The 60948-nt window shown below is 37.5% G+C and overlaps 3 protein-coding genes across 5 annotated transcripts in view; all 3 read left to right on the top strand.

Annotated features, from left to right (window-relative positions):
- Positions 1-6081: 6081 nt before the first annotated feature.
- Positions 6082-29754, top strand: LOC121909180 (macrophage mannose receptor 1-like). Of its 2 annotated transcripts, none has more exons than XM_042429623.1 (31): positions 6082-6228; positions 6859-7215; positions 7644-7814; positions 8077-8232; positions 9138-9248; positions 10180-10317; positions 10439-10615; positions 11372-11526; positions 11686-11796; positions 12130-12245; positions 12370-12518; positions 12613-12812; positions 13375-13490; positions 14102-14174; positions 14290-14443; positions 15374-15412; positions 15864-16027; positions 16155-16216; positions 16749-16849; positions 16994-17136; positions 21926-22031; positions 22328-22455; positions 22808-22852; positions 23062-23164; positions 23636-23868; positions 25874-26039; positions 26776-26940; positions 27088-27204; positions 28126-28281; positions 28925-28954; positions 29137-29754. In XM_042429623.1, the coding sequence occupies exons 1-31, from the start codon at positions 6126-6128 to the stop codon at positions 29382-29384; spliced, it is 4293 nt and encodes a 1430-aa protein (XP_042285557.1). In that variant the 5' UTR covers positions 6082-6125; the 3' UTR covers positions 29385-29754. The 2 variants fall into 2 exon arrangements, with proteins under 2 accessions (XP_042285557.1, XP_042285556.1); XM_042429622.1 differs by having other exon boundaries at positions 11683-11796.
- A 5368-nt stretch (positions 29755-35122) lies between these two features.
- LOC121908742 (macrophage mannose receptor 1-like) lies at positions 35123-55022 on the top strand. Of its 2 annotated transcripts, XM_042429003.1 has the most exons (32): positions 35123-35282; positions 36013-36369; positions 36843-37007; positions 37119-37274; positions 37487-37609; positions 38571-38708; positions 38823-39002; positions 40010-40164; positions 40833-40946; positions 41916-42031; positions 42193-42341; positions 42426-42625; positions 44950-45065; positions 45265-45334; positions 45457-45610; positions 45831-45866; positions 46823-46986; positions 47105-47172; positions 47824-47924; positions 48152-48294; positions 48529-48634; positions 49226-49353; positions 49483-49524; positions 49688-49735; positions 50362-50458; positions 51748-51980; positions 52649-52814; positions 53173-53340; positions 53431-53547; positions 53843-54001; positions 54609-54638; positions 54729-55022. In XM_042429003.1, the coding sequence occupies exons 1-32, from the start codon at positions 35210-35212 to the stop codon at positions 54986-54988; spliced, it is 4332 nt and encodes a 1443-aa protein (XP_042284937.1). In that variant the 5' UTR covers positions 35123-35209; the 3' UTR covers positions 54989-55022. The 2 variants fall into 2 exon arrangements, with proteins under 2 accessions (XP_042284937.1, XP_042284938.1); XM_042429004.1 differs by lacking the exon at positions 53843-54001.
- A 5605-nt stretch (positions 55023-60627) lies between these two features.
- LOC121908741 (macrophage mannose receptor 1-like) overlaps positions 60628-60948 on the top strand; it is an 18237-nt gene continuing 17916 nt past the window's right edge. Inside the window, exon 1 of the mRNA XM_042429001.1 lies at positions 60628-60744. Coding sequence (XP_042284935.1) covers positions 60672-60744 — 73 coding nt within the window. The 5' untranslated portion in view covers positions 60628-60671. The remainder of the gene's footprint in view (positions 60745-60948) is intronic.

Here is a 60948-nt window from a genome sequence, read left to right as displayed (position 1 = left end):
ATAAAGACACAATAAAATTTAGAGGTAGAATTAAAATTAAGAAGTAAACAAAACTAAAGGCTTGGCGCCCAGGGTCCCTTACACTGGGGCAAAATCCCCTTTACTCAACTAGTTCTAACTTCCTCCTATATGTAAATTAGATATTTTACTAACCTTGTATCCTCCTGGCTGATTACCAATGAAGGCTGTGGCAGTTTCCCAATCATCCGTCTTTCCTTTAGAAATCATCAGCAAATCTTGCTCATTTGTGCCTCTAACCATTGTTAATTTAAAGGTTGATGATGATACATAGGAGCCGTCTTCATAAATATGGTACCAGAACCTGAAATATATTACCAGTCAAATCACTAAAACAGGCAAGTGCTACAGTGACATAATGTATAAGAAAAAAATCAAGTCTAATTCTGGTAAATTAATTGTTATTTATAATTTTGAAGCACATATCTTTGAAAAACCTGAACAGATTGTTGTAGTACCTGATCTGGCATCCCAGACCTCCCGCTTTGTCAACAGAATGCTCCAAAATAGCCTTGGACATGAAATGACCACTTTGTTTTCCATCTATATACATGATGTGTCCTGTGTCCAGCAGACAAATATGCAATAATAAGATTAGCAAGTTATAATCAAAGGCTAGATCTTGTAATGGAATAAAACATATGATCAGATATTTAAAATGCCACTGAATCAGTTTAAATTTAATAATCAACAACTTAATGACACGATAGAACATGACAGGAAGTTCACATTTACCCCAAGAGCTATTTGTGGTATGGTCCTTTCCAGGTACTGAGGTAATGTTTGCCATCTGCCATATCCAGCAGTAGGAGTCTTTACTAGTGTCAGTCCAACCACAGGAGTGATGCTCAAAGTCACATGACCCTTAAAGAAGAAAGGGTGGCAGTAAAAAAACGTAGTCAGAAAGTATTAAAATATGTCTTATCCTTATATACATGTTGTATTTCTAACTGGTCTCTGTGTTTAAAAGGCCCCCATACATCTTCTCAAGTACTATATTCTAAATGAAGTTCAATTAGACTTCAGGGGAGAAAGTTTTGCAGGAAAGCCAGCCTACCGCAAAACTCCTCGTCCGAGCCATCCTCACAATTATTCTCAAAATCACAGACGAGTTGAGCAGGAACACATTCTCCAGATGTACAGTTAAACTGCCCATCAGGACAAGAGGACACGAAGACCAATGACACTGTAAAGAAAGTTTTATAACAAAGAGATTATGGGAGAGGAACCTCATGGAAAAATGTGACAACATCTTTGAATTACACTATGGCTTGCTTCCTTTTTTCACTGTTAAAACATCTCAAAAGTTATCCACAGCATTGGCATTCAACAATCTTATACAAACACCACTGACATCCCACAACTTGCCAGTCTGCAGTTTATATCAATGACAACTCTCTCCCACATCTCTCCACTCCTTATTTAACCAGTGAATACATAAAATACAGTAAACTACCTTAAAGATAAACAGTGATACAGAAATGATCCTTACCGGACAGCAAAACAAATAATTGCTTCATATCTGGAGAAACATGACACAAGGCAAGGAATCCAAAGAAAAGGCAAGACTTTTAAAGCATGATACCCCCACTTAAACCTCTGATTAACAGTTTGTGCCTGGAATATTGAAGTGCAACCTTTATTACATCAAATGAGCTAAGGCAACAAGTTCTTATCGGCAAACCATGGCTTAAAGTCCAGCGTGTGCTCAGTAAACTGCACTATATTTCCGTTGCTTGTCTTTATAGCTCTCAGTGCATACCTTACTCTTATTACTTAAGCAAAGCAGAGTGCTAGATTACAAGAACTAATGTCATATAAATGTTAGTACAGTACCAGAATTGTGTAGTCTCCTGTTGCACATAAAGGCACCGATACAAACTGTGATGTGTTGGTAAATATGTGGATAAAATCTGACTTTAATTCAATGAGAATCAAAGTCATAATAAAGTGAGAATATGATTTAGAGGCATTTTATTCTCATAAAAAGACACTTTCATGTAAATTTAAACATTTATCTTAACTGTAATGTATCCCATTCATTTACCACAAATACTGTATCTCTATTCACATTAAGGTGGGTGAGCCCTAATTTCTTTGATATAAAGAAATTACCCTGTCAAGCATTGTAATTAGCTTTACTGTATCTTATCTGACTTTCCAACTGGGAGATAAAAAGCCCAGAAACTGCATGATCCAGTTTCAGTACGTGAGGTCAGCAGGTACTCTGCAAAACAGTGGGGGAAATAATCATAAAGACAACCTGAGGAGGAGCTACTGTATCATGAATCACCCTGCTAAAATTAAATGGTTCATCTCAACTGGGAGTTTCCAGCAGTAAGATGCCAATATGTGCCTGCTCTGTTTTATTTACCAGCAAGAGATCACAAAAACTAAAGTCTTTAAACCCTTGCATCAACAGTGTAGTGTACCAGGCACTCTGTGAGTCAAATCTTCACTTGGAGTGCAACAGATGTGGACAAATTGGTGTGGTTGAAGTTGCTCAGCACAATAATTACTGCATTAGGAAAATTCCCAAGGGGAGGGGGGTGTAGCTAGCTAGTTCATGTACAGTATAGCATTGCTAGCATAAGCCTTTGAGAACACAGGCAAACAACTTTAAAGAACACAAGCCAACAACTTTAAAGAACACAGGCCAACTATCTCGGACGATTTGATGGTCTGCATTTGACACTGAGGTAGTAAGTGTGGTTAACTGATAATGAAACATACCTGTGCATACAATAATAAAGTAACATTTGGTTGAATGTACTTATGAAGCTAGTGGAACACATAAGGTTACTACTTTGCTGTCCATCCAATAACCATTCCTTCCCTCCACCTCTTTCCCTCACAGTGGGTGGAATCTAACTCCTATCACAGTTAGGCGTGCAGGCCTCTGGCCAATAAAACTGACACTGACATCGTTTCATCAACAGCACACTATCAAAATGCCAGTGAGCAGGTTTGTATCACTGGGAACAAAATCAGGGAACGATCAACGTTACACAATAGGCTGACAGAAAGCCATTCTGATCATTAGGTTTTTATTCCCCACAAAACCATTCTCTTCTTGGGATCACACCTTTGTGACAACCCTTTCTTGAGCCATCACTTAAAGTCGGCATAAAGCAGCACATGTCATTTTGTGTGCCGACATAAAATGGAATGGAAATCACAGCTAGCCGCTTAAATTTGGCATTGTGCCGATCAGGATTGGAGTGTACCCCTTGGCCTTCTGCTGCAGGGGCCCGGAGCGTGGAGTCAATGGTCGTCAGGGTGTTTCACATGGTTGCATTTGGTTTGTCTTTAGCCTATTCAGTTATGTTAAATAAGTTCTCATTTTAGTCTACCTGTTTTGTTACGCTGGTTTGTGAGAAATTGGTGGGATAGTCTGTAGGTCCCAGATTGACTATTTTGGTAAAGTTGGTTAAGTGTGGTAAATCTAGCCTTATTGGTAGTTTGGCCGAGTTTGGTTTGTTAAGTTGCTATTGTTTTTCCCTTTGTGTTGATTAGTTTCTGGTTTTTGTTCATATTTAACATGTGCTGGTCTATTGTGCATGGTGGTTTTGGGTGTTCATTTGAGTACCCGGGTTTCCGCACATGAGGCTTTGACAGCAGCTCCAATAATGACAATAGTGAGCTCGCTGCAGCTGCAACTCTGAAAGTAGACAGAGCTTTTAGCACTGACTCATGTCTGTGGCTTTTTGAGGGTAAGTAGCTTTTTTCATAAATCAAATTGAAAGTGATGCTTTACATACTCACAAACAGAAATTGTCAATAATGACTTGAAACAAAGCCATTCAGAAATCACAATTCTAACATTAGTGTAAAAATCACTAGTGTACTACTTAAACATAAGAAAGATAAAAACAAACACTGAAAGTAACAGAGGTTCATATTTCAGTGCAATCCTGCCACCCCTAAAGGAGAATAACCAAAGAGGAAGTGAAAATACAAAATGCTATGATAGATCGTGTTGCTACACTCAGGATGCACAAAATGTTCTCTTTATCAGCAACAGTGAAATACCACTCTGGTCTAATAAGCTCAAGGGTAATCGTGTGACTTACAGCTATCATAACATTTCTAGTCCATTAGTGGATTGTGACTTTTAGGCCCCCTTTTCACACTTCCAGTAGCCTATGTGAGTTTTATTCATGAATGTGTACTGTATGTGGTTTTGAATCACATTTTATTGTTTTATACATACTTACTCCGGGTGATAAGAAACATAAAATGTATGAATTATTAAGGAAAAAGTACAAATATAAAGTAGAAAAGCAAACATTTTCTGCAGAAAGAAACTCTTGCTCGCTTGCTGACTCATAGCTTCAAAGTTGTTGCCTGGAAGATAGTAAAGTGTTTGTAGTGGTTTCTGAAAGAGTCAGTAGCATGTTGCAAGGTGGTTCTCAGTGGCTCCCAGACTGTTTCTTGGGGGTCTGCTACTGTTTTCGGGGAAACTAAGATGTTGGAAGCAAAAACAAGCCCCAAGGAACAGGCCTGGCCTGTGATGCCGTTTTGACATAGCTGCCACACAGTATTTTCTGGATCACGTTAAGCACACAGGCCAATAAATATATTTTCCTTACACAATCATTACAAAAGAAATGTAAAATGCTTAATTATTTTTTCACAAACACCCTGACCCCTTTCTTTAGAGCTATGTCAGTAAATAATTTTATGCCATTGATGTGCAAGAGGCGCCAACAAGAAGTCAGCTGGCTCAGCCAGAGGAAGTCTCTAAAGGTGCATGCTCCAAACCAGCTCAGCTGGAGAAAAAAACGGTGAGCCTTCTTGGCAGGGTGCAAAATTAACTTTTTTGTCCACCGGTCAAATGGCTAGTGAATGTTCAAATTTTACCAGCCAATCAACAGACTACTGTTGTTTTTTTGTCTAGTGAGTGAAGCAAATTTACCAGCCACTTGCATATTTTACCAGCATTTGGCTGGTGGCTGGTGCTAATTTTGTGCCCTGCTTCTTGGAAAGCAGTTTCCAGTTTTTTAAACTCCCCACTCACCTTTGTTCTGTATAGGACAACAACAGTGATTGATAGCACCAGCTCAACAGTCTTTAAAATCTAGATTACACAATAACATCAAAAAGACTGATAGACTGGTCCAGTCCCAGGGTTCACCCTAAGACAAAAGCATTGAATGGTGTGTAGAAGGGTGCAAGGGCTCAAAATATGGTGTTTGCAATTAATAGAATAGAGTATCTGTTGTTCATCCTCTGGACATAGCCTATATATCATTAATATGTTGTTTAATCAAAACAGATGAAAAGAAATCCTCATAATCATACCAACATTACAAAGACACAGCGCTGGCTACTATGTGCCTACACACATGTTCTTACAGCTCTTTCATTGTTTATTTTCTTATTATTGCTTTAGGCAAAGGCTGTGACTGAGCGGTAAATTAAGATTTCAAACAAGGAGCATTGCATTGTGGAATTGTGAGCAGAAAGTAGTTTACTTTCTATATACTATACCTTTCAACATGGGGATTTTTGAGTGGACTATATAGTGTAGAAATCAATTTTAAAATTTGGAGAGGAAATTAAAATGGCGGGTAGTAAATATAGTGCATTACATAGTAAACAGTGAATGATTTTGCACACAGGAAAAGTCTGCATCATCGTAGACTTTGAGTGAGCATCAAGAGCTTTAATAGCTTGTGAGAGAGCCATCAAACACTTGCCATAACACAGTGGGAAAGCCCTGAGCACTTGCAGACTTCAGTAACATACATCAAACGTCTGTGAGGATGCGGGACTGAACTCTGATGAGTCATGTTTAGCATAAACCTCTTACACATCATTTTTTCCAGGGCAGGAAGTGAATGGGGCAACATTTTTGCCATTTCTGGAGTGTTATATCCATGCAAGCAAGCAGGAAAGTGTGTGTGTTTGTGTCTGTTACCTCTACTTCCCTCCCAACCCCCCTTTTTTACCAGTAGCAAAATGTTGAAATGTGTCAATCTGAAACATGACACTTTCTCAATGAAAAGAAAGAAAGAAAAAAAAAACTGACCGTGTCAGTTCTATTAAGATACCCTCCTTTTCATGGTCACGCTCATAAGTCCTTTGCTTGCAATGCATGGACAATGTCTGCTGCTGTGAGACTTATGATAAGAATGCTGATCACAAGGATAACTCTAGCAGCCTTTGTGCTCTTCATCCAAACATCTCCATGCTCAGCATCAAATGGTACAGTATACCCTCAAGCTTTCTTATTGGACATATTTTGTATATGGGGCCTTTTTCTCTTGTGCCCTTTGTTGCAGGTTTGTGTGTCAACATGAATTGGTACTGATGTAAAGATACTGGAAGTGAGTTAGATTCTAAGCTTCACTACAGGATGGTAGTCAAAACTATTGCTTTTGTGAATAATGAATATATTTTGATATGTCATTGTTACAAGTCATATAAATAATTGCTTTAAAAGTGCAAATTTGGGCTTACCAAAAAACTAATACAACTGTAGCAACAGACTTATCTCAAGCATGTGTGCATCTCTAATCTGTCACAATTGAAGAGTGAGCAAAGTGAGGAGAGAGGAGGTGCAGTTTAATAGAACATAGATTAATGCAAAATTCTTGTTCTCCACAAAGTCTTACAGACAAGTGTGTCAGATCATAAACTCTGACTGCGAAAAGAAGAAGAAAGAAAGGACTAAAAGACTTTTGCCCATAAAATAGACAAACCATAAAAGATTTGATGTTTCATGTTAACTTTTTAATACATATTGGAAATACACTTATGCATGTGATGGGCTATTCAAAATATAATGTGTACAGCATAATTTTAACAGATTTCTTTTTGCATATGTCTGTGCAGATTCACCATTCTCACTCACTAACAAGGCCACTGGCTTTTGTTTGCTGAAAAAATCAAACCGCTGCCTTGACGTGCGCTGGACGACCGGTGATCGGCTTTTTGTTACTGCCACCAGAAAGTGCCTGGGAGTGCAGGGCAAAAGTGTGGGGAGTGGAGTAAGCCTCTACGATTGTGACGAAAAGAGTGAACTTCAAAAGTGGGAATGCAAGAATGAAACACTGCTTGCCCTCAAAGGCCAACAGCTCTACATTGAAGTCAAACCTGATGAATCAATTGCCCTCTCCAAAACAATAGGACCCAATAACCACCTCACGATTACAGGGACAGCCAGCGGTGCTTGCACGAGAACATACAGAGGTAAAGTATGAAAACCTTGATTTTGAGGAGCATTTGCCAGTCCTTTACCTCATGTGTAATAATTGGAAATCTATACAGGAGCAAATTATCTTTGCTGTGTTGAGAGGACTCTTCCTTTAAATTGGCTCACTCATTAGATGTTTTTTGGCTACTCCCATGCTGCTGATGGGCAGGTTGTTAATTGAGTACTTGTGATCAATCACCTAATCAAAAAACGCCTAATACTAAAATATCAGGTGAATTATGATTCTTTATTTTGATGCATCTGAATCCTCCTCTGCTGGCTCTGGATGCTGGTATAAATCAGTGGTGAAGGGAGGATTAAAAAAATGATTCAAGCTTGTCCTAAAAATTTTGCAAAAAAATATATCTTAATGTAGAATCTCAAAGAAGATTTTATTTCATCAATCTTTTTTCTTCTCTTTTAGAATTGTATACCATTGATGGAAATGCGTTCGGTAAGATCTGCATGTTTCCATTCATGTACAAAGACCGGTGGTTTGGAGACTGCACTACATACGACTCCTCCGTGAAGCGTCTTTGGTGTGCAGTTGAAACTAAATTTGAACATGAGCAGTGGGGATACTGCCCAACTTCTTGTGAGTCCTACATTTAAGATTTAAATCTCATTACATTGGGCAGCAAACATCTTTAAATGAAATACATTATCTTATACCTGTAAGCACTATAGGTATCTTCAGGCAGATTAATTTGGTTTGAGAATACACATTGGAAGTTATTGTTCTGATTTGAGATAATTTAAGCATTCAGTATAACAGCACAGTTGTAGGTTACAGCAATACATGTGACGTTTCAATGACTGAAGAATTTAGTTTTCCATATTTCTGTATCAATGTTCAGCCGCAGATTACTGGGAGAAAAACCATGTAACAGGAGCTAGTTACCAGCTGAACACACAGTCAGTTCTGACTTGGCCCCAAGCTGCAGCCAGCTGCAAACAGCAAGGTGCTTCCCTGGTCAGTATCACCGATCCCAGTGAGCAGGCTATTGTCTCAGGTAAGGTGCCACCCAGTGGATATTTGCTGGTACTGCAAAATATACAAACTGATCTAACATAGCAGGGTTTGTTGACGCAGAAATGAATAAGAATGTCTTGTATTACATGGGTTAAAATGGCTCATGTAACACTGAAAAATAATCTTTAAAAATGTTTAGAAGATTTGATAGATGATTTAATTTGTTCACAATGCAGTTTTCCATGTTTCATGAGTTTTCTAGAAATCACACAAGGTATATTGCTGCACTGATACAAAGGTGTCTCTTGATTTCTAGAAAATTCTGTTTTGCATTTGAAACAGCTAAAATAATCTCTGAATGATTTACTTTTTGTACCATTATTGTCAACTTGATATTTGATCAGGCTGTAATATCAGAATATCCGAGGGTATTAGGATTGAGATCAACCCACTGTTTCCCTCACTAGTGAGTCCAAGGATCATTGTGACTCTGTGAGCACAGAGGAGAGATTGTGCAATCTATTTCATTCAGGAGTGATATGAGGCTTCTGTACTTTGGAAGGCCTTGTCAGGTCTTTAGTTCCCTGCCAATTGTCCTCAATTTATACAGTAGCCAATCACTTTGTCACAAATTATTACTTACACTGATAAATGATTTGATAAATTCAGCCACAGCAGATTTTGAAGCTTGAAAGCTTTCCCCTCTGTAGTTTCACAAAACCCATCATGGGCATTATTAATATTTAATGTAAATATTGTAAGATTTAAACTTCTCTTGTGATTTGCTTTCTTTGGTTAATTTCTCTGTGTTTGTTTTACTGTGATTTCAGTCTTTTTGTGGACTTGTTATTAAGCAATGAAAAAGAGGAACATTGTGAAAAAGAGGAACAATGTCTTTACTCCCTTTTGTCTCTCTCAAACACACAAACACAAATGAACACACAGCACTATTGGGATCAGGGAAACATAAACTTTGGATTGGGCTGGTCTTGAACCCTGAACATGGCTGGCAGTGGTCTGATGGGAAGCCCTTCCGTTACCTGAGATGGAATAGTGGTAAGTCTGCGCTCCAGTAAAAGACAACTCAGACAACTCTATTACAGTCCCCTCAAGCAATAACCTATAAACCAATGAGTTGTACAGTTTACTAGTAAATGACAAATGAAATACTCTGTAATAGTCAAACAATCTATTACGATGGCTTCTTGTATTTGAAAGGTGTCACTTTCAGTGATGAAGCCACAAAGAGTTATCACCCAACTTTGCAGTTCTCCTCAGCTCTACAGAGCTTTATTGCATCTTTCAGCTCATTGTTTTGGTTTTATGTCGCACAACTTTACCTTTTACACTCATAGCTCTCATCAGCATTGCTGATAAACCCACTATATGCTACCGGTCCACCACCAACGGCAAACAGACACAGTTAGTGATCAGCTGATGAACATAGTGGAGCATCTAGCAGCTAAAGAGCCAGATATTTCCTGCAGAAGTTTGTGGAGGCCAAAAACAGAGCTCAAAGGAGAGTGAATATTGGACTTTTATTTGCCAGATGGCCAGCAACATGACTCTAAATGAATGCTAATGTTGCTTTATATCTGCTGGATGTCTAATTAGGCAACTGTTTGGTAACAATCCATATCAACCTAAAAGGTGATGATATGTAGATGTTGTGTTTACAGCTTGCTTCCACTGCTCCCAAGTGTCCAAAATTTGTTACTGCAGGTTTTATGGCAAACCCATGAACCCATACTTTTCTGTGACATTCTAACTTTCATCTCTTGATTATATCCTTAAAATGTTTATTTTAATCCATTTTTTATTTTACATTAAATGTCATGTCTTGTAAAATCTAATGATTTTCATATTTAAAAAAGCTACCTGTCAAATTCTCCCCTTAAAGGTAGTATAAATGAAGTAATTTATTCTACACTACATGAATCTCCACTGTTATAACGGGGTCTTGAGTAAAATCATCATCTTCTTTCAGGAAATCCACTTCCTAATCCGGGACACAACTGTGCACTTCTTGACTCTGCTGGGCAGTACTCTTGGATAAGTTCATCCTGTGCCAAAAAACTGGGCTACATCTGCTACAAAGATGGGGCTCTACCACCTCCTCCACAAAGTACAGAATAATATTCTACCCCATTCTGTTCTCTGGCTACTGTATTGTTTCTTGCTGTGACGCATTCACTGTATGACATCAGTCATTCAGTCCTCTTTATCTTTGTTCTTTTCATCATTAGCTGAGCAAGGATTTTGTTCAAGCCCTTGGATTCCCTATAATGGCCACTGCTTCCACCTTCGTCGTGATCCTCTTTCATGGACTAATGCTCAGAGAGAGTGCCGCAAAGAAGGAGGGGACCTTGTGGGCATTCGCAACGTGGAGGATCAAAGCTTTGTCATCTCTCAACTTGGATATGGTAAGTTAAGGCAATAGATTTGAAGGCAGTCAAACCCTCTCAAACAGTTGAGACTGTGCTGGTCTGTTTTTTCTGTAGAATGATTTTAAAAAGTGATCTCTTTTTTTGTGTTTGATATGAGAGCCAAGAAATTCTGAATAGGGAGGGAGAACACACGCACACACACAGACTTAAAATAATCATTAACATTATACATTTTGTTCAACGCGACTGCAAGTCTAACAAAGACAGCAAAATCAAACCTTTTTGATCTTTAATTAATGAGGTCACTTACTAATCCAGCAGAAAATCATATATCATGACAAGTTGTCACATTCTCTTCTTCACTTTGCTGTATGCCTCATCTCCAAATTTACTAAGCTGGCACTACAGAAACGAATTCGACTTTTTATAATTATATTCAAAGTGTCCCAAAAATGAACAATCTTAAAATCAGATATTTATTGATTTATATATTTGCTGACTACTTAGGGATCTGTAGAAATACAGTTTTCTTTAACAGAGTGAAGACAGTACAAAACAGTATATCCAAGGAAACAGATAAATAAGCTTGTCCACTAAACTAATCAAATTGTTCTCCATAATGGATTAAATAGAATTTAATTTTTACTGACAGATTTTTAAATCTCTATGGTTGTCCATGTTTACCAATGTTCAGATGGTACAAATAACTCAATTAATTCCAATGTTAAGAATGTGTTAAGACCATGAAATGTCATAACCACTGTGTTTATTTTTCACTATACATGTCTGCAGCCTCCACTGATGAGCTTTGGATTGGGCTGAATGACAAGAAGACAGAGGGGTTCTTTGAGTGGAGCGACCACTCTACTGTCAGCTTCACCAGCTGGGAATTTGGGAAACCAACTGTCTCTACTGTTACAGACGACTGTGTTCTCATCAGGGGAGAGGTGAGGAGCGCCACATGTATATAATGGTGCACATATCCTTCTTACAGGCATACATGTAGTATATCTGGGGAAAGTGTCTGCTAACATCCTGATTGTATCTATTATCAGTTTTATAATTATTGTATGCAAGTGTTTTACAGTCATTTTTTCTCATAGCAGGGGAACTGGGCGGATCGTGGGTGTGATGAGAAACATGGCTTTATCTGTATGAAGCAGAGTGAGACTGAAAGCACTGGAGATGAAGTAGTTCTGGACCTAGGCTGCAAAGTTGTGAGTGAAGTTTACATGAAACACCTATGAAAAAAGTATCTGGCCTTTGTGAACACCTCACTAAGCAGGGTGAATGATTAAAATCCAGAAATTAACTTTGAAAAGTAACTGGTTCAATATCACATTCAGTTGGAAGTCAACTCCTCAGTACTAATCAGTGCTTGGTTGCCTACAATCCAGGGTTGGAAAAGACATGGCTTTGTGAGCACCTCACTAAGCAGGGTGCATGATTAAAATCCAGAAATTAACTTTGAAAAGTAACTGGTTCAATATCACATTCAGTTGGAAGTCAACTCCTCAGTACTAATCAGTGCTTGGTTGCCTACAATCCAGGGTTGGAAAAGACATGGCTCCTACTGCTACTTTGTGGGGACAGAGACCAAAACGTTTGATGAAGCTAAAGATGACTGCAAGACCTCTGACTCGTACTTAGCTGATGTTTCAAATGGGTAAGAACATTTCATGTTTTTATTAGTCATGTGATGTGAATAATTCTATGAGTATACCAACCACACACAAGCACACATAATTTTATGAGACAAGAAATCTATAAACTTGTGTAAATATTTCCAGGGTGGATAATGCATTCCTTGTCAGCTTGGTGGGGTTGAGACCGGAGGAATATTTCTGGCTGGGGCTCTCAAACCAGAAAAACATTGATGAATTTGTGTGGACCAACACAGACTCAGTGAGATTTACTCACTGGAACACTGAAATGCCAGGTATGGAGAAATGTGGAATTCCATCTTTAAGATGTGGCATAAACAGCAGCCCCACAATTTACATTGGACTATTTTTTCCCCTCAACAACTCAAGGTCATCTACAGGGCTGCGTTGCCATGAAAACTGGGATTTTTGCCGGACTCTGGGATCTGCTGCCCTGCACCAAAAAGGAGAAATACATCTGCAAGCACCTGGCAGAGGGGGCAGTTGTAACCTCTGCACCAGCAACTCTTACTCCTCCTAAGTGTCCAGAAGGCTGGAATCGAGTGGGAACCAGAAACTTCTGCTCTAAGGTACAGCAAGAGGTCAACCTGACTAAACCACAATTAAAAGATGTTATCTATTAATACCACCAAACAAGAGCCACATGAGCTGCCCAGTGTCCTCCCGCAATAACCATGAATATTAAACATGATCAGTTATGCTACTGTAAGCAATTGAAATAATGCAAACACACCAACTGTGGACATTTTATGAAGTACTTAAATACCAGATAAATACCAGATAAAGGGATCAAATTCATCAATTTGATCCCTTTACACTTACACTAAATTTTAATGTAAATAGACTACGTTTTGATCCAAATCAGATCTTTATCAGGTAAAGAAAATGCTATATGGTACACAAAATGTGTTGGCAGGGATGTTAATTCTAGTATCAGCAAAATCTTTCTATGCTAGTGTAACACACCTGTCTCCACCTAATACACTGAAAGGATTGATAGTAGATCAATAGATCAGTTTTTCTCACACTGATATACAAATTTCGGGGGAAAAAAATATTCAAATTTATATCAAATCCTCTCATCTACCGGTCTATTTTAATCTCACTTACATTTTTTGTTTTGTGTTCAAGTTCTTTACAGGGCCTCGTGCAAATGAGAAGACCTGGTTTGAAGCCAGGGATTACTGTAGGGCCATCGGAGGAGACCTACTCAGCATCCATGGTCCCACTGAGCTACTTGTGGGACGGTATGAGCTGAATGAATATTTTAAGTCAAAGTAGCAGCACTAGACACAATGTAAAAAATGCATAACTCTTGCAACATTAAATATGGCACCTCTTAATATATTGTAATTAGATTCCATCTGATTGTAAAACACAAAAACTGTCACATAATGGCACTGGCACATAACATAAATAATGAGTGTATTACAGTTAAGTCTGTATTGTATTATCAGTACTTAGTTAATATGTAAAATGTAAAATGAAATAGATTTATTTTGGCTGGAAATGCTCTACATACTCTTTTATGCTATTGAGACATATTGGTTTTGACAGTAGCACCTATTTTAACTGTCAGTGTCAATTAAGTCTGTTCAAAACAGATCCAATACACAGGCAGACACACAATTCACAACATGTTTGTATTTTCACAAACTGGCATCCATCCAGTAGTGAACATCACACTTGCGTAACTGGTTCCTCTACTGTTTTTGCTGCTGCTTTCATCACTTGAGTTACATATTGCCTCTAGAGGGAGACAACATGCAGCAAGTCAGACATTTTAGCTTTAAGAGAATACTATGAAATGAGGCAAAATGTCTTTGCAGCATAATTTATATGATTTTGTGTACTGCAGTCATGGAAAAGCCTGGATTGGACTTCATATCCCTGACTCAAGCTCTGGTTATGTATGGAGTGATGGATCCCCGGTTAGTTAACAGTGTTCTGCTTTTTACAACTAATTTGATAACATGAATAATTTAATCTAATTTTTTCCTCGTTACAAGAAAACCATTAGTTTTGTTGTTTTCTTTTTGTTCACAGGTAAACTTCCAACACTGGCAGGAGGGGGAGCCAAATAATTTTAATAATGCTGAATCTTGTGCTGAATTCCAAATTAGAAATGCCGATGACAGTGGGTCTTGGAACGATGCGCACTGTGAGAGTTACAATGACTGGCTGTGTCAGATTCGCGGAGGTAAAGTCAAGAAAATGTGGACTGAATGCTTTTCTTTTGTCTAACCTACTGAGTAATTAGTTTAAAGCTTCATCCAGGAAGAACTGACTCAAGCATACATGCTCTCTCTTGCTCTATTTCATTGGTGGAGTGATTCCCCACTATGCTGCAAAGCTTCCCAGAAAGCACATCTCAATCACATTCAAATACACGTTTCCAAAAAAAAAAAAAACATTGCTGGCAGGGGTTAAGACTTGTTGCAACTTCAAAAAGTACAGGTTGCAAAAATGATTTCTGATATATATGGCCAGTTGCCAGTTCAGAAATTTGAATTAAACAAGATCGAGGAAACAATTAAACTGTATTTCTGTTTAGTTTAGATTTTTACAATGAAAGACCATTATAAACCTGCACACTGTGGGGGTAACAAATCCAAGTATCCATACAAGTGTAATGCAATCTGATATTTAACTTAAATAGTTAACGTGACAGAAAAAGTGCTGAAAAGAAAAAGCATGAACAGAAAACATTTAAGGTAAGAAATCATCATCAATTATGTAAACACAAGAACAACACAAGGGGATCTTCAACTCAGGACAATCAAATGAAATGAGCGAACTCCCACAATGGTTAATCATCCAAAAGGATTAAAGAGACCACAGCTGTTGCTACATGCATTTAAAAGCTCAGACACTGAAACAATAATCCAGTGGGAGTGTAGCTCCACATTACAGAAATATAAATCAGAATTAGAGTGTAAGAGCTGAATCCCTATTTATACACACAATAGTCTCTAGAAGTATCTCAGCATGATTGGTCAAATTGACAATCAAATCCTGCCAATGCTACTATCACCTTCATCCCTATGAGCTAAATAATCCTGAAGTAGAGGGGGTTTGCTGTGCTAACTTTCTTTCTACATGAAATCAACACTTATCTGTTTTCTTACAGGAGTGACTCCAAAACCACCTCCGAATAATACTGTGGTGGGTAAGTTGACATTGTACAACCAAACACACACCAAGGGTAATGAAAAGATAATGCAACATATTGGAAAACTAGTCACAGCTGGTTAGACAGAGTATAACTTCAGTCACATGACATATTTAACCCAATTTTATGGCTTTTGTTAGTTCAGAATTTCTCATAGTTACGATTACTGCACAAGACAGTTCATCAAACTTCATAAAAGTTCATTAACAGCTTTTTAAAATGAATAACATGTCACCAATCTCATGACACACTGACTGATTTTCACAAACATTGATAGTGTGAGCACATACTGTAAAAAAGTTTTTACATTTTGACTAGCACTTAACCAGAAGCTATAAAAAAAATTACTAACAGAACTAAAAAAGTTGATGTGTTCAATATAGAAATAAAGTCCAATATAAAATGTGTAAAACTCATAAAAATCAATATGTTAACAAATCTTTTGCAGGCTTTAACACCACTTCCGATGGTTGGATTGAGTGGAAGGGGAATCAGTATTACATTAACAGAATCTCAATGGCCATGGAAGATGCTCGTCACTTCTGTAAGCAGAGACACGGGGACTTGATGACTATCGACAGTGAAGCTGAAAATATCTTCATATGGAAACAGGTAGGTATTTTTAGTTAGCTTAACAGTTAGCACATTCAAATGTGGAACATATTGAAAGATAGTTTACTGAATAGAAAAGTAGGTCTTAAACCTTCGGTGTATTTTTTGTGTTTGCATGTGTACACAGATCTCCAGAAACTATGGGACCTACTACATAGGTTTGTCAGTGGATCTTGATGGGTCATTTTGGTGAGTATGAATGAATGACACACAGTAGCTATAGTGTAGTGAATCGTTGGTTCTAGGGAGGGCAGAGGAAACTCTTGGCTGGCTGATTATCATGTTTAAGCATTAATGGTACTTAGAGTGGATAGCCTCATAATCTGAACATGATCATTTGTTTGCTTGCTTGGGTATGAACTTTTGTAATGCATCAAAAAGTTTCTTTTACTTTATCCCAGTAAGGTAGATACTAGCTATTAATGCAACAGACTTCTAAGTTCATTTAAAACAAGGATATTTATTGTTGCTAGTTGACTTCAGCCTTAGTCCTTCATCACTGACTCATCCATTGTTCTAACTTCATAAGAAGTTTGTTGTGAGATTTTTTTGACTTGTCTGGATACACTTATTGTCACCCCTAAATTTTATTTGTCTTCTAGTTGGTATTTATCATGCAAAAAAATGTCTACTGTCAATGTTATGTAAATACCTGTTATGTAAAGACATCAAATATTTATATAATTACATATTATAATTCAACCGAATTGTGTGTTTCAAGGTGGATGGATGGTTCTCCAGTGGCGTTTCGAAGATGGGATGAAAATCAGCCTAATTCTAATACTTTTGATGAGAACTGTGTTGCTATGACTTACTATATGGGTGAGTAACCTAATTCTAGGCACTTGCAAATTAAAGTATTAACACTAGATACGATGTTCTGGATAAGATTAATATGCTGTTCTAAATAAAAAACGTAAAATGCTGTTGGTAAAAAGTTTCTCATGGTATCTCTGCTGTGCACAGGCTTCTGGCGTACTTGTAATTGTGGCCAAGAGTACCAGAGTATTTGTAAACGTGGAAGCTCACCACTCGTCAACACCACTGTAGCCCCCACAAAACCTCCTAAAGGTGGCTGCCAGCCCCCATGGACAAAATTTGACTCGAAGGTAAGAAAACACTGTTAACCTTCAAACCTGAAAGAGCTTTAGTTTACATCTTTAGTGCAAAGCCTTACAGTATACCACTTTTTAAATGTCTGATCTCATTTAGTCATTCTTTGTCATGTGGACCTGGTCTGACCATAGGGATGACCCCCGAAACCCAGTTCTGAATTGGAACTGGTTCTAAAATGTTCAGAACCCGGGGTATTTTTGAGGTTGGCTCTTTGATCTGTACTTTTATATGTTTTGGTGTAACTCATGGTGGGGCTCAGCAGAGCAGAGAGGCCACGGTGGAGACAGCGTACCAGTTGAACTGAAGATAACGTTATATGCAAGTCACCAACATCTAGGCTTGTTACTGTAACTGCAATAAAACAGGTTTAAAGGTAAAAGGCCAATAAGAGTAATTTAGAAAAAACACCTTTTCAACAAGCATAAACATGTGGAAAAGTGATAATTTCACCTGCTTTGGCTGCAGTCTCCTATCCATCGCTGGCATGTTTTACACAACCGCAGCACGCTGGTTAGGCTAAAAGCTAATTGTTATAAAACAAGCTAAAACGAAAGCTGTCTTTATGTTGCCTAACTGTATAGCTTGGTTAATGTATATTAAAATGTGGAAAATTCTTGTAAACTCAGCCAATGTCTGAGATGGCAGCCCCCCCGTTACCTCATGCCCATGTTTTCACCCCTGGGCTGCCCAATAACATTGTTGTTGCCAAGCTTCTCCCAGTTATATGTACGTAATATGATATGTTTAGGCCAATGAAATCGATGTATTCAACAAGTTTCCTGTAGCTAACATGTCAGACATTGTTTCACCAAACTGCAGACAGAAAACAGGATGTGAAAGCAGACAAAGTCAAACTTACAGCATCTGCACTCACAGACCCTGAATGTTGCAGAGAAGAGTAAATATTGTACAATATAACAAGGTATTTGTTACACAAATTGATTATGAGCTAAGTAAATCCATTAATACCCCCTTTGTTTGCAAAGCAAACACACAAATCATCCTTCACCTTCGCTGAGGGGTGGACAAGCCAAATAAGGCAAAGCAAAAGTCTTTGTTAGTCTCCACATACTTTGCGCATAGTAGAGGGCCACCACCATGGAGAGGTTATTAGCGCTTACGATGCATGGTGGTGGGGATTTCATCACCTAGAAATGGGAAGAGAAAGCAGTAACTGTTGGCACAGTTTGTTCAAACACCACAAAAAGTAATTTGGCAGAGGTGACGCCAGCAAGAGTGTCAGGCAGATCTGAGCACGCCTGCTTCCCTCTCATTTAGGTACGAAGGTACATACCAGGTGCTATTAGCAACACAAATAGCAGTCAAGGTCCAAGGCTCACACCAGCGGACTGAAGGCATGCCCAGATCCACCAGATGCTCTTGCTGGAGTCACCTCTGCCAAACTACTTTTGTGGTGTTCCAACAAAGGGCGCAAACAGTTACTGCTTTCTCTTCCCATTTCTAGGTGATGAAACCAATACCACTATGTAGAGGCTACTAGCACTTACAATGCATGGTGGTAAGGATTTCATTACCTAGAAATGGGAAGAGAAAGCAGTAACTGTGGGCGCTTTTCGTTGGAACACCACAAAAAGTCATTTGGCAGAGATGACGCCAGTGAGAGCGTCTGACAGATCTGTCTTCAGTCTGCTGGTGTGAATCCATTCTGCTCTGCTTTGGACCTTGACTTCTGTTTGTGTTGTTAATAGCACCTGGTATAGACCTTTGTACCTAGGTGAGAGGGAAGCAGACGGGAGAGATTGGATTAGTACAAAATCACCCGGATGAAATGAGTGAGTTGGCTCACTCCCAGGTTTAGGGGGTTGCTCATGGACCAGGAAATCGGACAATAGAAAAAGCCATGAAGTGGAGTCAATACAGCACTAGCAGTTCAAGGCTTATCAGCGACGTGTATATGGGAACGAGAGGCCATAATCTGGCAACCCTAATGCCATTTCATCCTGAGGTTGCTAAAAGCATCCATCATTTCCTCAGTCCATGCTATCTGCTCTAGCTGTTTTGGTGTCATGCAGGGTTACAACGGAGTGTCTAAGGCAGAGTAGTCCTTAAACCAACTGTCTGCAATAATTTCCCATTCCCAGGAATGATATCATCTGTGAGTTTGTAACAGGGGGAGATGTGTAGCTCAGCGCCTCCAGTCTCACCAGTGACAACATGAGCTTTCTGTCACACAGTGTGTCCCAAATAGTCCACCTTAGAAGCCACAAGCAGATCACCAGCATACTGAATCAAACTACTGCCTCCAGGCAAAAGCAAATCATCAGTCAGCCCTTACCGCCACAGCGTATACTGTAGGGGACTAAATGAATCACCATTATTCATGTGACTATATACTGTTTTCCTTCATGTGTGACAGCAAACAAATACTGGGAGCTGGGGTGCAAGGGAGCTCAAATGAACCACAGTGTAAAATTTAGAGTCGGTAAGGCTGGAAGCAACAATTGGTGTATCAGGAATCATACACGTAACTAGTACAACAATGTCATTAATTTTGTGCAAATCCTGAGTGAATCGATACACTCGAAGTTTGACATGTTTAGGCAACTGCTTAATGGGTGTACTACATGGGCTGTGAGTCTCCACAATCACCTTGTTCCAACAAGGAATACTTTTGATACCACCACTTTTCTTTTTTGACAATGGATACTATTTAATTTGGTGGATAACTGCCCCTGGCTTCAGGGTGACCCTTTGGTAGGGGCATGTGTTAACAAAGCCACATGATTCTTATGTTTTGCCCCTAGTGAGGGGTCTACAGCAGAAAGTACTGAGGGAGGGAGCCATCTGTGATCACCACCAGACATAAGAAGTGTGCATTCTCTGGGTTGGGGCAGTTCCAAAACCCACTCATCTGTATCGTATGAGTACAAGTTACCAAATGCAGAAGCAGCAACAGAAACATAACTGCATTTCCGAAATTCAACAGAATCTTTCCACAATTCATCCAGGTTTAGTTCAGAGTCACATGACACTACAAAATGGTTGTGTATGGGGACATATAGTACACAACCAAGAGTAGACACATTGTTGTTTAGAGTCAAGTTATCACACACAGACAAGTATCAGTCTTCTCCTCCTCCGTCCTATTTTGAGCATCATACTGCTCAGCACATTTTTCAATGCAGCCAAACATTCACGCATATGAGTAATCCCAGGCTGGATCTCTGACCAGCTCTAGCGGATCAATACAGCCTTGCAACATTGTTATTGCCCAATTTTCAAAACTGCCTTCTTGAGGCCAGCACTCAGCTGACCAACTTGTGACATCCTGAAAGCCATATGTTCTCTCTACAATAGTTACAGAACTGTCGAAACCTGGATTTGTTAATCCTTTCATCCCTTTTTAAAAATTATTTTATTTTATAATTTTTCCACATTAATTTCTTAAGTTTCCTACTCAGTGTATTCTGTTCCTTAAACGGTACTTTCTTTTTACTTCTCTTACTTAGGGAAACCCCCATAGTGAAAGTTTCTGTCCTACCAGTTGCTGTTGTCCAACGAAATGTATCTTAGTCTCAGGGTCGAATCCACCACATTAGGCTCTATCCGTTTGCGTGATGCAGGAAACAGAGGCGGTAGAGTAGACTTGAAGCTTAACAGTTGTTTATTAAAGACAGGCCTGGAGAAAATCCTATCAACATCAGAGATACATCACAAAGTTCTACATATGTCTACACCCCTGGGCTGACCAATAACATTGTTTCTCCAAGCTTCTCCTGGTTATACGTATGTAGTATGATATGTTCAGGCCAATGAAATCGATGTATTCAACATGTTTCCTGTAGCAAAGGAGTCAGACATTGTTTCAGCAAACTGTTGCTGCAGACTTCTACAAAACAAGATGTGAAAGCAGACAATGTTAAATTTACTGTGTCTAATGATGAATGTTCCTACGCCTACACTGACCTGAATTTGTCCTTACAGACCCAAAATACTGCAGAGAAGAGTAAATGATTGATGAAATCAAATCCATCAGTGGTTACTGGGTTACTTCAACACAGGAATTGGTCTACATAGGGCAGATTACCGCAATGTTGCATTACCCGATTATAATCTAAACTTTTAAGTAGGTACACTTTGTGTCCAATATGGAGTTCATGAATCCTTGAAAATCTAACTTATCATAATATTACTTAAATAAAACTTCATATATGAAGTGAAAGTAAAAAAAAGAAAGAAAAGCACATGAGAATGTATCAAATGTAGAACAATATTTGACATGGGGAAGGCATGCAATTTTTAGATACTGTAATACTGTAAGATGTTAAATGTGTAAAACAAAATTTCACAAGCACATGTGGTTTCCAGACATTTCATGTAAATATCATATTTCACATGCAAAAACATGAATTAAATTTGCAAATGCAAATTAAAATTAACACAAATGATTCCAAATAAGTGAGTCATGAAAAGAATAAAATTCCATGCAGTAAAATACCATCTACTGTAACATGGTTTTAAAGAGAAAGCAATACAGATAAGGTTATCAAAAGTAATATAGTAACAATAATATTATTATTATTATGCACCATTCTCATTTGACGCATTCCATGCACAATGCAAGTACACTATAGAGCTCTTTCAAATATACATGACTGTGATTTTAGGGCTACAACGAAGATGAAGTTAATAAATACAGAGTTTCGTAGAGACATAGGCACACAGATGTATTTAAGATTAGATCGGATGGCATGAAGTCTTAATGAAAGAAGGCTAAAGAGTTGTAGAGTGAAAAATCACTGTTTCATTTCTTATCTATAGTGCTACAATATCATCAGTGACAAGGGGACCACCTGGGAAGAAGCAAGGAAACAGTGCAAAATGATGGGAGGGAATTTAGCCTCTATTACCACAAGGCATGTGCAAGGTTTGTTCTGTTGTTTTTCCATATATTTTTATGATGATCATAAACATACATCATCATCATGTGTACAATTTAAACAGTGTGAAAGAAAATCTCAGGAAAAAAATATAAATGGACCTTGAGGTAAATTTTTGTCAAGCTAAGATTTTGTCAATTTAGTCTAAATTTAACTTAATCATGATCCTGCAAAATGAACAGTGTACTGGATGCATGTACTGTAAATCTGAAAATGTACTGGAAATATTGCCAAAATTGGGGGGAAAAAAGAGATGAAATTAATTGATTTCCACCTCTTTCAGCATTTTTGATCACCAAAATGGCTGAAGCAGCAACCAAAGACCTGTGGATTGGTTTGAATAGTTTAAAACAAGATGGATTTTACTGGACTGATGGAAAACCAAGGCGATACACCAACTGGGGCTATTCTGTGAGTACACAAAATATACTGAAGCAAATTAATGGAAAAATTTAAGAGCAACTTAAAACCAGCCTCATGTTAGGTCAGCTGGTGTTATGTACTTTTTCAGACCTCCAGTAGTGTTAACTTTTCATCTTGCTGCAGTGATGTAGAGGTGTACGCAAAGGTGTGTCAGTGCACTGTGACATCACTGTTGGTTGTGGTTAAAGGTGCAACAGGCTTGAAATTTTAAACCAGTGTAATACTGCTTTTTAGCTTGGTACTGAGTTACTATTTAAGTGAAATGGAATACAAATAAAAATGGTTTTGATATAACTTATGTTAACATCTTGATATTCAAAAATCTGATTCTGCCCTTTAGAAACAACGACGTCGTCCAGGGACCTTTTACCAAAGATGGAATGAGGTAACAATTTCAAGATTGACTTTAAAGTAAAATGTCACTGCCTTTTAATTTTTTTCATGACATAGAGAAGACAGTTAACTATCATCATCAAGAGTTAGTTGTCTGATCAATCAATCAAACGATCAAAACTTCTGCAAATATTAAACGAGCAGCATTAGTTTTAGAATGGTTATGCCACCCTGAAAAAACTCCTCCCTGTACCTCACCAGGAAGACTGTGTTCTGATGACCAGTAATCCTACCCTTGGTATCGGGAAATGGATGATTAAGTCCTGCAACGACACCAATGGATTTGTTTGTCTTAAGAAACTTGGTAAGTTCCTCATTTTCTCTTTTAGAAATTGTCAAAGGCTTAAAACTGGGTGATGCAATATTCTGTTTAGGGGAAGAATGTCTTACATTAACACCCTAAACTGCAATTGGTGTACACCGCCTGGTCTAAACAAATAATGTTAAAGCAATAGTGGGACATTTTGGGAAATGTCTTGCTTTCTTGCCAAGAACACCACGCTTATATCTGTCCTGTAAATATAAGGCTACAGCCTAAAGCAGGTTAGCTTATTTTAGCACAAAGACTGGAAACAAGGGCAAACAGCTAGCCTTTCTCTGTCCACAAGTAATTATCTTCTCTCTTCTCTCTATATGTTGTTTGTCTAATCCAAACAAAAACCAGAGTATAAAAACAAGTTGCTGATTTACGGGGGGATATGACAATAATAATGATGTCAGTAGTAATGCATAATCTAAATCACCTCTCATTTGATTTTCCTCTTGCTCTCAACAGACTCAAGTACCCAGTCTCAAACAGAGCCAACGGTTTCTGACCTCTACGTAAATTTGGGAAATGACAGCATCAAGGCTGTGACTCAAAATCTCACCTGGGATGATGCCAAGAAGAAGTGTGAAGGCGAAAAAGCCAGCTTGGCAAGCTTGCGGAATGACTGGACACAGGCTTATGTCGAGTTACTGGCTATGACTCTCAAAGCTCCTCTCTGGATTGGACTTAACAAACAGCAGGTACAGGGTTACAAACCTCATCATAAAATTACTGTGGCACAAAAATTATGGGATAGTTCCAGGGAAGAAAACTAAAATAGTATCTTTTAAAATTGGTAGCTTTTAATTAACTTTCCCATACTGGATACAGAAAAACCCTCACAAGTTAGTTTGGTTTAGTTTGATTTAGTTTACTATCCTTTCACAAACTACTTTGTCAGACAAAACAACAACCAGGACATTACAGTTAAAGGCATACATAAAACAGTGCTCCATACTACCAGGCAGTATGTCCCACTACAATATCACCAACAATCAAAAATCAGATACAATAATAAATCTTTTAAACCACAAGAGTCAACCTGTGTGTGAACAGCATTCACAGCAGGCAGTGGTGAGAAACAGGAGGAGGCTTCTGATATTTTCATTAAGTTTTATCACACATTTGGCAATTTAGTACATGTTGTTTGTACAGTACATATTACACTACAATATTTGTTGCCACCGCATCATAGATTTTATACATATTTCAAAACTTTTTACGACATTTTATCTCCAGACTCTAAATAATCTATGCCTTAATCTTGGTAGCATTTGAACTAATACTTTAGAAGTTTTGGGTGATAACTGATTATGAAGATTTTAAAAAAAATAGAGTGAAGAAGTTCAAAATTAAGCATTAGTTGTAGTTAAGCAAAGTTTCTTCACATATTGCAAAATGTGTTTCAAAAAGAATGAAGTCTCTACGACCTGGTGATTTCTGACAATTTTTGAAGATTTGAGGGCTGGACTGCTAAAATTTTGAAAACACTCTTACAAACCCAAACACTATGATTTTGAGGTTATGGGGCGATTATGAGGTTTCGGGGCCCCTTAGTGGCTGAATAGCCCAGGAATGCACAGCGAAACTCAGAACTAGCATCCAAACATGTGCACCAAATTTTGTTACAATAGTTCAAGCCACTTTTGATTTATGAGCGTTTCTGTAAAGTTGACCTTAAAGACACAGGTGTAAAAATGTTTAATTTCAAAACAGAATAGAGTATCAAAACAAGAATGAATACTTTTTTTGTGGCTTGATCCAAACTTTTCATGTGTGAAATTTGGTAAAGATTAGATCAAATTTGAAAACTGTGAAACTTTTGGACAGTTTTGAACATAATTCAAAATGGCGGAAAAATGTCACAACCCGAGAGGATGGGTTCCTACTTCCAAATGATGTGAAATCATCCACAGAATCGAGGGGAAAAGCAATTTAGTTTGAGGTCGTGTGGTTCGGAAGTGCGCAAAAACATGAAAACGTCAATTGTAGTGCCACCATCAGGTCAGATGATGTGATTTTTGTTGTCTGCATAATGGGTAACTTTTTGAATGTGTAAGTGTTACAGTTTCTGAAATGCAGACACTTTTAGCAGCGAACAATAATAATATTTCTTACAATTCCATGAGGGTTCCAGCACCTTTGGTGCTTGGACCCCTAAAAATGACCCCAAAACAGAATGGAGTATCAAAACAAAAATAAGTTTTGCGCAGCTCGATCCAAATTTTGATGTGTGAAATTTGGTACAGATTACATCACATTTGAAAGCTGTGAACATTTTTTAAAGTTTTGGACATAATTTGAAATGGTGGAAAATCATGTGATCAGAGAGGGTGGGTTCCTATTCCAAAATGATGCAAAATCATCAACAGAGTCAAAGGGGGAAAAATGTTGGGCGCTGTAGGTCTTACGGTAGGTTATTAAGAATAATAATAATAATTCTTAAAATTAAAAGAGGGCTCCAGCTTGGACCCCTAAAAATGCAAGTGACAACTCTCATATCACAGTGATTTGTTTAACAAAGCTATGCAAGAAGGTATAGTTGACCAGGGATGTCGCATAAAAGTGTACATTTGTTTAATCTGTTTAGCATAGTAACACTTTTTAAAAAGCCATTTACAATGTTTAACTTTGGTAACATGCTGAAATGATGGCTAAAAATGCATATTTTTAATATGACTGCATTTGACCCATCCTTGCTTTCAGACCAATGGTTATTATAGATACATTGATGGATGGCACTTGAACTTTGCAACCTGGGCAGAGGGTGAACCAAGCAGGGACCGACCTTGTGTGTACATGGATGTGGATGGAAAATGGAGGACCGCATTTTGCAATCAGACCTTGAATAGTGTTTGCATGCAGTCTGCAGGTACGATCATTAACAGGCTGAAGTAAATTAATACAGTTCATCAGTCAATGCAAAGTGTCAACCTCTGTAAGTTCAAGTGATTATACTGTAAATGCAGGATTATCCTGTCCTCTCTACCTCTTTGGCATACACTGTGTGAGATGTTAGCTTGTTATGAATTTGCCCTGATCCATGTTCATGTTGCTTTATATGACTGAAATGACCAATGTCAAGCATTCAGTGCTCATTAATATCTTAAACAGAGTGAGGTTGAAAATAAGAACTCACTGGAGAGAAGGTAGGGTGTTCAGCAACCCGTCAGGAGAAAAACTGGCAATGTCAGGAAGATTTAAAACAATAATAACACAACTTACTTAGATGTAGACAATACAGTAGATCTAAACTCAAAGCTGGCACATAATTACTTTTTTGCTGAGTACTGTTCAGCAGCATTGTGCTTAATGCTGACACTGATGGCTGGAAGCCATATTGCAACAGTCTAACAGTCACTGTCCTCTATCTCCTCCTCTTTGTGACCAAGCAGTTTTCCAATAAGCCAGTGGAATTTTTAAATGGTTTATTTAGTGTAAGAAATAGAAGATTTATCTCAACCCATAGAGGAACACCTATTCCTTCAGACAGTATGTTATGATCCTACATCAGTACTGTTTGCAATATATAGAGGTTTTAAGTTCACTGCAGTCAAAATAAGGACATTAGTTGATCCCAAAGCCTCATCACTGTCTGTGTCTCACAGATGTGCCACCAACAGAGTCAACCAGCTTCCCAGGAGTTTGCCCCGAAGAGACGAGTGCGGAGTACCACCATAGTTACTCCTGGCTGCCATTCAAGGGTCACTGCTATATGTTTATCACAGAGGAAATTGAATGGGCAGATGCAGCTACTAGCTGTGTGAGGCATGGTAAGACACACATCTAGAGTAAACTGGACTTTCCAATGTTAAAAATATTGTATATGGTTGGGTTGATATCAGTAAATGTGAACCAACAGCACATAGTAGTATGTGTCTAGTAATCATTACAACCTATGACTATTTTTTTTTGTGAAGGTGGACTGCTGGCCAGCATTGAAGATCCTGCTGAGCAAGCATTCATTAAAAGCAATGTGGAAGTATTTCATGACGGCCACAGCGCTTTCTGGATGGGCCTGTATAAAACTCACAAAGGTATGATCACACTATTTGTTCCAGCATTACATGATAATTTTTAAGAAAAACTGCACTTAATGACTAATTGAAAGTCTCTCTCCACTCAAAAATGTGTTTTGCTTCTTGTTCCTACAGTTGAATGTTTAAGCTTCTCTGTGCAGAATGATGTATGTGCAGAGTTTGACACTAGAAAGCTATTTTCTCTTTCATCTGCTGAAAGTGGAAACTTTTCTGAGCTCATTGAAAATCCAATTTTAAGGGGCGGGCCTATTAATATGATCTGTGACATCACAAATAGTTTGGGAGTCAATTCTGGTCCAATATTCAATTTACACAAGTGTGATGTGGAAACTTGAAGCCTGTAGTGTGCATACACTGAGAATGGACTTCACAAAGAAGTAGGAGACATCTTGTGTCCAGCAGGAAAACTTTTAAGATGAAATATATTTGCATATTTATAGATTCTGGAATTTTTAATGAGGGAGAAGGAACATGTCATTTTAAGGATTTTAACAAGATAATTTAACTTCTTGTGGAAAAGCTATATCAGACACAAATTATTATTCAAAGAAGAGTATTTTAAATACATCTTATAACATGTCTGGAGGGGATCTTTAGAGAAATTGGTGATACAATCAATTATTCTGCTAATGTGAAAGAGAAACAAACCGAAAAAATTAATTTGGTAGGGGGAAAAACTGAACTGAATTCTAGCTCAAATTCCCCATTTTAAATTTAGTTTACCAGATGTTGGTTGTTTTTATTTTTTTGTTCCTTTGTTTACTTTTCTTAAGCACCTTTACAGATTTCTGGCTAGCAGCAAAGCCATTAGCACAGTGTGTATGCAAACTAACCAATAGACCGACATGCGTAACCAGACAAAAATATTCTCTGTGGTTAACCGTTGACATCCCTAATTGAGTTTGTGTTTGGCCCCAGGAACATGGAAGTGGTTGGATAACACAGTCTTGGACTACACTAACTGGGGTCCAGAAGGGCCTGATAGTGACTATGGAGAGATTGGAACCGCAGATGGGACTTGGAGTTCAGGTCGCAGGTGGCATGACAGGGCATACATCTGTGAAACACCCAAAGGTAAGATCATCCATGTAAATTTTAATCTTTTTATAGGCACTTTTTATACATGAAGCTTGCTCAAAAATCATCTGTTGTCAGAGGGAGCCATACTATAGAGTTTGTTGAAAGTCAATTTTATATCATTATCAGCCCTTAGAACCTTGTGCACAATACAGAACAAATTCATTTGTGTCACTTGCAAATTACTACATGGCAATTTGTTTTGTATTGCAATAAATTATTTCCACAACAAGGTGATTCACTGTATCCATGTTTTCTATGCACATGTGCAAACCTTAACTGTCAAGTAACTTGAATCTCAAACTACTGGGTTTCTTCGGCAAAAATGTAGCTTTGTAGATTTTGAATTCTCTAAACAATAAAAGCCAGAATTGGGTAATAAATAGACTGCTACAGTGCATGTAAAAACATTTAAGAATTTGGTTAAGTCATAGTTACTCAAGTCATAATTTTCAATGTTTGGTTGCAAATCTTTTGCAGCCAATGTCCAGCTAAAGAACTCAACCCACAGATCAGCGAACACTTAGTGAACTTAGACTAGATGCTGGAGTTGAGGGAGAGCTGATAAAATTACACATTTATATTCTTTAAAAGGGTTTGTTATCTGTTGTCTTATCAGTTTTCCCCTCTTTCCCAACAGTGATACCAATAGATGCAGGATTAAAACCTGGTAAGCTACACTTCCTCATCTCCTGAAGCTGTGTAATATTTGAATGATTTAATTATAATATTTGTAAAAAGTATATATAAATAATTACAGTTATCAAAAACCATGTAGTAAAAAAATAAATTAAAAATAAACTTTAGTCTAAATTTGTTTTGACTGATCATCTACTTGCTGAATCTTTGCAGAACCTCACGGACCAGGCGGTCATCACAATCGTGCCCACACGAGTTTGGTTGTTGTGCTGATCATTATGATCACTTCTACGCTGATAGTCACTGCATTCTTCCTCTACAAGAAGTCTCCTCGTCCTTTACCCACCTTTGACAATCCACTCTACTTCGGCAGCGAACGATCCCAGCCTGATGTGGTTGACACCAATAAACTGATAGAGAAGGCAGAGGAAGAAAATCCTGAACCTATTATAACTCTGTGATTTATATAATAGCAGAATCTAGTGGGACATACACTATACTGTATCACATACTGATTTAGTACACTTATGCTTCTTTAGTGTTTGTTTTTTTACTATATACAATATATATTCAGTTATTTAACAATATATCATTAAGCATGAGTTTCAATGAAGTTGGCAATGTCTGACCTCATGGAACAACAATTTAGGCTCTACGATGTCTCAATGGGAATGATTTGTATTTGATTTTTTCTTTTATCTACAACTGAATGTATATAATTGTTACATGTTATGCTTATGCCCACTAGATGATATTCATTGCTTGAAATGCGTCAAAAACTCATTGCCTTTCATTATGAAATGAACATTAAACTTGGCACTTGACAATTTACTGAGTTATTCCTTATTAATAAAACAAGAGATCAATTTACTTCCCATCACTCTCTGTTTCTAGCTGTCCAAAAAAGAACCCACCATCCCTCAAATAAGATTTACTCTAAGTTAGTGATACTGCAGTGCCATTACGCCCATGCATATTTCTATCATCTTGTGTGCTGATAGCAATAAGTCAATACGCATATATGATTTCTTATCAATTATGTACAGCAAAAATGCCAAAAAAAATCATCTTTAAAAAAATGAACCGTAGCTGGAACTCATCTACTGTCAGTTGTGACATATTATTTTTTCTAAATTTTTAAAGTCCAGACCAACTGATGTCTGAAGGATGATACAGGCCTCAGCAAGATATCAAAATCTCTAAAAAAAAAAAAGGTGGTTGACAAGGTAAAACTAAATAAGAATCCCCAATAAAAATCATCCAAACAAAAGATGAGTTGACCCAGCACATGTACAAACAACTCATCTTTAACATTAATTATCAACACAGACTTCACAGACTGAACAGAGATGTCTGAATAAGTTTTATTGACCAAATCAGTGGTTTTTCATATCAGAGCTATGATGTTTAGTATCTTATTTATTGGTTAAAAGAAAGCAAAAGCCAAAGAAACAATCATGATGCAATAATTCAGTTGCAGAGAGATGGTTGCTGAAGTATTACCTTACGGTCAAGTCAATTTTTTATGCTTTACATAAAGCAGTTGATCAACATGATACAATCGTTTTAAAGCAAAGTTTAACAATACAGAACAACAACAATTAAAAATAAACATCAAATCAAGCACACATACACACAGACACAATAACAAGAATGATTAGACCAGTTTTCCAGAATCTAGAAGATTGTCCTAGAAGGGAACACTAGAAGTATGCTGTTGCTGATGGTTCAGCAGCAAAAAGTCTTTACAGCCTTACAGAGAATGGAAATTTATGTCAGGGATGGCTGAAATTCATTTTTGGAGACAATCTTCCCTCCTTTAACAGCAAGCAGCAACTGGTTCTGTGTGTTCGGCACATTTTACAGCTGAGTGTCTGCCTAATAAGATGCCACAGGATTTTCCACGTCTTCATCTTCAATCTTTGGATGAAGTTTTAAAACAAGTGCACTAATAAACATTGTTTCTTTCTGTTACACAGTTACCCTACACTACACAGCTTTACTACTGTAAAGGAATAATATATCTGTGCTAAGGCTTAGCTAGCTTTTACTTTGTTAGGAAACTGAGATACAATCTTACCGTTCTGAAACATCCTTTTCAAATCACAACTGTGCAACAGCAGGTTCTTCTCCTTCCCATTCCTGATCAGATTCCGGTTCATAAACCACTATATATTGTCTTATGTTTCCAGTTGCAGCCATTACTCCATGTAGAGATGGGGCATAAAGGGATTTGTATTTAGGTAGTATTCCTGTTTGGCCAAAATGGATTTAGAGAAATCTAAACAACCTTTGGTGAATAAAATGTGACAAATATGTTTAAAATAGACTCAGAATTTATGAAAACCAGTCAAAAAGGGCCATAAAACCAGATCTTTAATAAAGTTATAAGAGAGGTTATCAGAGGTTATAGGTTAACACTACAATAAGGCAGGACATGTACATTATTTACTTGAGACAAGAACAGAATTTCTTAAGAGGAAATGTTGTACCTCAATTATGCTGACACAGGCAGAAGCAACTTATTCTACTGTCTTTAGCTCGAGTCTTTTCTTACACAAGTTCCAGACTCTGATGTTGACTGATTTATTTGCCTGGGAAGCCATTTGTCATGCCACAACTCATCTGCTGACTGGTGGACCTTTTATTTACCAGAAGAGCTTTCACAGTTCCCGGTCAAGTTAACATGTCAACATCAAATCATTACCATTCTACTAAATGTCACATCGTTCCCTCCCTTAGCGGAGGTTGATTCATGTTATGAATCAACCTCCGCTAAGGGAGCCTGAAGTTGTGTAACCTGCCCCTTGATTAAAACTCAAAGGCAGCAGAAATTTGGTACAGATATCCATGGTTCCCACATGATGTATCCTATTGTATTTGGTGATCCCCTGACTTTTACTGTAGCACCACCATAACATTTTTGGCTTTAAGTGAAATATCTCGAGAACAAGCTGCCTGCATTGCTAGAATCTTGTTTACTTCAAAAAAAAAAAAAAAAAGCCATTGACTGACATTGCCAGTGCAAAGCAAAGTAAAGCAAGAATTTACAGTGCCAGTTGCAACTTTTTTTTATTGTATTGACTTGTTTCCTGTCACATGATCGCAAAAGATATGTTTATGTCTATATTGAAGGTTTTAACAAAGCATATTTGGCGATGAGACAACACGAGGCAACATATCCGGTGGTATTACGGTCTAGTTCCAGCCTATTCAATTGGTGGCCTGCGGGCAATATTCAGTCCAGAAGCAACCTTCAAGTGTCCCAGCAAGCTTGAATTAAATAGGCTATTTTAATAATTATTAATAAATTAATTGTAATATTATCTTATAAAAAATATTTGTCAACAGCAATGTTATTGTGTAGCTTTATCACACATGCAAAAGCGGGTCAACCATTTTGGACAGCTAGGTATGGCAACACCACATACACCTGCCCCACTCTATTGTGCTTGTTTTTGGCACTGACAGGCTCAGATTTTTATTATAAGTGTCTGACAACATTACGGAAAGGACCCTGCAGAGAAATAAAACGTTTTTCTTTACCGTTCGCTTGATACAGTCTGTTTGTTATTGTGTCTAACCAAGTCTTAATCAAGGAGAAGTCTCAAGAGAGTTGAGTTGTTGCAGGACGACAATGGAGGAAACATGAGTAAGAGACAGCAGAGAGAGGAGCGCTGGAAAGAGTTTGTTGTGATGGAGTACAGAAAGTGAAGTGTAGTTTAGCATCATCTAAAAGATTTTCAAAGTCATGGCTGAATATTTAGCTGATTATTTAGCTGTCTTCCTGCAACAACTAAACTCTCACAAGATTTTAGAGCGAGACTTCTCCTTGAGCGAGACTTGGTTAGACACAATAACAGACAGACAGGATCAAGCAAAATGTATAGAAAAACATTTTATTTCTCTGTAGGGTCCTTTCTATAATGTTGTCAGAAACTTATAATAACAATTTGAGCCTATCAGTGGAAAAACAAGCACTTTTAGTGGATGTAAATGGAGATACTTGTAGAGAGAGATAGAGTGTGTTACTGGTTACTTATATTGCTACTTGTTATGTTTGTTATGATTCTGTGAATTGATAACTCTTGTTTATTCTGTTTCTGCACTTTGTGATGTGTCTGGGTCAGATATGTGACCAAAAATATTTTTTATTTCAATTAAGTGAAACAGTAAACATTGCATTTTTTTACTATATTGATTTGTGTTTGTTTAAAATTTGTCATTACCAAAAGCCAAAAAAAAGGCTTTTAAATAGGCTGCTGAAAATGTCTGGCCCATCTACATTTCCTGGTTTTAAAATCTGGCCCAATTGAATTTAGCCCTGGTCTAGTTCTTTGAGGTTGGCTTAACGAGTCAAGGCCCTTGGGCCCTCTGGTCTGACAGTCCTCTCGTTGTTGATTGTAAGCCGCCCTTTCCTCCTTGTAAAGACTGTTTTTACCACACCTGTACTAATTTCTGTCTACTCAGACGTTTTCTACAGTGCAACCATTAAAAAAACCTAACAAGACATTCAATGAAGAACACTAAACTGTAATTGATGTCAAAGAATTGTTTAAGCACAAAACAAATGTACAGAATTTGGGATTTATGGTAATCAGTTCTTAGAAGTTTGCATTTGCTTACTGACACTAAAAAAAGAAGTAAGCATTGTGGCAGCTTCCTTTCTTTTGATATTACACAATACTTTATGCCGTCAACAACAATTTTAAATGGGCAAGGCCTTCTGTTCACTGGAATCCGTTTGACGCATGTTTGGATTTGTCACAATCTCACACACATCTTTTTCTGTCTGTCTTTCATATATATGGCATGTTGTAGATTCAGATTTCATTTCAATTTAGTTTGTCTGATCATTTCAGAGACTGATATTATTTAATGATAGGGTATGTATTTTATACTCCCTTTAAAACACTTGTTTAAACTATTTTTGCATTTTTCTTCACAAATAGTGTATTGAAATATTGGTCTGACATAATTTGTCTCTATTTACATAAATTGAGGTGTTACTCCTTTGAGCCTTTTTCAAAGGATGGAATTCAATGTTTGCTGATAGGCCTTACCTGCAGTTAAGCCACAGGTCTTGATTGATCACTTAGATTTTTAATGAATGCCTTACAACACACTGTATTGCCTATATTGTTAATTTGTTCTTAGAACAGTGTATTGTGGTAAAGTATATAAAAAAAGCCATCCTCTATAATAGGAGAGATCAGGGTAATTATAGACCAATTTTTATCTTAAGTGTTACTTCTAAAAGGCTATAAAAAGTGGTTTATGTATCAATGAATTACATTAGTTTTAGGAAATCATATTCAATTGGACTTGTGTCTATTAATTAGCTAAGGAGTGAGTTGGATGCTAGGAAAGTTATGTGGAATTATTCTGAATGACCTACGAAAGGCATTAGATACTGTCAACCACATTCTGATACTTAAAATGTCGTCTCAAATGGGTTTGTGTCCATCAGCATTGAAATGGTTTGCTTCATATTTAAACCATAGAGTTCATAGCTATATGGGGTACACGTCAGCTCGGATGGTTACCCTTTAAGGATAGAGCCGTGCAACTACTACTCATTGTGGTACATAATATTTAATAAGCCCACTAAGACCACTTTAAGGGTTAGGGATTAGGGGAACTGATTGATAATAATCTAGGTATTCATTGTGTTGGTAGTATGATGTCACTTAAGTCACCTGGACTCCTGCATATCTACTATCTTTATGTTAGGGAACATAATGAAAATACAGTAAGTCTAGGGATTTATAGTGTCATCCTTGACATCTTTGTAGTGCGGCTCAATTCCCTTTTTTCCCTTTCATAATGTCGAAACCAAACATTTTATAGTTCTACTTCATATTTCCTCAATAACAATTGAATTATTTCTTCTTGTACCTTTCTTTCTTAGTGGATTAGCAGACTTTTCTTTATAATTTGTTTTTCTGTCTTTTGTATCATTTGTTTTTTTCTTTCTTTCTGTAGAACTGTAGTAATGTGTATGTAATATGCCTTGATGGGTAGTTAGAGGGGAGGGTATGACAATGAAAACAGCCCAGTGTGCGAATGTCAGCACTTCGGTTCAATAAAAAAAGAAGTTGTTATAACTTACCCCTTCCTGTTTATCTTGAAATAAGAATGAGAACTGATGTTGCTCATGACTTTGCCGGATGGATCAGTACTATAAGATTCTCTGATTCCCAAAATCATTCACACAACTGTTAGTCTCTCCAAACAACACATGGATGAAGTCCTTGCTGTAGTCGGCTGAAGACATTTCAAAGGAATGCTAACAATGCAGGTGACCTGTGCAGCTTTCATTCTCCTCATCCAAACACTCCAGTGTTTGGCTTCAGATGGTACAGTATTCCAACTTTTAATTTTAAGATTTTTGTAAGGTTTAAATGAAGTAACATTACAATACAGATATATCATGCGATGTACATGACATACCTATTTAGACTGTTGTGTCCTTTAACATGCATCACCTGTGTTACCCTATTTTTATAAATTTGCTACAGTTCAATATTGAAGTGATTGTAATTCTAACTTTTGCATCTATATTTTGCACATATACGATGATTGTGAGAATTTATTATCACTTATTAATAGAGCTGCAATGATTAGTCAATTAATCGATTAGTCAATCAACAGAAAGTTAATCAGCAACTATTATGATAATAGTTTTGAGTCATTTTTATTAAATAAAAAAATGTCCAAATTCTCTGCTTCCAGCCTTTCAAATGTGAATATGTTCTAGTTCCTTTGGTCTTCTTTGATAATAATCTGACTAGCTTTGGGTTATGAACTGTTGGCCAGGACAAAAGAAAAAAAGTTGTGCCTTGGGCTACAGTTATCGACATTTTTCACCATTTTCTGACATTTTATAGACCAAACCCTACATATCAAATTTCTGTTTATTTTGTGAATAATTGTCAGTAATGTAAAATAAATCCAGCTGGACACAATTGAAACTATGAAACAATGAAAGATTGCACAAACAGTTGTTCAGAGGATTTTCTGATTTCTTCTGCATTCTGTCACAGTCAGAACTGTGTACTGATTTTTTTGACCAATCTTTCTTTACAGATACAACATTTCAACTTACTAACAAGGCCACTGGTTTTTGTTTGGTTAAAAAATATGACATGTGCATTGACACACGCTGGACAACTGGTGACCGACTTCTGGTTCCCTGGGTGGAAAAGTGCCTGGGAGTCCAAGGGAAAAGTGTGGGAAGTGAAATAAGTCTCTACGAATGTGATGAAAAAAGTGATTTCCAAAAGTGGGAATGCAAGAATGAAACATTGCTTGCTCTCAAAGGCCACGAGCTTTACATCGAGCTCACTGCAGATAACACGGCAATTCTCACCAAAACCATTGGACCCAATACCCCCCTCACAATTTCAGGGACATCCAGCGGTGCTTGCACAAGAACATACAGAGGTAAAGCATAAAAACTCAATGTTTGTCCACACTAATTCAAAATCATTTTCATAGAATTTAAAGTATGAAACTGAAATGAGGAAAATTATTGTTTAAGAGATGATGTTTTAAAGGTGTAGAGTCAAATAATATTTTTTTACTTATAGTCTAGCTTTACCCAACAGGAGGGCAAGCTGGTTAACAGCTACTCATGCACTGTAAATTACTGTACATGTGCTACATAATTTCTTTTTTTGACAAATTTATAGTGAAATTATGATTCAGATTTATATTTTTTCTTCTTTTTTGAAGGAAGTTCCTTGTGTATCCTAGAAAGCAGTGCTGTTGAAATGATAAAAGACTTATTTGTATTTAGACTTACATTTTAATGATTTTCAGTCATTATAAAAAAGTGAATTACTACAGTACAGATGTTTTCAAACCTATCAAGCTATTCTTTGGTTTGTTCATTTCTGCTTATTTTGGCCTTTCAGAACTTTACACCATTGGAGGAAATGCACATGGTGGACTCTGCATGTTTCCCTTTCTGTACAAAAACGAGTGGTACTCAGATTGCACCAAGGTTGATTTCTCAGAACTTTGGTGTGCAACTGAAACAAAATATGACCATGAACTCTGGGGCAAATGCCCAATTAATAGTGAGTACTGCCTGTAAGACCTATAGTTTTATTACACTTAACTTGAGGTTACATGGAGAAATGTTTACATTTTGAAATACATTTCCATACTTTTGTATGTATAATTTACAGCAAAATCAGACTGGCATAAACACCCAACAACAGGAGTGTCTTACCAGCTCAACACACATTCAGCACTGACTTGGCCCCAGGCTGAAGCCAGCTGCAAACAACAGGTTGCCTCCCTGCTCAGTATCACCGATCCTAATGAGCACGCTTATATCACAGGTAAGGTGCCACTGACTCTACTGAATGTTTTGATGAAGGGAGCATGTATCTGGGCTGAGCGGTGTTTGATGTTTAACCATCAAGGATTCTCATTATTCAGAATTTGAAAAAAAGTGATCCAGTAAAATTAACAGTTTAATCAACATCTAAAAATAAAAAGCTCAACTATTATGTTACCATGTTTGTGTCCTATGCCACACACACACATGTAGCACTACTAAGCCAAGCTGGCTTGGAACAGGGAAACAAGCTTTGGACTGGGCTGATCCTTGATCCAGAACATGGCTGGCAGTGGTCTGATGGAAGTCCTTACCGTTATCTGAATTGGGACTCAGGTATGTTTTCTCTCCTCTTTCATTCTGATAAAAACATTATCTACGATCTATGCCATCTGTCTTTCTCTTTCGTTTCTACCTCATCCACACCCAGCGACACTGCAGATATTTCTGGAGTCAGAAAATTTCTGACTGTTCAGCAGTTTAGACTTACTGTAAGATAGTTACTGAATTTGCCAAAAGGACAGCACCCCTGCTGTTTGCAGTCAAATTTGATCATTATGACAAACAAATGACATCACATTTCAAACCACATGGTTGTAATTACACCACCTCCGTTTCCAATGAAACTTCCTGTATTGTAGTTTATTTTAGAGCTTCATAGTTTTGAGAAAAAAAAGTCTATTGTATCCACAATGTACTATGCCAACTCATTTTCAAGATCAGGATGACTCTGTTGTTCTGCAAGAAATCAGGAGGACCATAAAACAACTTACCTGATGAAGTCAGTCCAGCTCTTCATCAACTGATTCCAGTTTCTTCTTAACATTAATTTCCATAAACATCATTTTACAAATATTTTTTTTCAAAAAAAAAATAAAAATAAAAATAATAATAATAATAATAATAATAATAATAAATAATAATAAATAATAAAATATATTTTATTTTCAAGTTTTACTGTATGTATTTATTCATTGGTGATTATGACATGCATGCACATACATACAACTCAAACTTGATTTAAGTCATGTTTCTTCTTTTTTTTACCACATCCTCTATTTCTACTAATATTCTTCTTTTCACTGTTGTCACCACTAACCTTTCTATATGTATTACAATTCTCATTCAGGCCTGCAGTGGTGCTGAATCTATGATGATGTCATTTGAAAGCATTATAATTTGATTAGGTTTACAACTGAAATTTGAGTGAATCTGAAGACTCAGACACTTTTGAGAACTGGGGCTGTTTACTAGACCAACATATGCATCATCAACTTTAGCCATCATCTTGTTTCAGGAAATCCACTTCCAAGTCCAGGACACAGCTGTGCAATTGCAAATGGTGATGTACAGTACTCCTGGCAAAGTTCACCGTGCAGCAAGAAACTGGGGTACATTTGCTACAGTAAAGGGGTCATGGCACGTCCTACCGAAGGTAAAGAAAAATATGTATTTCAGCGAAGCTGTCCTTTGGTTAATGTATGACTATACTGTCTTTGGATGACTGTAAGATTAAGTCCCTATGTTTGTTTATTCTTTTCATGATCAGCTGTTAAGACAGGATTTTGTTCAAGCCCTTGGATCCCTTACAACGGCCACTGTTTCCACCTCGATCGTACTAAGAAAAGTTGGTCTGATGCTCAGAGAGAGTGCCGCAAAGAAGGAGGGGACCTAGTGAGCATCAGCAATGTGGAGGACCAAAGCTTTGTCATCTCTCAACTTGGATACGGTATGTGACGACCATAAAAACAAAGTGTAGCTCAAAAGAATCAGTCTTTACAACAAACATAGATGTCCTTTAATTTATATGTGGTAGCAGGGTTTCCCTCATTAATTATAAAATATACATTTAGCTGGGCATTATCTAAATTTGAATTAACTTGTATGTGATATAGGTAAAATGCATGTCCAACTTCAGCCTAGTGTTTAATAGGTAGTGCCCCTCTTCTTGTGCTGTGGGTTTTTCCTTATGCATCCTCACATGCTAGTAATTGATTGAGCCCTTTACTTCTACTTTCCCGCACTTGTAAAAAATTGAGATAATGTTAGCAGAGGTGGTCCGTATATCAAGAAAGGTGGCCTGCCTTTGCTATCATCTGCTTAGGAAAACCCTGGATAGACTTTACTTTGTCTCTCCTTTCTGAAGCATGGTCAACACTTGTTTTTAATCATGTTGTGTTGTGAATTAAAGTATGTTTTTTATTATATTTTTTTATGAAATATTATCCAAAGCATATCTTGATGTGAAGAAGTGCTATCATAGGTGTTTGTGACCCCAGACTCATTGAACAGCCTGGCAGCAGTACAGAGATATTCTCCATTCAAGAGCCTTGCCCTTGTTACTTATCAGAGAAGGCCAAAGTCAAGGGTTGAAGCCAACGGCTGTCACTCAATATGTGAATGCATTTCTGACCAACCACTCCTCTGCGGTTCCAAGCTATCATTAGCTGCTGGAAGACGACATTGTGGCTTACTTACAGCATTAGTCGAATCGAAGAGGTCAATTACTTCCATTCATGGAGGAGAAATCAATACATCAGTTGAGTGCGATCATGAGGATGCAGGTGAAGGGCTGGGCAGAGCACAACGGAGCTGGGAGAGGGAGGGGAGCTAGGAGCGGATTTGTTTTTTGCTCGTGGGTCTCATGCAAGTGCTAGCTTGATTTCCAGAACTTGCATATTTTAGGTTTGAGTAAGCAAAATACAGAAAGATTTTGTTTTCTGACCATGTCTGCAGCCTCCAATGATGAGCTTTGGATTGGGCTGAATGACAAGAAGACAGAGGGGCTCTTTGACTGGAGTGACCACTCTACTGTCAGCTTCACCACCTGGGAGTTTGGGAAACCATCTATCTCTACAGACCAAGAAGACTGTGTCCTCATAAGGGGAGAGGTAAGGAGCAGCCTGTGGGCATGATGGTGAAAATATTACCAGCTTGTAAAATAATCCACAATAATTTGTCCAGTGATGAAAACTACCCTGCTTTAGCCAGCCAAATTTGCCAGTGCATCTACAAGGCACAGTTTAATTCACAGTATGTACACTATTTTGCCAAAGTATATGGACACCACTGTTCATGTACTTTTGTGTACCTTTGGTGCGGGGGCTGTTTCAACAGGACAATGCCCCATGTACAAATAGATGGTTTTCCAAGTTTGGTGTGGAAGACCTTGACCGGCCTGCACAGAGCCCTGGCCTCATCTCCTAACATGAGTGCCCGATTTCTCTAATGCTCTCCTAGCTGAATGGGAGAAAATCCCTGCAGCCAGATTCCCAGTGGAAGGTGTTACGGCAACAGAGTAATGCCTTTGGTTTTGGATTTAGATGTTCTACAATTATATATGGGTACAATGATGGGTGTCCACATAGTTCTGGACAAACAGTGTTGGTTAAATTCAATTTACCTGTATAAATTGTGTAGAGTATATGATTGATTCTATGATAATACATTTTTACAGAATTCAGACTATTTATTTGACAACACACATTGTAATAAGTATATCTGTCCATACCCTGTCTCTTAATACAAAAACATTTCTAAAACAACGTCTTTGTTGCAGAATGGAAACTGGGCTGCCCGTGTGTGTGAGGAGAAACATGGCTTCATTTGTATGAAGACGAGTGCCTCTGAACCCTCTGGAGATGAAGTGGAGCAGAATGTAGGCTGCAAAACCGTGAGTGGTGTTTACCTTCTCTAATTCATTAAAACACATTTCTGTCTCTTGTTTAAAATGGCTTATTCACTTAAACTTGAAGTATTATCATACAGGGCTAGGTATTGTACCTCAATACTTTCTGCTAATTTGTGCCCATACAACTAAGTACAGTATCAATAGTCAAGTACTGAAAGTTGGCTCCAACTGTTTGATTACATTCCTATTCTTTCTTTTATACTAGATTTTTGGTAAAGTTGTTGAGTAAGTAAAATATTCATTTAAAAGAAATGAACATACGATCTGAACCAACTTCTCCATACCAACCCCAAACAGGCCTATAATTTAAAAGGGATGCAATGTAAACAAAAGCTTCCTTTCAATAAGACAAGATATTAAAGGATAGGTTCAAGTTTTTTCAAGCCTATCTCAATACAATACTGATGTGCCATTATCATATGTAGGAAAGGGGCTTGATCGCTGTAACAATTCCTACTCTACATACTGACCCTGAAGGTATTCCACCAGAATGCAAATACACTCTAAGAGATGGGGACCAAAATCTACTGCCCTCATTGTGTACAAAGTACACAAAGTACATATGAAGCTAATATGAAGACTGAGGAGTCTTAGTAGCCAAAACGAGTCAGTATCTTTCAAAGTAAAAGTCTATTTAGTACAGAATACTTTCTTTTTGTTTCCCTGGAAGGAAGTTCCTTGGCGAGCTCTGGTGGAGGGATTATACATATAAAAATCACTTTGACATGATTTCTGACTAAAAATTTTCAACAAAGAGACAGTCAAGCCACTTACTTTAGTCTTTGGATTGAGAAGCAGGAAGGTTCTGTTATTCACAATTTAGGGTCATGAAAACGCACCATGTGAACAGGTTTCATTGCAAAACAACTTACATGCTGGAAAGTGACAGACATCTCAAAGCTGTCAAATACTCAACCTAATGACTTTTTTCAAATTGTTTTTACTAACCAGGGGTGGAAAAGACATGGCTCATACTGCTACTTTGTAGGGACAGAGACAAAGACATTTGATGAAGCTAAAGATGACTGCAAGAGTTCAGACTCTTACTTGGCTGATGTTTCAAATGGGTAAGAACATTTTATTTAATATTCTGAGCATGCTATATGTAAGAAAACTACACTAAACTTGACGTAATTGGATTTACAAAAACAATGAATACACTTTTATTACTGTACATTACTCACTGATCTGAGAAATCCTATGATCCTACTTGTGTAAATATTTCCAGGGTGGATAATGCATTCCTTGTCAGCTTGGTGGGGTTGAGACCAGAGAAACATTTCTGGCTGGGGCTCTCAAACCAGAAAAACATTGATGTATTTGTGTGGACCAACACAGACTCAGTGAGATTTACTCACTGGAATGCTGAAATGCCAGGTACTGAGAAATTTTAACTCCATCTGTAAGATGTGTCAGAAAGTAACAACTGACATTTCACAATTTGTCCCTCTACTATGCAAGGTCACCAACATGGCTGTGTTGCCATGAAAACTGGGATTTTTGCCGGACTGTGGGATGTGTTGCCCTGCACCAACAAGGAGAAATACATCTGCAAACACCTGGCAGAGGGGGCAGTTACAACCCGTGCCCCGCCAACTGTTCTCCCTCCCCAGTGTGCAGATGGCTGGTCTCGAGTGGCATCAAGAAACTACTGCTATAAGGTACAGCCACATGAAAAAGATCCGACACAGCTAACCTTGGGAAATCTTGCAATCACTGGTAATCACTTGATGAAAAAAAAGTCCATGGACGAAGTTTTATGTCAAGCCCTCTCACACACTGGAGTAGAAAACAGACCTAAAACAAAACAAAACACAACCACAGTTGCAGCAACACACCTAAATCTAAAAACATTAGTCAGTGTTTCCCTTATATCAGCGTTCACATTGTACATAATAATCATGACGAAAGCAAACCACACACACTCTCTCCACTTCGAGCAGCTGACTGGATCTAGTAGTGAGCAAATGGGAACAGCTTTTTTTGACTCAGCATAAGAAATAATATCAAAAACACTTTAAACACTTTAAACAAAACTAAGTTTAAGACTGCTGATTGGAAATCATTTTAAATAAATGCAGCTCAGCATCTCTTAGTTTCTATGCGACCATTCATATTTTGAAGATGAATACATTTTTCCTGATGAAATTAATGGATTAATTTCTGGACTGGATTACTTTATAGTAAGTGTTATCTGCTGGGTGTTAACAGTTGAATTCATTTTTAAAAGGGAGAGAAATTTGTAAATATACCTTCTCACATCTTCTCCACATCCACTAACAAACACCAGCAGAGGAAAAACGTGACATGCGATCTTCATGTGCGATGAAACTCTCTCTCTCACTGAATGTTATGAACACCTGTAAGCTAGCCTCACTTCAGTGGACTGACAGCTAACTACAGTAGGGATGCCGCCCGAAATCCGGTTCTGAATTGGAAGTGGAACTTTTTCTTTCTTTCTTTCTTCTTTTTTTAAATTAACCAAGACAGAATAATAGGATAATCTTTTCGCCACATTGCTCGGCCAAGCACACTCCATGCACTGACTGAACGTTGTGTTGATGTGTACGTGTGTGCGAACAATCACATGTGATGACAGACAGAGATCATATCACCAGGTTAAAACCAGGCGTAGGTGCTGACAGTTCGAAGGGACTGTAGCTGCCCTGTGTTGATTTCTCTTTGATTTACCCATTTCATCTAGTATTTTTAACACTGGCCTGACACTGATTTGGATAGTTCAATATAAATAAAACGTTCAATAGACATAGACATTATTTAGGTTTTTTTTATACCAAACATAATGTAAATTGTGGTATTCTGGAAATGATAAGTTTTAGTGTAATTACAATTAATAATTTAAGTGATATATGTGCACACATACCAATCATAGGTCAAAACATTGCTAAATTTGGCTGAATTGTAAAAGCCAGAAGTGATACTAAATGAAGAACCAATCTGGCTCACTAAAAAGAGTGGGAATTCCCAACACTATGTGGTGAATGAGGTGAAATGAAAGATAACATTTTACTCAAGTTGACAACAACTATACTCGTTACTGTTAGTGCAATAAAACCTTTGTGAGTAAAAAGCCAGTAAGAGTACTTTATCAAACCACCTGTTCAACAATTGTAAATCATTTCTAATCCTGTTCTTAAGTTATTCTTTTTTAAAATAATATATTTTTAAAAAGCAATTCTTAAGTAATGAAAAAGAATTGATAAGAGTATTGATAAAGAACCGGACCAATAAGGAGTATCGATAAGAGTAGTAGTATCAATAAAATCCCTAAAGATCACTTTAGCATAGAAAGTAGCTGGATCTTGACAGACAGGAGCCTGGTTCTCTGTGGTGTGGTTATTCCGTCCCTGTTTGACCAGTAGAAATCTCCTTCCTTGTGGCTAAACAAAATGAAATTACTAATGAAGGCAGGAACACTGCTCTGTGTTCACAGTGTCCTCTGAACACTAATCAACGCTAACCACGGTAATGGAAATGGTTGACTGTATTGATATCAGCATGTTTCACCACGATATGTAGTAAAAACAGTATACCAGCACATCTCTACATGTGACATGTAAAGTGTACATGATTATTTAGCTATGGTGACACTGAGAATTTGAGTACACTGTTTAGACATGTATACATGCTTATGCTATTAGTCATGCACAAAACACTGAAAACTACTGTAAAAGGTATAAATACAGTACACTATGCAAAGACACAAAAGACATTGTATGCTGGCATTCATTTACATGTTGCTTTAACAGGGATTAATGATTAAAGAAAAGATTTGTGAGCCTGAAAAGTTATCCAAGGGGAAATGTGTACAATGTACTGAATTAAGTAGTATATGAATTTAAAACTGTTGTATGCCTGACATCAGGCATGGTGCCTGAGAACTTTAAGCACTGTTTTAATAATGCATTGGGTATAGTGCCACCGTCACACTTTTAATCTTGAACTTTTTCCCTTATGTTTAAAGTTGTTTACAGCGTCTTCTTTAAGAAGGACCTGGTATGAGGCCAGAGATTACTGCAGGGCCATCGGAGGAGACCTGCTCAGCATCCACAGAGCTGATGAGATGCAATGGAAAAATCGGTACAGTATGACCTACAAACAGGATGAGATGCTGTAAATTCTTCCTGTTTGTCAGAATTAATACAAGGTTGTAAGCCTGATCACTGGCAGAAAGTCTTGTTAGTGTACAGTACATTAACAGTACAAAAAAATAGGCAAATGTTTTCTCTTAAAACATGTACACAGATTGAATATTAAAACCTTAATTTGTGCATTATAGCTATACAGTCTGGATTGGACTTAACGCCCCTGACCCAATCACTGGTTACGTATGGAGCGATGGATCCCCTGTGAGTTAACAGTTTTCTCTTTTTACAGTGATTGAGCAAGTCAGTTTTAGTTAATGCAACTCAATGGAATGATAATAAATCCATTAGTCATTGCATGCTATTGTGGTTTGCTTTTTTTACAGGTAAACTTTCAACACTGGGAGGATGGAGAACCAAACAACAAAAATAGCGTGGAATCTTGTGCTGAAATGTATCCATATAAATGGTATAGGAGCGGTTTTTGGAATGATGTGCACTGTGAGAAGATAAATGGATTTCTGTGTCAGATCCGTGCAGGTAAAAAACTGGTCTCAGTCTAAATCTTTTGTCTTTTTTTGTTTGGCAAGATTTCAAAGAAAAGCATGTAACCTTTGCTGAAGCGAGCAAACTCATTTTTTTTCAACAATATCATCTTCACATTTATATGGGTGTACACATTTTCAACTCGGATCCACAACCACCCCAGTGCTCCATTCAGTGCTCTGAGTGTAATTATCTTCTGTCTATGTCCTTACAGGAGTGACTCCAGCGACTCCACCCTCTCCTGCTCCTGGTAAGTGGGCCATTGTGTTGTTTTTTTCTCTTCACATCATGCAGATATAATTTTCTAAATTACATGTATCGCATTCTCTTTTGAGAAAAAAATCGGTACCCATACGGGGGGAAAAAAATCATATTTTATATGTTTTGGTTTCATTACAACACCCCATGTTTGTTTATATTTCAGTAACAGTGCCACTGGTTTCTCTGTTTACATTTACAATTGTTTTGCATATAGTTTATCAGATAAATTCTTAAGCTGTATTAGCATAAAGCAGTAGCCATCACCGTTCTGTCATTGGCTGACAGTGACACTGACTAACAACCAAACAACAGCCTGAAACACAAAACAAAAAGCCTCAGACTTTGAACTTTCCAGCCAATGTCTACTTTTTATCTACAAGCATCTTGCATTGCACCTGGTCTTACTGAATGAGCTACTAAGCAACCTTTCAATTTTACAAATTTTATGTCCGTGTGAAAAGATGAATTATGTGATTTCAGTTGGACTTGAATATCTAAATTGTATTTCATTATTCTTTCTTTTAAATCAAATGTCATTATGTTAAAAAAAAGCCTTTCAACTTTACCTTTGTTTTTATATTCCATCCTTCTTTAACATTTACTGTTTCTATTTCATGATCACTTTAATTTAAGATGGCTCTCTCTAAAGCATATGATCAGTTTACTCAAGTTATAAAAAAGCCATGAGGATAGTTTTAAGTTTAGTTGCCCAGGCTTATAGCATTGAAACTGACAAGATAAAAATCAATACTAATGTGTCCTTTTAGCAACAGTGTTTAAGTATAAGGACCTTGTAACATTTAGCTGTTATTTCTCTGTGGAGTGGACCTCATTTGATTTATTTTTAGAGTTGCACACTTGCTGCATCTCTTTGAATTAAAACAGCCATCACACTCCATACAGAAAGCGACTGAAATCTACTGACGATTTATCACATCTTTGCAGATGTTAATAGGACCTCAGATGGGTGGCTTGAATGGAACGGGAATCAGTATTATTTTAATACATTATCAAATGCCATGGAAGACGCTCGTCACTTCTGCCAACAGAGGCATGGTGACTTGGTAACTATCAACAGTGAAGAGGAAAGACTCTTTTTGTGGAAACAGGTAAGCAGTTACATTTATACTACATTACTTGTATTGTTTAACACAATTGCATTTAACTACAGTACAGCACAAACTGAAATATAAGTACTGCTCTGGTTTTACCCATCTTTATGTGTAGATCCATAAGTCCAGACATGAAACTAATTTCTGGATAGGCCTGACAGTGGAGCTTGATGGAACGTTCCAGTGAGTATGAATTATATACAGAAAAAATATACAGAAAAATACTAGAGCGGATTTCTGTTAAGTCTAAGGATCTGTGAAAATATTTTCTCAGTCTTGTCTTTTTTTCTTCTTTTTTTTTTCTATTACAATATTACCACTGAAGAATTTCCATTTCTATCATCACTTTATTTATGCGTAAATTTTAGTTTATTCTATATCATGTGATCTAAGTGCCTTTGGCTGTTATAGCATTAATTTTTTTGGAGTTACTCAGTGCTTCCAGTTTGCATGTCTTCATTATCAACTTTACTTGAGAATGACAGCTGAAATTGAAACTGACAAAAAAATTAAAAAATCACCTCATGGAAATGAAAATCAGATGTGTCACAGATAGATGTGTGTTTCATCAAGGATCTGATGGAAAATGCTTTTATTCTGCACAGTACAGACTAATGGCAGCGTTACTGGTCAAAACATAAAATTGTTCCTTATTTTGTTTCACTATCTAGCCAATTTGTAATTTGTTTTTGAGATTTGAACCTTGAAGCAGAACAAACATGATACCTTTCAGCCTTTATATTTAAATTACTAGTAGTCATTACACCAGTAATATTTTCACAATGAGTTGTTTTTGTGACATAATTTCAATTGATTGGCTTGTGCTACATTTAGGTGGATGGATGGTTCTCAAGCGTTGTTTCAAAGGTGGGAAGAAGGTCAGCCTAATTTCAAGAATTATGATGAGAACTGTGCCATCATGACTTATTATAGTGGTGAGTAAACTAAAATATGATTTATCCTCACTAACATACAGTACCAGTCACAAGTTTGGACACACTTTCTCATTCAAGGCAACTGGAAACTTTTGACTGTTACTGACTGTACATGCAAATGAAAATTTTAACAAAGCATTAACCCAATATTAAATGTTAATAAAAAAAATACAAGTTGTAGCCTAGTTGCTGAAATGTTGATTTTAATATCCTGGATTGATTCACAGGATTCTGGCATGATTATAATTGTGGGCATGACTTCGCTTCCATTTGTAAACGTACTGGCTCACATCCTGCCAACACCACTATGGCACCCCCAGAGCCTCTCAAAGGTGGCTGTCCACCCCAATGGAAAAAATTTCACTCTAAGGTAATCTTATATTAACCTTCACAAACAGGTTGTGATGAAGGGATGGGAATAAAACAGACTAAACAGAATTAAATTCTCCATGCTTGCAATGTCTTCTAAATATTGATCTTTTAGAGTATAATTTGAAACGTATGTACATTTCTACTTGTATGTACTAACTAGGACAATGTTTGGGTTGCTGTATTTGGTATATTTTCAGGAGTTGCTAATCAACTTATCATGTCTCACCACTAGTGTTACAACATCATTAACAGTCAGAAAGTCACATGGGATGGAGCGAGGAAACAATGCCAAGAAATAGGTGGAAATTTGGTTTCTATTTCCTCAAGACATGTGGAAGGTTTGTTTCACAATTTTCCAGTAAGATTAAGATTATGGTTGCGTGGTAATTTATTTAAAGTATGGCAGAACCCTGAGATGGCAGCTGACAAAAGCATTGGTGGCTATGCCTATATTGGATACTTTTTATTTATGTTGCATTTCTTTTGTACGTGAGATGACTAATTTAAATAGGAGGCTTGTGATGGTTTAAAGGCCGGAAATTCCATGATTATTATCTCCTCTGATGTGTTTTCATATTACAAAATGTTAAATTGGGGAAAGAAAGCTTTAAAACGCTCAAGTTAAGTGACTAATGTTGTCAAAAGCTCTGCTAGTGGCCTGTAGAGGTGCTGCTCACCAAACCAGACTAATCTGGTTTGAATGAGCCAAATACGTGACCAATCAACACTGCCATCCATTGCCAGAGCTCTGTGCTCTTACTGATGGGGTTAGCTGTGAATGTCACTGATTTTTGTTGTCAATCAAGACCTGAAAAAACAGTCTATAATGTAACTCCAAGAGTACAGGAAAAACAAAGAGCCACTGAAACAGCACAAACTTTCATGCAAAGATCTGAACCTTAAATCACTGTTATCTGTTTAATCTTCAGTGTTTTTGATGACTCAAATGGCTGACACACCCACTACAGACCTTTGGATTGGACTTCATAATTTATATGGTGGTGAATTTTACTGGACTGATGGGCAACCACGGCCGTATTTCAACTTTGCTTTTAGAGTAAGTGGAAACAATCAGAATTATATTTAATAATGTGAAGCGAGCTGATTGTGTGTAGCACTCCTGATAATTTGTGTGTGTATAAAAATGTGAAACTTTCTTTCTCCATTGTGTGTTTCTCCATGTTAGAGACGCCACCGGATCTACCATCTAAGGAGGAAATGGATTGCGGTAACATGTTCAAACTTTACCTTTACATGATCACCTTATGGGCTATATATGGAGTAGGCACAATCTATATTCACTACTGTGAGCATTTAAATGCACTTGTACTGTTTATATCCACATTTTTATTTACTAATTAAAACTTTGAATCTCTGGGTTTACACTGCAGATTATTGAACATTTTGGAGATACTAGGATTGTCTTTAATGGAGAAAAGGTAAGAAATTTAATTGTAAAGTGCAATTCCACTTATTTTAAGATAAATGTACTGATATTAGGGTTATATTACTGCCTTAGTCAACAGAGGAGGCATTCATTAGCTGACCGCCTCTTGGTAGACAAATGCATTTTTTGTTGATAACGTTTTTCATGATCTTTTTATGGTGGAGTAGACCAAGGGAATCAGTCAGCAGATGTTGCTGGAAAATTACAGTCACATCTCTGGCATCATAACATTCACACATTTGTTATGGTCTTTAATAGACAGTAGATTTTAAACGATCCTTCCACATGAGGTAAGTTGTGATTAGATTCTGATAATACTCAGTTGCCAGGCTTTTAACCAGAGTAAACAGGTTGTAAACTGCCATGTTAAAGCTCATCCACTACTGTATGTTACAACAAGTACAAACACACAATGCATTTTTTACCAGTTCAAAAGTTGCTGTGCAGCAGGCCCTAAAATTGAACATCAAGACTCTTTTTTTACTCTATGGGATAATAATAGACTTTCAGTAAACAAGAATATCTTGTTATTGCTACTAGAAGTATGCTGTATAATGCTCCATGGATCCTGACAAAGTTTTCTCTTTTCTTCATTATTCTCTCTCTGTGCTTCCCCAGTGTGTTGTGATCAATACCAGTCCTGTGCTTGGTATTGGGAAATGGATACCAAAGTCCTGCAATGACACCAATGGATTTGTCTGTCATCGAAATGTTGGTAAGCCCATCTTCTGACCTTTCTCTATGATACACTCTCTATGGTCTAAAATATTTTTAGTAGGCAAGAACTGGCATATTTTGTATAAGTATTTATTTTGTGTTTCTTAATGTACAGTAGTAAGTCATTTGGTTGTATATCAAAGTTATTTGAAATCCCTTATCAATTCCTATTTCCTAATCAACTGCTCTACCAGCTGAGCTGTAGCATCTTCCAGTGTGTGAGTCTAATTAGCCAAAGACAATACACCTGTGTGAGCTGGATAGTCTTGTTGAAACAGAAGGCTGTATTGAACCAACAAAATTCAACAGCACCTGGTCAGACTCTTTCTCTTTGCTTGCTCTCCAAAATATAATTTAATATACATTACCCATGGCATAAAAAAATAAAAATCAACAAATATCTGAGCTTCAGCATAGTATTTTTTGACTTCTTTTTAATCTAGTGAATTTTCAGTATTGTAATCAATATTTCCCAATGATCAAAACTGTGATTCAGTCAGCATTTCAAAATTAAAAATTCAAGACATGTTGTAATTTAAACATAGGTCTCTTCAAACACAAAGGTTTCACCGTGAGACTCACACAATTGACACAGATCTCACACCACACATGCCTTTTCTCATGCTAACTTTTCGTCTTAGCTTCCTCTGATGTAAAATTTGTGATTTTCAAGCGAAGGAACAGCAGGTTTTTATTGTTTTGTTTTTCCAAGTTCAGACAGGCTGAGGTGCAGAGTGTAACAATTGTGAACAATTGTCTGTGAACACACCAATTATCATCACTTTGAACTGAAATGTGTAACAACAAATCATTGAGATGCATGTTCCGGTGGAGCTGATAATTTATTCAGACATTACTTCTATTTGGATAGACCTGAGAGACTAAAGTGACGGGAACAACTTGAGGAGCATACAACTTTCTTATCCTATATTTTGAAGAAAAATGTGTGTAATATCTGGAGTGTAGTGGGTCAATTTACAACAAATAATGCTGATTTTATTATTAACAAAAAAATAAGTACTACTAAAATACATGGCAGGGTCTGTGGAAGGGGACTCACTCCCTATGTAGATATAAAGGGCTCATTCTAAGGTAACAAAAACACAACAATTCTTATTTTCAAGTGATTATACACTGATGAAAACATACTCATGAATATTATATTCCATTTTTGCCAAGTCTGTTCTGCTGGATGCAGCTAAATTCTACACAGTGGACCTTTAAGCATCTATACCACAGAGCTCTTGACCTCAAATTTTTGTTTATCAATTATCTCACCTCAAACAGACAAAGCTTTGCCAGACTCCCCTGACTCAACAACTTCTCCTGACTACGTCAAAATGGTTAATGAGTCCATCAAGGTTGTTAGTCAAAAAATGACCTGGGGTGAAGCCGAGGAGCACTGTGAAGGAGATGGAGCCAAACTTGCTAACTTGAAAAATGAGTGGATCCAGACCTATGCTGAGCTGATGGCATTGAATCTCCAAGCTCCTCTGTGGATTGGACTGAACAAAAACGAGGTAACAGGGTTGAGAGCCTCTCAAGCAGCACATAGCAAAATAACACGACAAACCCCTTTTTTTAACTACTGACTACTGTAAAAATTCAAACCAAAAATGCTCTTTACTACTGGCCACAATGACTTGTTCCATGGAAGCTTTTTACCTTAAAATATGTTACTGTAATTATGAAAACACATGACAAGTAGCATAAAACTGTCATGAAACAGCATTGATATACATACTGATATAATTAGACCCATAGGTGCCAACTATTACAGTAGAAAATCTCACAACATTTTAGCAGCGTTGCCAAGAAACTGATTACAAATTAAAGGAACACAGTGATGAGATTTTCTTTTCAAGATAAGAGTCTACAGCCATGCTAGCAGCTTTGCCAGGCTTTCCTTAGGAACAGTTGACACATCACAATGACACTGTTAACATTGTGATGTTTAGCAGGAATAATCATCTCGGGACAGGCATACAAATTAGCTTAGGCTATACATGCTCTGGTGTGTGGCATTAATTCATGCTATACTTGTCCCTAGACAAATAAACACTTCACACAAGTTGAAGGATTACCAAAATTATTACAATTCACCCTGAAGTGAATGTCTAAATGTCTTTGCAACATCTAATGGTTGTATAATAAGGCTGAATGTAATTTGACCAATCTTTGCTTCCAGACCAATGGGTATTTCAGATATATTGATGGCTGGCCCATGAGCTTTACTCAGTGGGGTAGCGGAGAACCAAGCAGTGACCGACCATGTGTGTACATTGATGTGGATGGAAAATGGAAGACAGCTTACTGCAATCAGACCATGAACAGTGTTTGCATGAAGTCTACAGGTACAACCAGTACAAGGCTTTAAATAAATTAATATAATTCATCCTAAATGCCAATATGTTTCAACATTACGTTTTTATCTTGTAAACATTGGAATACATCCAATCTTTTTCTGTTTGGAACACTGATTTACACATTAATTACAAGTTAATGTTACTTACTGTTCAGAAAATGTAATTTATATAGATTGTACGCTTTTACTGTTATATGTTTTTACTATTGTATTCTTTTAAATGTGACAGTTTTCTCTTATAAAAAAATTATCAAATACTGCAAGTGCCTATTTCAATGCACTGGATTTGAAAGTATGAAATGATGCAACTAGTTGATCCCAGTGTGATTACTGTCTCTTGTTAACAGATGTGCCACCAACGGAGTCCAGTGCTTTTCCAGGAGTTTGCCCCGAAAACCCGATATCACTGCACACAGACCAGAATCGTGTCTGGCTACCATTTAAAGGTTATTGTTATATATTTTTCGCAGAAGAAAAAGAGTGGGCAGATGCAGCTCATAGCTGTGTAACACATGGTAAGTTCTTTCTGTGGATGGTCTAAGATATTTTTACTATACCAATAAGTGTGAACCTTTCACTAAAGCCCACTGTTTTGTTTTATGAAGGTGGATCACTAGCCAGCATTGAAGATCCATCTGAGCAAATATTTATTCAAAGCAATGTGAAAGTGTTTGAAGACAGCTTCACCACTTTCTGGATTGGCCTGTTCAAAACTCACAAAGGTGCGGTCACATTGTCTGCTCTCACATGCAAAGAAATATTCAGCTACACTTTGTTGAACATAAAAACCACAATTTGGAATAAAGTTATTATACATTACATTACTGTGGCTTATTTATCTAAAAAATACCATAAACCAAACAAACAGAGGTAAAGGGTATAAAAAAAGCCAGTGAAGAAAAACATATAAATGTGAGGTTATTTTGGAAAACAATGCAATAGTTTTAATTTATTATACTACATATATATTATAGAAAGTTGCAATAATCAGACAAACACAATTCTATTCGTCTCCAGGAGAGTGGTTATGGTTGGACAAAACAATTATGGACTACACTAACTGGGGTGAAGGTGAACCTGGTGATCAAAGCTATGGAAGGATTAGTACTTCCGATGGGACATGGAAGCAAAGCAGTTCACGTTTTCCTAAACCCTACATCTGCAAAACACCCAAAGGTAAATTAATCATACTTCTGTGAACTTGATTTGAACCGTGACAATGTTTCTATTATAAGAGGAATGTGTAACGCCAAGATTAGACTACACAATATTTGCATGAAGCAAATAAGTTAAGATCCCAGGGACAGACTTCACTATTCCAATTGACAGCACTAACAATGGCTCTGTCTTTTTACCTGTCAGCTGGTAGTATGAGGGTGAGTGTCTAGATTAACTTGGTATGAAACAGGTTCACTAAAATTAACATAATTCCTCTTGACTTCGCCATGTTTGCAGTTAACAAAAGTGCTTCGTGCTTCTATTTGCCAACATCACACAACATTGTGGAAGTTGTCAAACTAGGCAAGAGAAGGAAAAATAATCAGTCATGCTATTCTTTTTGTCTGGACATCATGAGGCTTCCCAGATGCTGTGTCTATTGACTTCCACAATGACACACTGTATAGGAACAATCAAGCAATTGTCATGCCCGTTGCTCATTTTTGTTCTTGTCTGTCAGGTCGGGCCATGATTGGGGTAATGTCGTACAGTCTGACTTTGGTGTACAATTGTACACTTTACAAAAAGTTTGTTATTTGAACACATTTTCCTTCTTTTTCTCTAGTATTACTACAAAAACCATCACAAGCACCTGGTAAGTAACACCTCTTCGTCTTTTTTATTTGACTCAAAATCATGACTAAATTATTTTGCTTGAACATCTTCTACTTTTCAATCTGTGCAGTAGTTGCGGTTGATCACCATCACCGTGGCTACATAGCTTCGGCCATTGTGCTGGTCACTGCTGGGATTGCATTGGCGACAGTCATCGCCGTCTTCCTCTCCAAGAAGTCGGGTCGTCGCTTACCCATCCTTGACAGATTAACTGCATTTGACAACCCACTCTTCTTCAACAATGTGCAGTCCCAGCCTGATCTGGTGGACACCAATCAACTGGTGGAGAATGCAGAGGAAGAGAACCCTGATCCTATTGTAACTGATTAATAAAATAGCAGAATCTAATGAGTAACATACTCTATCAAGGGCTCATGGTCACTGTCTTTCTCATTTGCATGGCCAGTGATTCCACAGTCTGTTCTAAAATGGGAGGGGCTTCAAGAGAGATGGCAATGAGTGGTTTTAATAGCCAAAGCAATTGTGTGTGAAATCCTGTTTGATCATAAATTTTGTAATGAGTAAGAAGAAACTAATTGATCGAATATGTTGGGATTTTTTCTTTACACCTTGTTTCTTTACTTTATTATAACTGTTAAGATAATGCGGTGTATTTTTATATTAGCTATAGATTGAATGCTGAGTAAAGCTAAGAGTTGTGATGTATGTATGTATGCATGCATATTAAACAATACAATATATATAATGGACATTATAATGATTACTCAATTTCATCCTGCTTAGAGTTAGATGATGCTTAGCTTTGTCCAGCTGGAAATTCTGGTGGCTCCTACTATATGCCTTGCTCATAAAAACAATGTTTAAGAGAAATGACCTACAGTTTTAGTAACTGATAGTAACTGATTGATAGTAGTTTTCCATTCACTATCTTTCAATTTTGAGTAGCTTTTGTACCGCTACCCTACGAAAGCTGAAGCTCCAAACTGTAGTTGGAAGACCTCTGGTTTTAAGGTACTGGCTCATATAGTAGCTCAAAATATTTTTCTCATTGTCAACAAATCTCCAAACCAACAGTGCATTAGTCCATCTTGCAATACTTTACAAATTTGCTGACATATTTGTGACACTTACACCCATTTGCTTCTGCTGACGACATAAATCTTAACAGGTCACAAATACATAGAGTAACTAGAGTAAATAGCGCATTTTTTGGGGACAATTTCAGCCCTGTATTGATACACATTTTGTATTCTAGTGAGTTTTTAAGGCAGCCAGCAAGAGGTGAGTTAGACTCAAAATAAACTACAACAACCATACTCATTGTAATGTAACCAAGTGCAACATAGTGGCACATTGATGTGTTTCTGAACAACAACAGAGGTCTATCGCACAGATGAATAAGCCATATCAGGAGTTGGATAGCATACATTTATTGTTGATTTAGTTGTTTTCATGGGATTTGTTGTCAATAAGATAAAAGCAGAATATCATAAGCCTTATTCTTTAACTAGTAAGAACAGTATTTCCATTAAAAACACAGAGCAAAACAGCAGGTTAGTAAGTAAAAAATGATGCTGTTGTTGTACGGCTGGAAAATGTGGAAATGTACATGAGACTGACTGGCTTTACCATATGAGCGCTCCAAAAGTTATTAGAAAAAGCTGTTACAGTTTATCCTGTAGGGAACATGAATGTCTGTAGCAAACAACAACCAACCTACTGACCGACATGTAGTATGACTAAAAACACAGTAATACAATAGTCAATAACAAATCAGTGATATTTCAAAACCTTTCTTAACTCATTCTACCTAAAGCCTCTGATAGCTGAGGAGGGATGAGTTAAACTCCACAAAAAAAGTCATCAAGACAAATGAGTTTCTCTTCCCAAATTGATCATGCCCCAAAAGTGAAAAATGCAATAAACTGTGACAGTAAGAGAGTCCAGTAGCAACTGAACTGGCTGTCTGCTTCAGACCTTAGATCATGGTTAATACTAGATTCATGCTAGACACTTTAAGACGTATTTGGAAGAGAACCAAACTTTCTTTAGAGGATATGTTTTGGCAAAATAGTGCTGAGACACGCAGAATAATTTAACGACTTCTATCTAACAATAACCAGGCGCTCTATTCGAAATTTGACGTTGCCCAATTGCCTTTGTCTACTAAGCAATTTGTACTGACAGATTTCACCTGTTGACTGTTTGACCTCTTACTCACCAACAGCTCACTTCTCAGATTCACTAAGCTCCACTTCCTCTTTGAACATGAAGTTCTTTTGAAAACAGCTACACATCAATTTTGTTGGAGTGGGGGGAAAAAATCCATTCTAAGATGCATCCCGTTGCAGACATGGACAATTATGCATTGATTCACAAATGTCAAAAATAGTGTTTCTATATGTTAGTCAATAACATGATGCTGATGGAACAAAAAAGGCGGAACTCAACTGCGAGGGCAGTGCCACACCCAGACAGTCTACAGTGAGCACATCTTCACAAAAGGCAGCGGTTGCAAGCACACACACACACACACCTCCCAGTAACTTTCTAGGTGACATTATTTCTGCAGCACATGCACTCGCTTTTTCATCACACCATAATCTGCTCCTCTCATTACCGTTACGGGTTTGGCTGCAATAATAATTATGAATACAGTACTATGAAAAGTCACGTTTAACAATCTGCAACATACGGACAATATAACTTATTAATTAATTACATAACATTAGGCTTCCTCACTTGAGGAACCAGCCAGCTGGAGTGAGGAGGTGGAACGAGAGGGATAAAATTGATGTTGTGTTGCTGTCAATTTGCAGTCTCTTGCGATGACATTACACATTTGTCGGTCATGATCATCACTGCTTGATATTTGGGTGAAGGTAGGGGGAATGAATCTGGCGCTATGATTGGTCAAACTCTTCTTTTGCTTTCTGACAGACTAGACTTGAGTACTGCACATGCACGTTTGAACTCACAGTATGACTAACAGGCGTTACCAGCTTTTTGTGTAGTTTAGAGTGACAAATCGTACCAGCATACTTTGATGTCAAAATGCGTACCTGCTGCGCAAAATGCTTACAGGTTGGCAGTTCTGCACTGACATCAAGGCTTGGCTTTGACTGTCAGAGTAACCCAGAGCACCTGGAAGAAACCCACACATGCACAGAGAGACTAGGGGCTTCACATTCCTGCTGCTGCAAAGTAAACACAGTTTTAATCCATTTTTTTTCTGGCTCTAGTCCATTCTTTGCATCTGCACCTGTTTGGTTATTTCCGGTCTCCAAATTAATGTGTTTGCATTGAAGTGGGATGAGAGGTGCAGTTGAGGCTGTGTAAGCTGATTAGGGGGAGCAGTGCAATTTTGTTGCTCATTTTGGCACAGAATTGCATTTTTGTTCAAACCTGCTCCAACCACCTGTTATTGCAAACAGAGGCAGGGGAATTTTGGTGGCCTTAGTTCACAGAGGCGCACATAGACCTCTACAAAATCACAAAACACCTTTCACTTCAGTTTTCTATTTGATACACATTTGTTTTCATCTCCTACAGATCAATATGTGCATCATTTTTTCAGTACATTTTTTAACGTGACTGAGGAGGAATCTTACAAATATTATCATTAACCACATGAGTGTAATCTGTTGACCCAGAGTTCTGAAGAAACGTCAGTGATGATTTCCAGTTTGATGACTAAGTTTCCCAGAACTTAAAAATGGAAGCTTATGAAAATGAAAGAAAGCAGGTTCCAGGAAAATCATCTCCCTTCCTCCTTCTCTTGGTCTCGCTCTCCAATTACATACTGTAATTAGTGTGTGTTAATTTTGCTGTACATGTGTTAAGACAAAGTCAGTAACAACAGTTACAGTATTTTTAGTCAACTGTGAATACAGGCATTTATATACATTTACAAGTGAATTTCACACTTCAGAGACACAAGCCAGTCTGGCAAAAATAGACTTGTGTGTAAAAGATAGCAAAGTGACCTGGTGGACACACACATGCTAGAATGGCAGCAGATCACCTCTGGCAGCCACTGCCGGTTGTGGACTAGGGCTGTGCAATATGACGATATATATCGTGTGACGAGAGAAAAATGTCCATTGTTTCATGTTTTGCTCTATCGTTTATATCATTGTGACGCAAATTACACTTTTTACGGCAATATTTTTCATCATTTGGAGTCTGTCCATCTTTTGCGCGGATCACATTGAAAAATTACTCTTCTTGGCTTTTTACTCACAAAGCTTTTATTGCACTTACAGTAACATAACGAGTTTAGTTGTTGTCAACTCTCCACCGCTGTCTGTCTCCTCTGCTGCACTGCACACGCAGAGGACTCAGCCCTGCAGCGGTGAGAAAGAGCAGAGAAGCAGCGCGACGGCGACTATAAATGATAGCAAAACGCAGTAGAGATTGTCTTTATTTGTGTTATTTAACCATATTTATATGCACTCTTTTAATTTCAGCTCAGTGTGAGAGAGCATCTGCTGAGTTTTGCTGTCATTTATGGTCACGCTACTCTCCTCTGCTCTATAGCCCCTTAGCCCCTATTCAGACCATCAGGTGGTGAGGAGTACATCCGCAGTGTTGAGCAGAGGTGTGTGTGGGTGTGGGCGTGTTTGTGCTTTTGAACGTGACCACTGTGAAACAATCAGAAAATAACGTTTTATTGATCTGATTCTCCGTCTCTTCATTCACTCTCTAGCTCACACGACCACAGCTGCTCTCTCTCTCTTTTTCTTGTCTTTTTTTAAAATGAGTTGGGAAGCTGACAGAAAAGTCTAACTTAACTTTTAATGTTATTAAACAAGGAGAAATGTCCTTCCCTCGTCCTAATAACATCTTTGTACTCACTCATGGCAGAGTTTACAGCTTTGATCTGTCTGATCTCCATCACGCCTCTGAATCTGAAACACCTGCATGCTACATAAAAGCACACAGGTAGGTGGCTTTATGCCAGCCGGGGGAGGAAGGGACCAACTTTTTATTCATTTGATTGTGCTATATCGGGATAGTTATCATTATCGGGATATGAAATGACCTGTATCGGGATATGAGATTTTGGTCATGTCGCCCAGCCCTATTGTGGACATTGCCAGTTGTGTGAGGGCGCAGCACGGTCAAGGGAAATAAATAAATTATTAAAGTAAATAAATTAAAAACATATTGATACATGTAGATTGCTTGTAAAGAGTTTTTAACCACAACTGTACAGCCGAGTTTTGTGTAATGTAACAACTGGAAGATGAAACAAGACATACCATGAAATACACTGAACAGAAATTTCAGTTTCTGTAAATCAATTCTTGAGAAGTTCGAACATTCCCATACAGAAACATAAAAAATAACAGACAGTCAGCATTATGATAGCTTCCCTGTTATGGATATTGCACAATATTTTACCTAGTGGTGTTGAAATTGACAAAACTTTCAAACGGCCAACCACAATGTCCTCTAAAATCTGTGCCAACCGCAATTTGTATCACATCTGCTTCTCTGTCTTTACATATGGTGTCACAGTCATAGTTGAAGATTTATACATTAAGAATAAAATCAGGTAAACTATTAGATTTATAGATAGGTGACAGGTAGATTGATATGAGGAAAAACCGGCGGTTACCTTAGTGGCAACCAATAAGGTTCTTAATGAACAATGAAAAGATAAACTATTACTATCAGATATCTGTGATTTAATGTGGTTTATGTGTTCATGTGTCATTTAAACTGTCACTTACGGCAGCACGATTCTAGCACTTCCAGTTTCCCATGCTGTCTGTTCATATGCAACGGCACATGTCCACACAGCAATGAGCACGTAATGTGTAATACGGTGAAACAGCCAAGTGTGCAAATATCTGCATTGGGGTTCCAGTAAAGGAAAAAAAAAAAAGAAGAAAAGAAAAGGTGGAGAGCAAAAAGTCATGCAACATGACCGGACAGGATGTGTCAATGCTATTTAGATAGCCTTCTTTCCACAGTCATTCACACAACTCTTATATCCTCTGTGAGAAATGCATGGATAACATCTGCTGTAAGACATCTCAGAAGAATGCTAACAATGTGGGTGACTTGCACAGCTTTTGTTCTCCTCATCCAAACATTACAGAGTTTGGCTTTTGATGGTAAAGTATTCCAACTTTTAATTAAGCTTTTTGTGTAGATTGTGTAGATGTGCATTATAACATATTTTTATGTGAAGCTTCTGAGTTACCCAAATTAATTCTTGTAGATAATATTAAGTTCAATATTGAGGTGTTTGCAGTTTTACTTTTGCATTTATATATTGCCAGCATGGGATTATTTTAAGAACATTGTTTTCTTATTAA

Source organism: Thunnus maccoyii, chromosome 12 (genome assembly GCF_910596095.1).
Source record: "Thunnus maccoyii chromosome 12, fThuMac1.1, whole genome shotgun sequence".
Lineage (NCBI taxonomy): Eukaryota > Metazoa > Chordata > Actinopteri > Scombriformes > Scombridae > Thunnus > Thunnus maccoyii.
Note: the sequence above shows the minus strand (reverse complement) of the source record. Positions and strands in the feature narration are given on the sequence as shown.

Excerpts from the sequence above, each read along its gene's own strand:
- LOC121908742 (XM_042429003.1), top strand. The coding sequence starts at position 35,210 with ATGCTAACAATGCAGGTGACCTGTGCAGCTTTCATTCTCCTCATCCAA. Across the intron at positions 49,525-49,687 it reads TAAGGAGGAAATGGATTGCG|ATTATTGAACATTTTGGAGA; the intron begins GTAACATGTTCA and ends TTTACACTGCAG. Across the intron at positions 51,981-52,648 it reads TTGGACTGAACAAAAACGAG|ACCAATGGGTATTTCAGATA; the intron begins GTAACAGGGTTG and ends CTTTGCTTCCAG.
- LOC121909180 (XM_042429622.1), top strand. The coding sequence starts at position 6,126 with ATGTCTGCTGCTGTGAGACTTATGATAAGAATGCTGATCACAAGGATA. Across the intron at positions 22,032-22,327 it reads TACCACAAGGCATGTGCAAG|CATTTTTGATCACCAAAATG; the intron begins GTTTGTTCTGTT and ends CACCTCTTTCAG. Across the intron at positions 26,040-26,775 it reads TGTTTGCATGCAGTCTGCAG|ATGTGCCACCAACAGAGTCA; the intron begins GTACGATCATTA and ends TGTGTCTCACAG.